This window comes from Petromyzon marinus, unplaced genomic scaffold, assembly GCF_048934315.1.
Source record: "Petromyzon marinus isolate PM22_M1 ecotype Great Lakes invasive population unplaced genomic scaffold, UKy_Petmar_22M1.pri1.0 PM_G_Scaffold_141, whole genome shotgun sequence".
NCBI lineage: Eukaryota > Metazoa > Chordata > Hyperoartia > Petromyzontiformes > Petromyzontidae > Petromyzon > Petromyzon marinus.
The window spans coordinates 180,291-252,379 of NW_027422697.1; the positions used below are offsets into that span (position 1 = coordinate 180,291).

Sequence of the window (72,089 nt, forward strand, 5' to 3'; positions counted from 1 at the left end):
CCTTTGTGACATGACGTCACTAGCGAGGTACACCTCCCGCTGGCACTTCATGCCGATGAGGTCATGCTGAGTGGTGACGTCACAGAGCGGGGATGGAGGTTAAGTTGATCAATTTCCGTTGCCCCCTCCCTCGGGAGCGTGAACTCAGCAACAACGTGGACATTATTGTGTATACAGTGTGTGTGTGTACACACTGTGTGTGTACGTACACACACTGTGTATACGTACACACTGTGTGTACGTGTACACACACAGTGTGTGTGTGTAGTGGAGGGCAAAGGCGTTGCATTGGCCAGTCATCTCAGTCAGTCGACCCATGGCATCTTATCATCAATTTATTTTTTTAAATGTATTTTTATTTGTTATTTGTATTACATTTTTTATTTTCTTAATCTTTTATTTTGTTCATTTTGTTTTCTATCTACGTGACTTTACCGAAAGAACCAGGAATATGGTAGCGCATTCTCTATTTGTTGCAGAGGTTCAAAGTTCAAATCCGACAGGCATATCTGGCTACCCCAGTAACATTCACCACAATATGCGCTGTTCTGCTTCACGGCGGATGTCAAACAGAGTATTGTGTCACTCACAACGCACAGGTCATTGCATGTTGGTGTCACGGTCAAAATTGTGGTTAATTCCAAAACATTATCCGGAAACTCCACAACGTAGATGACGCGTCAATGATCGCCCCCTACCGACAGAATCATGCCACGTGCAGGCCGGTGGAGGGCCACCTTGTGCCACACAGGGGCAGCTGCCACTAGGGGGCGCCCTTAGATTGTTTGAGATGAGATTCGATACGAAACACCGAGTTGCTGAGGCAATTAGGCAAGCGACTTATGAGTGCAAATATGTTGTTTATAACGTAGTGAATGCTTGGGAGCTTAATTGTACCTCGCTCCTGCTCACAGATTTACCCAGCCCACAGATCTTACATATGAAAAGCTAATGGTCAGTGAGGTCAGCAGCACTGTAGGTTCTGGTGTCAAGGACATGGGCCTGCATTCTCTGGGCCACTGCTATATAGTCCAGCGGATGTTCTTGCTTGGACCCGGCGTGAATCCATGATGCTGTCTGGATGCACAGATGCCAGAACAGCGTGTTGGCAATGACAAGCCCATAGGCTGCACAGAAGTCTAACAGCCTCCTACTGTTGTTATTGAGTTGATCTGGCCCATGCCTTCCAATCGCTCCAGACCAGGTGCCAGCATCATCACCAACTCGGGCATTAAAGTCACCCAACAAGATGACTCTATCCCGAGGGGCTACTTTTAGCTAACACCTGTTACAGGTCATAGAAGGAATCTGAATCCACGGGCTTGCCTGCATCCCTCCACTGATGTTCATCTTCGGTGGGGGCGTAAGCAACCACCACCACCACCACCATTCCCTGCCTCCTGTTGATGGGGAGGCAAGCCCAAAGTAGCCTGGGGCTTACAGCTTCCCACACCTCGCCGCCACCTTCCCACACCGCCTTCATTCTTTTTTTCAGAATAAGAGCCACTCCTTGTTGTTTGGCATTCTCCTGCCCCGAGTGGAGGACTCTGCACCCCTCATGATGGTTGGAGTCAGAGCCAGTCCACTGGATCTCCTGAATGCCACAGAGATCCATGGTGGTACCGGTCCAGCTCTGTACAGAGTAGAAGCCTCTCCTCCACGTGGCCACTCTCAGTGGCTTTTTGCCATTTCTAGAGGAACCCCAAGGGTAAAGATTCAGGCATTGCTCCTCACAATGTTATCGTCTGGCATCACAACCACCAACAACACACCTGTATTTGAATTACAAGTAACTTTAATGAACACAACGCAACCCAAACAACCGTTCGTTTGAAAAACATAATATCCTTAATATTTCCGTTCTTCTTCGTGTGAGTCCCACACACACACCCGCTGCATTTAAATTCCAAATCATGTTCATAAACACACCGCCAGTCATTTGATTGGGTTCTCGTGCGTGCGATTGGAATCGGGTGAATTAATGTTCAACGCTGTTTTTTTTATATCTCTCTCTCGTAACGTTGAGCGTAGGCGATCAAACCGGCCTGCAACCACAGCCACCTGGGGTGGTTTACTCTCCCCCGGTTGTTGCAGCCTTTCCAGAATTCCTGCCTAAATTAAAACGTCGAGTTTAAATTTCGATTTAAAGCTTTCGTGACTGCAAGGATTCATCTTCTTTGGTTCTTTCGGTAAAGTCACCACCACGTAGAATGAGAATAAAATAATAAAATAACACAATAAAATTCTCAGGACGTTTCGGCCACAACGCAAGCGGCCATCTTCAGGTGAAAGGTACAGACCTGTCGGGACGACAGAGCTTCAATGGAGCTTCAATGGAGCTTTGTCGTCAAAAACAAAAAGAGACGGCCGCTTGCGTTGTGGCCGAAACGTCGTGAGAATTTTATTGTGTTATTTTGTTGTCGAGTGTGCGTGCTAAGATTGGTCCACAGCCACACACCACGATCCTACAGGGACGTCTCTCTCTCTTTAATGTGGAACACCGGAATGGAGTGAAATCACAGCTGACGCATCTGAAGGCATTCCTGTATTCCCTCGGGGAACGTTTCACCCCACACACGTACGTGTGTGTGTGTGTATATACGTCTCTTCATAAAATTAGTGCAAACCTGCAAGGGCGTATATTTATATAATTACGTGTAAGTTGAAATGGATTTTTGTTGTTGTCACGGACAGTGTATGCCATTTGAGCCTCTGATGCAGCCGGATGTCATCAGTAAATGTCAAAGCAGCCAGACGAACTTCCCTCAACACGAGCAGCAGAGAGATTGTCAACACCGCTGGCGTTTCCCTTCGTGCCCCAACTCCCATCGCTCGCGTCTTTTATTTTTACGCACAATTAAAAGAGTCATTGCCCGAAACGCAGCCGACTGCATACACGTTTAAACATTTTGATTTAAAGCTTTCGTGACTGCAGTAATTCATATTCTAAGCTCTTTCGGTAAAGTCACGTTGAAGGGAAACAATAAAATATATATAAAACAATATTTTTATTGTTTTATATATATTTTATTATTTTATTGTTTCCCTTCAACGTGACTTTATATATATTTTATTATTTTATTGTTTCCCTTCAACGTGACTTTACCAAAAGAGCTAAGAATAAGGAAAACAAAGTTAAGGAAAAATAAAATGTATTTTTTTTTTTACAAGGCTAACGACGAATAAAATTCAGCATGCGCAACTGAAATCACTTTTCACTTCGTCTCTGGAGGCGCTTCAGCTGGACGAGGCCCCTGGGCTGCAGCCCCTGAAGCCCCCCCCCCCACGCCCGAATCCGGCCCCGATGTTGGATGTTGGTGGATGAGTGAGCGAGTGAGGACGAGTGAGTGAGAGAGAGTGAGAGAGGGGAGTGTGAGTGAGGAAGAGTGAGTGATGTACGCGCTATCGGTTCATCCGGCGGTTGTTTATTTTAGCGTTTCGGACGAATCACGCGGCGGCAAACGTGCGACCGGGGCGACAAGCTCGTACGCGCGGAACGTTGCAAATTACGCGGCTGTGGAAACTTTAGCTGACGTGGAAATAAGTCGATAATCCTTCGACGCGCCCGCGCGCACAAAACCAGAGCGCCGCGCAAATTCGAGAATGGTGTTGAAACCGCGTCAACGATTGGGGGAAAACAATAAATCTCGAGGCTCACTCAAACAACAAATATTAAGGAACGCGACCCTAAATAACAAACCGTGAGGCGGCGTGGCGCGCTCGCGAGTCCCGACGTACCGCGGCGACGGTGCCGAAGCAGACGAGCAAAAAAATTCTAGATTTGAAGATTTAGTGACCGCGAGGATCCACACACTCTTTGGTTCTATTCGGTAAAGTCACGCGGGTAAAAAAAATGAAACAATAAAAAATCACCACGTTTCGGCCACAACACAAGCGGCCTTCATCAGGTGACTTCTTGTCCCGTTGTCTGTTAAAAGCTCTAACAGATAGGTGAAAACCCTCCCCGTAGAGGCTATCAATTCTAGATTGGACGCTTTCGTTGACCGCGAGGATCCACGCTTTGGTTCTATTCGGTAAAGTCACGCGGGTAAAAAAAAAAAACAATAAAAAATCACGTTTCGGCCACAGCACAAGCGGGCGTCAAAGGTCTCGCCACGGAGCCCATGCCACTGGGTGGCGGGCCAAGGAGCTCGGGGAACGAGCGGCGAGGGTCGTCGAGCATTCCGGCAAACTCGTAGCCACCTACCCGGCGGGTAATGGGGGCGGTTCCGTGTACACAACGCGCGCGCACGTGGCATCGTGACGTGTACACAACGCGTGTGCACGTGGCATCGTGACGTGTGCACGTGGCATCGTGACGTGTGCACGTGGCATCGTGACGCGTACACGTGGCATCATGATGTGTACACAACGCGTGTGCACGTGGCATCGTGACGTGTGCACGTGGCGTCGTGACGTGTGCACGTGGCGTCGTGACGTGTGCACGTGGCATCGTGACGTGTACACAACGCGTGTGCACGTGTCATCGTGACGCGTGCACAAAGTAAAGGATTGGCGACGTTGTTGCCGGCGGTTTGGTGACGATGTTTCTCGCGTTGCTTTACGGAGATCGAGAAAGTTTTGATTTAAAGCTTTCGTGACTGCGGCGATTCATATTCTTGGTTCTTTCGGTGAAGTCACCACGTTGAAGGGAAACAATAAAATATATTGTATTATTTTGTTTTATTATTTTATTATATATTTTGTAATACATTTTTATAATAACAAATATATAATAAAATATGCATTTTTTTGTTTTATATATATTATTTTATTGTTTCCTTTCAACGTGACTTTACCGAAAGAACCAAGAATATGAATATACATTTTGATTTAAAGCTTTCGTGACTGCAGCTAAATTCAGCTGACATAGCAAAGGGTGTTGAAAACAATACTATTTGTGTTATGCATAAATTAATGTTCAATCGCAACTTAGAGGTGTGAATCCAGGCTCAGATGTCCTTAAATGCTGGGATGAACAGTTCCGATTTCAGCTGCATGTGCGTACTGTGTTAACTTCCTGTTTCCATTCTTATAAAGAGTTCCAGAGGAAAACAAAAGTAAACTATTGTTATGATATAACCTCCGTGTTCAACAGAGTTAATAGACTTTACTGCAAACACAAACTGTACACTGTCACTGGGTAAACAGGCGGTGACGTGTCTAGAATCACGCCTGGCCACCTTCATCTGCTTGGCATGAATGCTTCCTCACTGCACCAAGTAATTAATCGAGGATCAATGAACATAGCCGAGGCTAACTGGAGTTTGCGTGTCTCTCTCCGTGGTGTGATGTTAACTACCTCACCTGATATACAGGAAGTCGTGGGTTCGATTCCGACCCTGACGCCTGCTGTATATTTGGAGTTTGCGCGTCTCTCCGTATAGCGTCTTTGACCGATAGACATTGACACACGTATTCTTGTTTCTTTCAGTAAAGTTACGTAGATAGAAAATAACAATAACTGATAATACAATTACATTAAATAAAGACTACTTGTGTTGCGATCAAAACGACGTGAGTTTTTTTGCTTTATTTACATTTATTTTTATTGTTATTTTCATTTAATTTTCTATCTACGTGACTTTACCGAAAGAACCAAGAATATTAATTCCTGCAGTCACCAAAGTTTTAAGTCAAAACATTCACACACGTTGACAAAGCCTCACCTTGTGTTGTTGTGGGCAGGTCGCTTCTGATAACAAGAGCGGTATAGCAGCTCAAGCGGGCTTGGCCTGGTGAAAAAGAAAATAAAAACTGCGTGAATATTGACAATAAAACAAAGTTACAAAGTGGCGAGCCGGGTGAAGACAAATTAAACTTAAGTGAGATAATTAAAGTGAATGCAATCAGGCGAGGGCAGGAGGCAAGGCCCCGCGTGGCTAGGCCCCGCGTTTTAAAGTTCCAACCTGGACATCGATTCCCATGCTCGCTGCTACTCAACTGACATCCCTACGGGAGAGAGAGGCTCTACCTTGGTAAACAACAACAACCACAACCACCACCACAACCATGAGAATTTCTCACCTCGGATTTCAGTGCAAGCACGGATCGGCAGCCTCCTGTTACCTCGCGACCTCACGCGTGTAAGCAGGTAACATGACGTAACTTCCGGGGTAAGAGACACGCCCCTCCCATAAGCGGCTCTGTAACTGAATAAATTATGTTAATGAGCCCGGCCCATATGTCGAGGGATGGGGCGTGGCTGCTGAACTCGTCGCAATGAACTCTCAACGGCTTCAACGAATACATTATGTTAATGAACCGCCAGTCACTGGGCGTAGCTTTGCCCAAATAAGGATTGGCACTGGATTGATATCGGCAGTGACCCAAGCGGAGGTGACGTCACGCTCAAGAGCGCTGTGGACGGGGGAGGGCTGAATACCTTGGTGACATGACGTCACTAGCTGCCACTTCATGCCGATGAGGTCATGGGGATGGAGTTTAAGTTGATTTAGATTCATTTTCCATTGCCCCCTCCCTTGAGTGCGTGAACTCAGCAACAACGTGGACATTATTGTGTATACGTACACACTATGTACACTTTGAGGCCACGTGAAGCGTCAAAGGCTCTCTGGAAGGAGGAAGTCGCGTGACAGACTCAGCAGTTGCGATGGGTTAACTGATGGATGGCTATCGATTAGAAATCACATATCCCCGAGTCTCACCTGTGAGTGGCACCGCCTCACGCTGTCGTGGATCCCCACGTGGCTCGGAGCCTCAAAAGCTCCGTAACTCCTGGGTGGTGATACAAAGACAAAGATCCCCCGTGTAGCCTTAACAGACTGTTGGGGCAAGTGCGGTTAGCAAGTAGCAGCACCACCTATGAAGGCCGGCGCGGCACGCGAAGGGAGTGGGTGGCCAGCACCGCGCCCGACCGCCTTTGTCTCCCCAGTAATGATGTTTGCACACCACACCGGGTACTCACTTGAGGCTGAGTCGACCTAGGGGAGGCCCTGAACCGGTTTAAATAATCGTCACTGGGTGTTGGCTGTGAGCGGGAATCAAACTCGGGTCGTTATGTTCGTAGAGCAGCGTACTAACCGCTAGACTACCGCCACACACGTTACACACACACACACAGTACACACACACAGTACACACACACAGTACACACACACACAGTACACACACACAGTACACACACACAGTACACACACGCACAGTACACACACACAGTACACACACACACACACAGTACACACACACAGTACACACACACGGTGCACACACACGCACGACACACACGCACAGTACACACACGCACAGTACACACACACGGCACGCACACACACACGCACAGTACACACACACGCACAGTACACACACACACGCACGGTACACACACACACACGCACAGTACACACACACGGTACACACACACGGTACACACACACACAGTACACACACACGGCACGCACAGACACACGCACGATACACACAAACACACGTTACACACACGCACGATACACACACACACACGGTACACACACGCACGGTACACACGCACACACACGGTACACACACACACACGCACGGCACGCACACACACGCACGGTACACACACACATGCACGGTACACACACGCACAGCACACATACACACACGTTACACACACACAGTACACACACGGTACACACACACAGTACACACACACGCACAGTACACACACACGGTACACACACACACAGTACACACACGTACGCACGGCACGCCCACACTCCTTCAGTCACGTGACTAAGGTTGACGCGCCGCCCCGTCTCCCGAGGTGACCTCTTGGCTCTCTCGTCTCTCCTCTACACGTAGATTCATTTCTTACTCTTACCTAGAAGCGTCATTGTCAGTCTGTCTGTGTCTGTGGATGCAACTTGCGAGGAATTGTACTCACAAACTGTGGGGTTTACGTTTCAAATAAAGTGCCCAGATACCACGCGATAAGCCCCGTGGTGAGCCAGTGCTATTCCTATTTCCAATCCGTCAACATGAAAGTAGTTAAATTAACAATTTATTACCAATCTCCATATATATCAAAGGCAAAGTTGTCAATGTGTGCGTCTGTTCAAAATGTTTAGCGTACTTCCCGACACGCACCAAGCTTGAAATTTGCCATGTCAGTAATTTCCAGACTGTACACCGTGCAAACATTATAAAAATAGACTTTTGTATATTTTTTGGGGGGGGGGGGCGCAATAATGTATAAGCATGAAAACACCACGATACATAGGACTTACTTTGATTAGAATCTTGGAATTGATTGGGTACATGTTGAAATTGGTAAATGAGCATTTTGAGCACACTGCTGTTTTAATAAATGTTCATGATTCTGAGAATACAAGTGTAATTCTGAGCATCATAATGACCATATTGGAATTGTCATCATGAATGGGGGTACAATGATTTTTTATAACAAAAAATACTCATTTATGACAACAGATTGATGATTAAATTGCGATTTTGTTTTGCTCATCAATCAGGATACTGTTAATGATGCGCATGCCCATAAATTGTTGAGATTACTAGAACTGCAAGTTGTGTATACTCTCCAACCCATTCCTCTACCTACCCATTCCCTTGACGGGCTCCGTGCCCACTTAAACCCATGACGATGGCGGTGACGATTCCACCTCTCGCTGTAACAATCAAAGCACCTCCAACTTCTGAATGCAAAGGTGCTGGTTGGTGCAAAGCCAAAACACATCGTCAACGCCGCTCCCAAGCCCGCCCTACGTTAGTTACATCGTTAGGATCAACAAAATAAAAAGTTCCACAGAGGAAACTGAAATGACATTGCGCAATCCCCAAAGTCGCACGCGGTCGGCTACACGACTCGGAGAACAACGTCAGACTTCAAGACTTGCATCGCCATCATCATCATTCTTCCTCTCCACAAGTCATCGCACGTCAATATTCAACAAGCTGCACACACGTGCAAGTAACCTCTCGACCCGCCACCTGCACAGTTAACGCGATCAGACCCGGGGGTCAAATTAAAATTGTGTCTTTGGTGACGTATTGCAATCGGTGTCATTTTAATGATGTACGTACAGCAGTTGCTAAATTATATCATTGACAACGGGGTCCGCTTTTGCGATATCTGCGTGCGGTCTTTTAATTGTATAGATACATAGTCAGTTCATTAGTATGGGGTTCCTCTATAATTGTAATTGTAAAATGTATTACTTAATAATACGCTTCCAGGCCGCACTTAGCTTGTAGCAGTCAGAGCAGTTAAAATGACTGTACATGTGTAGGTATGAAATAAAATATATTTAATTTAAATAAAATACATTTTAGTTATTAAAACATTTCATTTAACGTAGGTATAAAATAAAATTAATTTAAATAAATGTAATTAATTTAAAAATTAAATTAAACGTAGGTATTAAATAAAATAAATGTAATTTAAACAAAATAAATTTATTTTAAAATTCAATTTAATTTAACGTAGGTATAAAATAAATTTTAATTAAATTAAACGTAGGTATACAATAAAATAAATGTAATTTAAAATAAATAAATTTAAATTATAAAAAAATACTCATTCATTTAGAAAAAAAATACGCAAGTATAAAATAAATTGTAATAAAAATGAATTCTTTTTTTTAATAAAATGTAGGTATAAAATAAAATTAAATCATAAATTAAATTGATTTTATTTTCTACCGAAAGAAGCAAAGAGTGTGGACCCACGTCAAATCAAGGCTGTCCTAGTAGTCTAGGCAAGGCCTCAGGGTGTACCGGGCCTTTCACAACAACAGCCGCAGCAGCAGCAACAACGGTTCTCTTGAGAAAATGCTTTAAAAAAAAAAGTCAACGTAGCTTACCTTGACACTCGCGAACTTTAATGATTAAAATAATTAAAACAAAACTAAACACTCACACACACATGGGCGCGCGCTGTTCAGCGTGTAGGGCATTAAAAATGGTAGCGTCCTCCCGCGATCTGATTGGTCGCCGCGTGCCAAAGTGGGGAGGGGGGAGGGCCAGGGATCCGATTGGTCGAGAGGCAAACCTGGGAGCGTCTCCGGCGATGGTGCGCAGCGATTGGTCAACGGTTGTCCTATGCTAATTTTGGTATGCTACTTAATTTTAATCTGTATGCTAATGCTCAAGAGAGGGGCTAGGAGAGAGAGAGAGCCAGAGGGAGAGAGAGAAACTCGCCATCATTCACTACGAACCGTGACGACTTCCCCGGGGGCTCGCTGTGTAGACGATGCTGCTTTTCGCCCCCCCCCCCGTTAAGTCGCCCTCCCAACGTGGACGTGTTTGAGTGAAACATCGAGGACGTTCGCCTTTGACCTGCGCGACGACCCCTTCAAAGCCATCCCCAAGGAGCCAGCGAGCGGAGTTCGTCTCCCAAGTGCACGCGTCTCCGTCGAGAACGAACGGGGTAAGATTCTGTTACTGGTAGGAACGAAGTTGTAAACTGAGTGTACCAGCCTGCAATAGATTAATGTGTCCGTCCGTCCCCTTTCAATACTTTAACGAAGTGAAATCTCGTGCTGTTGGGTGTAAAATCAGCAATAGACAGCGCAGAGACTTGTCCTACCAGCCCACCCTGCAGGGACCTGTTTAATGTATTTGGTGATAATGACACTGTGGGCCATGCGGCTCTTCACTCGGGTGGTGTAACCGCAACAAAACACTTCCTGTTCGTGTGTCCGCGAGATCGGTGCTGGGATTCACCCCCCCCACCCCAGGTCGACTCAAACCGGTGGTGAGGTTTTGTCAACAATTTAATTTGCTACATTAATTTAATTCCTAAATGCTTTTACAACCGGCTTGTTTGTCCGTCGTCCTGGGACGGAGGCGGTAAATATTTACGCAAAGATTGAACAAGGTATGAACAATGTATGAGCAATGTCTGATTACATTGCGTGTACATTTAATGGCGGTGAATCTTGCACTAAAGTATGTCAAACACTTGGCTGCGTTTCACTGTGGCACTGTATTTATTAATGGCAGTCGAGCATGTCATCTCTAGCAACTTTGATATAAGGTTATTCCGAAACGTGTTCATTATGTAATCAATGTGTGTGTATGTGGCCCAACACATGCCTCCCTGTGTTACTACTCAGTACAGCACGGTCTTCACAGCCAACTTTATCTCGTACAGATGTTTTAGCCACTCGGCATTGTCGGATATGAACATGAAAAGTAATATTTAAAATAACTTTTTTACAACACGCTTTAATGAAACGTACCGTGCTAGTGATGGAAGAACTCCAGGAAGTGGCCCAGAAGCTTGCCACGACGTAAGGGGCCGTGGTGATTTGCAGCCAACGTCAGTGGAGCGTGGACAATCAAACCCAAGCGGAACCATAACACGTAAAAAAATAATGTTAAAAAATATATATTTTATTGTTAATGATATAATATCGTATTGCCATCAGTATGACATAAGTATACCGAGTTTGCAGTCGATACCACATTGGGAAGTGGGTAAAAATTGAGTTATGATATTTGAGGATACAACAGACAGAGTGAGTTCATAAAAAGCGTGTAATAATAAGTAATTAAAAAAAACTTTATCAAAAACACGATTTTATTAAATGTACCTGTGGGGGCTGATTTCCCCCCCCCTCATCCCCCCCCCTCATCCCCCCCTCTCATCCCCCCCCTCATTCCCCCCCCTCATCCCCCCCCTCATTTCCCCCCCTCATCCCCCCCTCATTCCCCCCCCCTCATCCCCCCCTCATCCCCCCCTCATCCCCCCCCCTCATCCCCCCTCCCTCATCCCCCCCCTCATCCCCCCCCCCTCATCCCCCCCTCATCCCCCCCCTCATCCCCGCGAGCGGGTGGGGCGCTACGTCCCCCCCCCTCCACCCCCTGCGCGTTTGCGTCTCGCGGGCCCCCCCCGACCGGGTGACCCCCCCCACCCCCCACCAGCGCCCTCTCTGACTGACAGCTGGCGGCTGGCAGACACCGCCTAGGGGTTAATTTGGCGCGCGCCTTCCACCACCCCCTCACTCAGTGGCTAAGCCCCGCCTCCGGCCACGCCCTCTGGTGGAACCTTCGAGCAGGTTCCCGGAGCATCTTGGCTAGCCCCTCCTGTTGCCTTTGCCTCAGATACGCCCCCTTCCCCTGATTGGCTGTTACCTCTGTGGCTGTACCCATGATGTCACTTTGTCATGTTACGTGCCCACGGGTGGGGTGGGGGAGGGGCAGTCACGTGCCCACGGGTGGGGTGGGGGAGGGGCAGTCACGTGCCCACGGGTGGGGTGGGGGAGGGGCAGTCACGTGCCCACGGGTGGGGGAGTTTGGTGGTGGTGGTGAGGAGCAGAGAAGCAGCGAGTTGAGGTGCGGAGTGAGAGCGATGATGTTGATGCTACTGATGATGATGTTGATGCTACTGATGATGATGTTGATGCTACTGATGATGATGTTGATGCTACTGATGATGATGTTGATGCTACTGATGATGATGTTGATGCTACTGATGATGATGTTGATGCTACTGATGATGATGTTGATGCTACTGATGATGATGCTACTGATGATGATGTTGATGCTACTGATGATGATGTTGATGCTACTGATGATGATGTTGATGCTACTGATGATGATGTTGATGCTACTGATGATGATGTTGATGCTACTGATGATGGTGTTGATGCTACTGATGATGTTGATGCTACTGATGATGTTGATGCTACTGATGATGATGTTGATGCTACTGATGATGTTGATGCTACTGATGATGCTGCTGTTACTGATGTTGATGCTGCTACTGATGATGATGTTGATGCTACTGATAATGATGTTGATGCTACTGATGATGATGTTGATGCTACTGGTGATGATGTTGATGCTACTGATGATGATGTTGATGCTACTGATGATGATGTTGATGCTACTGATGATGATGTTGATGCTACTGATGATGATGCTACTGATGATGATGCTGATGCTACTGATGATGATGCTACTGATGATGATGTTGATGCTACTGATGATGATGTTGATGTTACTGATGATGATGTTGATGCTACTGATGATGATGTTGATGCTACTGATGATGATGTTGATGCTACTGATGATGATGTTGATGCTACTGATGATGATGTTGATGCTACTGACGATGATGATGATGCTACTGATGATGGTGTTGATGCTACTAATGATGTTGATGCTACTGATGATGATGCTGCTGTTACTGATGTTGATGCTGCTACTGCTGCTACTGATGGTGATGCTGCTGCTGATGCTGCTGCCTGCTATGATGACAACAGTACATACTGTGGTACCTGCTATGATGACAGCAGTACATACTGTGGTACCTGCTATGATGACAGCAGTACATACTGTGGTACCTGCTATGATGACAGCAGTACATACTGTGGTGGTTTTACCAGCTATGATGACAGCATTACATACTGTGGTGGTACCTGCTATGATAACAGCAGTACATACTGTGGCGGTGGTACCTGCTATGAAGACAGCAGTACATGCTGACGTTATGTATCTTAATTGTGAAAGGTAAATTTGTGAATGTGTGTGTCTGTTCGAAATGTTAAGCATACTTGGCGACATGCAAGCAAGTGTGATAAACTAATTTAAAGTTTTTTAATTAAGTTACTTTTCACAATAATAATGCCTGCGTCTAAGTCCATGTGCGTGTGTGTGGGTCAATGTGTGTGTGTGAGTCTGTGTGTCAGAGTCGATGTGTTTGTGTCAGCCGGTGTGTGTGTATGTTAGTCGCTGTGTGTGCATCGTTCCATGTCAGTCAGTGTAAGTACATTTCTTTCTGTGTGTGTTTTTTGCTCAATGTGTGTGTGTGAGTCCATGCGTGTGTGTCTGTACGTACGTGTGTGTGTGTGTACATCCATGTGTGTGTGTCAGTCGATGTGTGTATGCCAATGTGTCTATGTGTGACAGTCCATGTGTGTATGTGCGTCGATATGTCTGTGTGTGTAAGTTCGTATGTCTGTGTGTGTGAGAGTCTTATGTATGTGTGAGTCTATGTGTGAGTCGGTGTGTGTGTGAGTTGATGTGTCTGTATGTGTCTGTCCATGTTCGTGTGTTAGTCGCTGTGTGTGCGTGGTTTCCATGTTAGTGAGTGTAAGTCCATTTCTTTGTGTGCCTGTAGGTCCATATGTGCGTGTTAGTCCATGTGTGTGTGCTTTATTGACCTGCTCAACGCCTATGATACCATCAGTAGGCCTGGGCTCAGGGTTGCTTTTCGTGCTTTCGGAATCCCTGACTCTCTGCTCACGATCATTAAGGACCTTCATGATGGTGAGCGGGCCCGGGTAAAACTACGTGGCCGGGAGTCAGAGCCATTCCCTGTACACCTTGGGGTGCGACAGGGATGTCCTCTGGCTCCCACATTATTTAACATTTATTTTGACCACGTAGTTCGTGAAGCCTTCAATAGCTGTACTGGAGGAATTTCCATCTGGGTACAGATACAATGGGAGGCTGATTGATGCCCGGGTGCGGTCAAGGGATGGCTCCCTATTGCTCAACCACGTTATGTATGCTGATGATCTGGTAATTAATGCTCACCCAGAAGAGGAGTTGGACGCGCTGCTGCTGAACCTGGAGCTTGCCACTAAGACGTGGGGCCTTACCATCAGCCCCACCAAAACTAAGCACCTGCCTGGGTATTTTGTACCATCGGAAAATCCACCCCCACAACTCACAATTGCTGATGGCCCAATTGTGGAGAGAGTGCAGAGTTTCCCATACCTGACCAATGTGCTCATGACCGGCTCCGGTATAACACCAGAGGTCTCACTCCGAATCAGTCGAGCGGCATTATCTTTTCATCGGCTGCGTAACACTGTGTGTAAGCTACCTGGTCTCTCGCTCTGCACAAAGCTCCACGTTTTCTCGCCCACGATCATTCCCTCCCTTCTCTACGCTTGCGAAACTTGTATCCCCCTAATGCAACATCTTTACCGGCTAGAAACATTTAGGCTGGCCTGCTAACAATCCATCTTGGGTTTAACCATATCTGTGTGTGTGCGTCTAAGTCCATGTGTCTCTATGTGTGTGGGTCGACGTCTGTGTGTAAGTCCATGTGTGTGTTTGCCAATCTCCGGGTCCGGGGAAATCGTGAAACATCCCTAAGGGGGTCCTCGGGTAAAAACCCATCGCACACGGGCCCCCCCTCCCCTCGAGACCCTACGGGCGTGTATGCGAGTGTTTAGTGGGGCGTGCATGCGGTCGTTCGTGGGGGGGTGCGAGCAGAGGGTAGCGCCGGCCGAGTTGCTCCGCTGCGGTGGCACCACATACCCTACTAGTAATGGCAGAACTCCACAACTCCAGGAAGTGGCTCCGAAGCTCGCCATAACGTCAGAGGCCATGGTCATTTACAGCCAACGTCAGTTGAGCGTGGACAATTAGACCCAAGCGAAACATAACATAAAAAATAATGTTTTAAAATATATATTTTTTTCTTTTTAATGATAGAATATAGTATTGTCATCAGTATGACATACGTATACCAATTTTGCAGTCGATACCACATTGGGAAGTGGGTTAACATTTAGTTACAAGATTTGAGCATTTGACAACAACAACAGAGTGAGTTAATAGAAAGCGTGTTAAAAGATTATTTAAAAATATGTTTTTTTACTTTTTATTATATAAAATAGTATTGTCATCAGTAAGACAAGTATACGAAGTTTTCAGTCGATACCACATTGGGAAGTGAGTCAAATTGAGTTACAAGATTTGAGGATACGACAACAACAACAGACAGATTGAGTTAAATAAAAGCGTGTAATAATAAAAAGGACACTCCGTCTTGCGACAATAAGACGCCTTATTAAAGTCATTGGGGACTGAGGAGCGGAGGGGGGAGAGGAGAAGTTGGGGGGGGGGCGTGGGTTTTCCATAGGTCTTCATTTGAATTCTGACCACACGCTTCAACAAAACACAGATGCCTTATCAACGCCTTTGAGAATTCAGCGAAGCATGCCAATATTGCGTGTGGTCCTGGGGCGTTTCGTTTACTTTCTATTCACATCTTAAATGCCAGGAATGAATGAGACACGAGGAACGAAATGGAAAGGAACCCTGAGATGAAATGCGAAAGGGAGTCCGAGACATCATAAAAATCTGTGGTGCTCTATTATTGATAAGGCCAGGATTACATCTATCATGAAAATTGATTGCTTTGGTCTGATTTCCAGTTGGGATAATTTCACACTTTTTTTTGGTCCTTTGCTACTCCTGCCAAAAAAAAATACCCGACGGAGGCCAACCTCCATGGGCTTTGGTAAAAGTACGAAGCCGCTGCCTGCTGCTCAGTGAGCCAAGCCAGCAATCTCGCGGCCGGATTAGCGCGCCCGAGTATTTTTATTCGGCATTCTGTAGCGCGCGCGTGGTTGTAGCACACTGCACGTGATGCCCCCCATGGGGACTTGGCACAGCGCTATTCCCACTAACACGCGTTCACACAACCATTTAACTTACGGCAAGGGAAACCTCGCGCTGTAATGTGCCTCAGCCCATCCATACGCCTCGTGCGCTTTTCGGGCACATGCTTTTGTGATTATTTGTTACTTCTGATCTTATAGATGTTGTTGGGTCAACTTAAGATGCACTCCAGAACAGCATCATGCCGCCTCTTGGTGGCATAACCTGATTACTTCTATTTCCAGCGTGCACTGTGTTTAATTAGCGTCCAGGTGGTGGGTAAGATACTGTTAGTTTCACGGTTCATTTTATGTCCTCGCAGTTTAATAATTGCGCCAGACCCATCCTCCCCTCCTTGTTTCTGGTTATTATTTCTTGGACCGAACGAGAGCGCTTTATTGCAGACACCTACAGAGCGCTGCGCCCCGTATGAAGATGCGATTTCGAATAAAAAACAAAGAGGGGTGGACCGTCCGTTATCTTCATCACGCGCACAGAAATGCACGGGTCGGTGTTGGGATCAAATATTTCTCCCATTGATCTCGCATTTACAGAATATCTTGCAAAACCCAACAACACCTGTCAGCGAGCCTGTGGATAATGACTAATTTAATAGTGTTCCAACGGGCTGCAGTCTGTCCATTGGCAGCGTTATGACCACTGTCACATCGTATTGCCACTTTCTAAACGTTTTCAGTTCAGTACAACGTTGCATATCCGACTGGCGTATATCTTCCTCCCGAACACAATTCACCGCCCGCACTCAGCAGCGGTACGTTGTGCACGGTGTAAGTGTGACTTTAAATAGATGTTCGCATATCTGATTCTTTCACCTCATCCGCATATATACCTTAAGTTCCAAATGAGCAGATACGCGACGTTGTACCGTGTTTTAAATATCACGGTTTAAGTGTTGGGTAATGCTAGGTGTACTAGCTATGGTGTTTAATGCAGTACAAATAGCTGCCATGGCTACAGCCTGATGTAAATATCAGTAATTGTCAATTACCTGCAGACTGATATATATGTAATGAGCGACTTCCACGACACGTCGTATAGAGGGTACTTCTTATTTATTTCTCACACTGGGCACAACACCGGTTCTTCCTCTCACTGAATGTAACACGAGGCAGTAACACCTCTACTGGCCACACGCACAGCCGATCACTCGGCGTGGTCCCCTCGCCCTTCACTCGTCACCGCCGCTGGCTGGCGGTGTGACGACGACGGCGATGGAACCCACGCAGGAGATCTTCCACGTGGTCGGACGACGGAGAGCGATGTCGGTGAACAGCGACGCAGCCAGGACCCAGGACCCCACACGAGCCCCGAGCTCCGGGTCCGCTCCCCCTTATATACCCCCAGGAGTGGCTAAGCCCCGCCTCCGGCCACGCCCTCTCGTGGAACCTTCGAGCAGGTTCCCGGAGCATCTCGGCTAACCCCTCCTGTTACCTTTGCCTCAGATACGCCTCCTTCCCCGATTGGCTGTTACCTCTGTGGCTGTACCCGTGAAACCCTTGCAATGCCAGAAGGTGTCACTTTGTCATGTCAGTAGACGTAACCCTGACATTACATCTATATTAGAGCAATTAACTAGATTGTTGCTGCAAGGGGTGCACTAATAAGTACGTAGCTCAATATGGCTTTTATCAGCCCCTCTTTAGCCACTGTTTGTTTTTTATGCCCCCTATTCAGCTGACGTAGTGATGCCAGACACATTATCTGATACACGAGCCCGTTTACGAAACAGATTTTCCTACGATGAATGTTGTGTCGGCCACCGTGTCTCTGGCCGATGTAACCCCCCCCCCCCTCCCGAGTGTGAGAGTGTATACCGAAGAGCGCTCGTGCTACGTGCAATGCACGACCACTCCATTCCACCATTTCCATTCCTCCGCTCTAGCAATGAATGCAAATTTTGGCTGATGGTTTTTTTTATCTAGATTTGAAGTTTTCGTGACTGCAGGGATCCATACTCTTTGTTTTTTTTGGTAAAGTCATCACGTAGTGTGTAGAAAATACAATCAATTAAACCACATGACGTTTCGATCGCAACACAAGCGACCGTCATCAGGTGGAACAGAGGAACAGATACAGCAGGAGAACTGCTGACATAAGAGAAAGAGCTGCTGCTGCAACAAGAGTTTATATCGGATTTTGGTGGGCTCAACCCAAAGGTAAGTGGGCAGAGCTAGAGAAGGAATTTGTATGTAAATGTGAGAGATTAGCGTGTCATTGTGAGAAGGTCCCCAGCCACCGGAGGTGGAGGGGATCCTGTGCCTGGGCTGCCTCACAGACATTTAGCCCGGTGATGTACTCGGAGAGTCGGAAATAACAGCTGAAACAGGCAGGTAGGATGGAAACATAACTGTCAGTTAAGACTTTACTTGGTTAATAACATCCTTACAATGATTGCTCAGTTTGTATCCATCTTCCCGGTTGAAGTTATGTCTATGGATGGCTTCATGAACATGTTTTTTTGTTGTTGGTCACGCTGCTTAAGTGTAACAATGGCTTTGGCCATGACAAGCTGGAGGGGAGTCTGACATACTCATGAGTAGGGCATGATGGCAAGAAAACAACGGCCTTTGCAACGCGCATACGTTTGCCTAAATATCCCTCACACTTGTCACTGCTTGGAACAACCACGACGCTATTCGGGGGGGGTGGCAACATTTTACGATGCTCCGCATTAGCCCGTAGTGTAAAACGTTGGCGTATTACGGCGATCCGTACGTGGCATGACCACACGTGACCGCGCGCCCACCACCAATGTTCCACCGTTTGACTTCACATCGTCGAGAGCCCGCGGAAGTGAACGGAGAGCGGCTCCATGGATAATGCACAGGAGATTTGGCCGTGCTCACCTCCGATGAGCCCTGCGGTGCAAGTTGGGATAAACAATGCATCCCTGATTGGAGGGGGCTCTCGCGGCGGCGGCTGCAGCGAGGTGTCGCACAAACGCGGTCGCAGATTGCACCTGCGGTTTGCGAGCTTCGAATCGTGTGAATGGCACGCAATGTTTCAGACACTGTTAATAGCTATTGATTATGCATTATTAATTTTTACATTTTCACGTCAAAATTTCATTTACACAACTGAAAATGTCTTAATTAAAAACCACAATTCACAGTTTTTTTTCTCCCAGAACCTGTATCCCCATGTCATTTTTATTAATCATGCCTTATTCCTGCTCGACCCTCCCCCTTTATCTCCCTGCAATTCTGATTCCTCAGCCAGCGCTGTCCACGCACGCAGCTCGGCGGTCGATCTTCACCGCGCGTCATGCCCCGGCTCGCCCTGCCCCAGCAAAATGGATCCTCTCCGCGTTGCCCTCCTTTGCCTGTGCTGCCTGCGCTGCGCCGTCACCGCCACCGCCGCCCAGGCCTCCGTCCTCTCGTCGGCCCTGCGCTACTCGGTCCGCGAAGAGGAGCCGCCGGGGACGCTCGTGGGGAACCTGGCCCGCGACCTGGGCCTCACCGCCGCGCAACTGCACACCCGTGGATTCCGAGTGCTGCAGGGCACCAACGCCTCCGACTACCTCGTCGTGAGCGCCGACAGCGGCGAGGTGCGGGTGCGCGGGCGCCTCGACCGCGAGGCCGGCTCGCCCCCGTCGCGCCGTGCGCGACGGGGGCGAGCCGGCCATCACCGCCACGGCCACGGTGCGCGTGCTCGTCACAGACGCGCACCCCGAGGGCCGGCTCCTGGGCAGCTCCGGCGACGATGTCGGTGGCAGCAGCGGCACCGGCGGGGGCGGCGCCTTCAAGACATCGTTCATCGTGATCGTGGCGCTGGGCGTAGTGTCGTGCGTCCTGAATGTGGCCATGGCGATGATCGTGCTGCACTGCAAGCGGGAGAACAAGGAGTTGCGCATCTACAACTGCCGCGCGGCCGACGAGTCCAGCGCGCGGCCAAGCCCGCGCAAGAACGACGTGATGCTGGTGCGTGACGAGCTCGAGGCGGCCGCCTGCAGCAAGGCGGGCTCCGATAGCGATCCGGCATCCGTCATCGCGCTCGACACCTACGAGTACCGGTCGTTCCTGCCCTCGGAGGCGGCGGACGCGCGTGCCGGTCTGACCTGCTGCTCGGCGGCTTCGCGCAGCCTGCCGCACAGGTAAACGATGTGAGACGCCCCCCTTTTTTAAGTTACCGCGCGGGCCCGGGGAGGCCTGCGAAGTAATCTCCGCTGAGTTTTCACTCCGTGACTGCCCTGGCAATAACTTAAGAAATATTGAAAATCAATCGTCCATCACGATTCATCATCTCCCCCCCTCCACCAAGTGTGCGTTACGCACAATGCAGCATGCACGGCGAGGGGGAAATACAAAAAAATTCTATACACATCTCCATAGACTGTCCACGTAATTAAATTTCAATCAAGTATAAAATATGTTGGGCCATAGTTGGCATTGTGTATGATTCATTGACTTTGCTGAAATTTCATCTCCATGCATTTTACTCCGGTTATCAATTATAATGTAATGGTGGTCGCATTTGTCGCTCGGACAGGCGAGGGTTGAGCAGCACGACACGGCGGGGGGGGGGGGGGATTCCCACGAGTCCGTGGGATCTGCTGGTGGCAGATGTTTAAGAGACTCAGCAGCGGATATAATGAGGCACATTAGAAGAATACGGATTGCCACAATTACGCAATACGAATCGTGCTGAGATCCAGGCACTCCTTTTGGCGAACTTAATATACGTTTAAAAAAAACACGAAACACGTGGTCCCAGCGAGGACCCATCTTCAAAGGTGGAGTATTTGTCGCGTTGGCCAATGGCCTGGCCGTTACCAAACCAGTCGGCGGAGACCATCACAGACGTGTTCCTTCATGGCTACGTATTAGACAAAGGCGCCCCTGAATGTCTCTTGACAGACCAAGGCAAAAAAATGTTCGTCGAAGCTGTTGAAGGAGGTTTGCGAGCATTTGGGTACCAAAAAGGTGGGTACGTCGCCTTATCACCCCCAGACGGATGGTATGGTAGAGAGGTTACGCAGAACCCTGACTTCGATGTTATGCCAACGTGTCAATGAAACACAATCCGACTGGTACACTTTACAGGTGTGCTCGCAGCATACAGTTCCGCCCCGCATGCTTCTACTGGGTTTTCCACGTTCTTTTTGATGTATGGAAGGGAGCGTGACCCACCGATTGATGTGCAGTTAAAACCGCTGGAGAAGTGTACTAGGATATCGGACCCTAGCACATGGGTGAGAAGCCGGGCATGTGTGACGAGTGCGGCAAGACGTTTTTCTCGCGCTCGGCCTATAATTATATATATATTTTTCTATTCTGCTTGTGTGTTAATCTATGTATACCCCGGATATTTTAAAGATGGCAATTCTCCTGCTGTATATCATACTGCTGTCCCTCCCGGCCATATCTAGTGCCACACTCAACTCTACAAACGGCTACCCTCGTTACTTTGCGTCCATACTTGTTGCTCGATTTGCCACTACACCTGCAAATGAAACAGCTCATAGACACTTCTACACTCCATCATTGTATCCTTTTAAACCCTATCTTTGTCCCATTACTTCACCAGCACTCCTTTCAAACTTCATTCTGCTCTTAAAAATAACACCATCTGCGAGCTGCTGCTATTCGTCCAAGGTTCACCGCTCTTCATCCTTTCACGGAAAATACTTGTGCAAACTATTAATTCTACTTTTCTTATTTCTGGGTGGTATTGAGCTTCATCCTGGCCCAAATATAAAGAACTCGTATAATTCTGTAGATTTTTCTGGCAGGAAAGGTGTTGGTGTTCTACATGTCAACATCAGAGGGCTTGTGATTGAATTAAGTCAACTAAAACTAGAAGTGGCAGATCTTTACCTGGACATTTTTTGCCTAACAGAAACATTTCTCACTCCTACCATCAATGACTAGCAGATTACGATTGAACTACAACCTTTTTCGGCTTTACTGAGTATCTAAAGGAGGTGGAATTGGCATCTATGTTCGTAATACTATTGCATGTTCACCAGCTCACTCCTTGTTTAAAAAATGTTGCTTTGAAGGTTTGGCTCTCAGAATAACTCTCCCAAATAATCAACAGATATTGGTAGTGTGCTGCTATAGACCGCCTAGTGGGAAGGATGTTGAAGCTGCATCGGCACTGAGAGAGCTTTTTGGGGGCCTGCCTAAAGGTGAAATAGTTTTAGTGGGTGATCTAAATTGGATTTGGCTAAACTCGCCAGCCATGGCCACAAATTTTACAGATGAATTTAACCTGTTTCAATTAATAAATGTCCCCACAAGACCCAACCTAAAAAATCCGGGACAGTCAACTCTGCTTGACATCCTATTGACAAATGCCCCTCACAATTTCGCACTGACTGGTGTTCTGGGTAATAACCTTAGTGATCGCTCCTTCATTTTTGGGGTGAGATCATCAGCCAGACCCAAAGCCCCTGCTAAAATTGTTGAGAAGCACTCTTTGAGGCACTTCAGCACTCAGGCATTTACTAATGTGCTTTACTCGGATATTGACAAGGTCTGTGATATCCCCAACCTGACTACGGCTTGGGAGACTTTCAGGTACAGTGGTCCCTCGTTTATCGCGGGGGATACGTTCTAAAAATAACCCGCAATAGACGAAATCCGCGAAGTAATCAGCTTTATTTTTTACAATTATTATACATCTTTTAAGGCCGTAAAACCCCTAACCACACACTTTTAAACACTTTTCTCAGACAGGCATTAACATTTTCTCACATTTCTCTCTTATTTAAACACTCTCAAAGTTCAAACTTTCGCAGATTTAAAAAAATAAGTACAATATTAGTAAATGAAACCAAAGATCAAAACCTGTTTTCAAGCCCAAACATTTTTGTAAATCTGGCTAGCCGAACGCATTTTGTACTCCCTTAGCTAATCAGGACGCAGAACAGATGTGCGGTTCTCCCTTAGCCAATCAGGACGCCGAACACAATGCGCGTTCATACTGTACGCAGGAAAAAAAAGCATGCGAAATTTCACTAAAAAAATCTGCGAAACAGCGAGGCCGCGAAAGGTGAACCGCGTTATAGTGAGGGACAACTGTACACGTTTCTGCAAATTCTTAACAAACATGCTCCATTGGTTAGATTTAAAACTCAAGGCAACCGCCCACCATGATATTATCCTTTGATTACAAAGCTCATGAAAACTAGGGACAAGGCTTGGGCATGTGCTCAGAAAAGTAATTTGGTAAATGACTTGCTAGAATACAGGATTTTAAGGAATAGATGCATCAAAAAAGTACGGCATGGAAAAAATGCCTACTTTTCCTCCATTCTCCTGGAATCACATGGAAATGCCAGGATTTTTTGGAAAACATTCAAATGTATCGAAAAGGCATCCAAAACAGATAATCTGCCCGTTGAGCTTAACCAAAATGAGGAATATTTTTCAGTTCCCAAAAAAATAGTTGACAATTTTAACTTTGGTTTAACACGTAGGCTTTCGCGACCAATATCCATAATAAAGGTTTTTGGGTTAGATCGCGTTATTTATAAATGTGTCGTAACCCTCCACCACCCGACACGGCCAATCAGCAAAAAAGTGTCACGTTGACAAAAGACAAATAAAGACAAAAAAATAATTAGCCCACCGGTGTGTTGAAGAGTGAATCCACAACATTTACAGTTTGAGTACGACGTTTCGCTGGTAAATACATCCAGCATCATCGGGTAATTCGCCAGAATGGTAAAGCCCTCGCTTGCTCCCGGTTTTAAATAGAGCAGCAGGGTGACGTCATCATTTAACTCATATCAGGTGCAGTGATCAGAGGCGGAGGGTATTGTAATTATATAATCGATTAGTAATCAGTCAATGGTTATGATTAGTAATGAGTTGTAGATTAGTAATTAGTTGTAATGTGTGTTAGTGATTATATGCTATTTTAGTAATCCGTTAATTAGTATGTGTTTCCCCATAAGGAATTGTAATGTGCATTCATATTCTTAGCTCCCTCGGCAAAGCCACGCTGAAGGTAAACAGGAAAACAACAAATATATATTTTATTATTTTATTGCTTCCCCCCAACGCGACTCCACCAAAAGAGCCAAGAACATGAATTACTGCAGTCACGAAAGCTTTAAATTAAAATGTAATGTGTATTATTTAATAATACGCTTCCAGGCCGCACTAAGCCTGTAGCTGTCAGAGCGATTAAGGTTATTTTTATTCCTCTCAATTTCAATGGATTCTCTAATTAGTCTTTGCCAGTAATAATTAGTTTTACACAACACTGCAACATTATCAAAATCAATTGAGTGTCCTTGTTGACAAGCATGTTCTGCCACTGCCGACAGTTGTGTTTGAGATAATTTAATATTTCTCTGATGTTCTTTTAGTCTTACACTGATGTTACGCCCCGTCTGTCCAATATAGCATCTGCCACATAAACAATTAATCCAATATACACCTTCTGTTGATAATTCAGGTAATGCGTCTTTAGTGCAAGATACTAGTTTTTGAATTTTGTGTACTGTACCAAATCTTACTGTAATGTTTTGCTTTTGCAAAACACGGGCTAATTTGTCAGTTACTCTTGAGATATATGGAATTTTTATTGTTTTAACAATCTGATCGCTTTCAGCAGTATTGCTTTGCGATCGTGATTTGGCATTCAGTGCTGTTAATTTGAGCATTATTGTAGCCATTCTGTCGTGTTTGATCTCTCTCACTAGACTCTCACCATCTGACACTGTTTTAGCCCGATGTATGAGCGTCTTGATAAGAGAGGATTTCTGAGCTGGATGATGATGTGAATCTGCATTCAGATAGGCATCAGTGTGCGTTTGCTTTCTGTAAACGCTGTGTGTTATTTTACCATTTAGGCCATGTCCAAGCAAAATATCTAGGAATGGGAGTGTGTTATTCACCTCCATTTCCATGGTGAACTGGTTGGCCAGGTTTTGTGCATTGAGATGATTTAGAAAATCATTAAGTGTATCTTTACCATGTGGCCAGACAACCAAAGTGTCATCCACATATCTAAACCAAAAGGATGGTTTTAATGTGCTCGAGGCAAGTGCTCTTATTTCAAAGTGTTCATGTACAAATTTGCTATAGCAGGGAATAAAGGAGAGCCCATTGCTGCCCCTTCCTTTTGTTTAAAGAAATCCCCTCTCCATAAGAAGTAAGTGTTATTCAAACAATGGTCAGCAAGTTTCGGAATATCTTTTGGTAAACCGGTATTCTTTACTAGTGTATCAAGTAATTTAAGCGATTCGCTCACTGGAACCTTAGTGAATAGAGAAATCACATCAAAACTTACCAGAATATCATCAGGAGTAAGTTTAATATATCTAATCACATTCACAAGATGTTCTGAATTTTTTTTATGAATGAAGATGTCCTACCGATGTAGGGCTGTATTTGTTTGGTTATATATTTTGCTAATTGATATGTGGCAGAGCCAATTGTACTATGGGTCGTAATGGGATGCCGATTTTATGAATCTTTGGTAGCCCATAGAGTCTAGGTGGTTTTGAGGCCCTTGGATTAATTTGGTATTGCTCATTTTTAGGGATTAATGAATTTGCAATTATTGCAGTGGTCTTCATAAAATCGGCATCCCATTACGACCCATAGTCAGTACAATTGGCTCTGCCACATATCAATTAGCTTAAATTGCTTGATACACTAGTAAAGAATACCAGTTTACCAAAAGATATTCCGAAACTTGCTGACCATTGTTTAAATAACACTTACTTCTTATGGAGAGGGGATTTATTTAAACAAAAGGAAGGAGCAGCAATGGGCTCTCCTTTATCGCCTGCTATAGCAAATTTGTACATGGAAAACTTTGAAATAAGAGCACTTGCCTCGAGCACATTAAAACCATCCTTTTGGTTTAGATATGTGGATGACACTTTGGTTGTCTGGCCACTTGGTAAAGATACACTTAATGATTTTCTAAATCATCTCAATGCACAAAACCCGGCCAACCAGTTCACCATGGAAATGGAGGTGAATAACACACTCCCATTCCTAGATATTTTGCTTGGACATGGCCTAAACGGTAAAATAACACACAGCGTTTACAGAAAGCAAACGCACACTGATGCCTATCTGAATGCAGATTCACATCATCATCCAGCTCAGAAATCCTCTCTTATCAAGACGCTCATACATCGGGCTAAAACAGTGTCAGATGGTGAGAGTCTAGTGAGAGAGATCAAACACGACAGAATGGCTACAATAATGCTCAAATTAACAGCACTGAATGCCAAATCACGATCACAAAGCAATACTGCTGAAAGCGATCAGATTGTTAAAACAATAAAAATTCCATATATCTCAAGAGTAACTGACAAATTAGCCCGTGTTTTGCAAAAGCAAAACATTACAGTAAGATTTGGTACAGTACACAAAATTCAAAAACTAGTATCTTGCACTAAAGACGCATTACAGAAGGTGTATATCGGATTGTTTATGTGGCAGATGCTATATTGGACAGACGGGACGTAACATCAGTGTAAGACTAAAAGAACATCAGAGAAATATTAAATTATCTCAAACACAACTGTCGGCAGTGGCAGAACATGCTTGTCAACAAGGACACTCAATTGATTTTGATAATGTTGCAGTATTGTGTAAAACTAATTATTACTGGCAAAGACTAATTAGAGAATCCATTGAAATTGAGAGGAATAAAAATAACTTTAATCGCTCTGACAGCTACAGGCTTAGTGCGGCCTGGAAGCGCATTATTAAATAATACACATTACATTTTAATTTAAAGCTTTCGTGACTGCAGTAATTCATGTTCTTGGCTCTTTCGGTGGAGTCGCGTTGGGGGGAAGCAATAAAATAATAAAATATATATTTGTTGTTTTCTTGTTTCCCTTCAGCGTGGCTTTGCCGAGGGAGCTAAGAATATGAATGCACATTACAATTCCTTATGGGGAAACACATACTAATTAACGGATTACTAAAATAGCATATAATCACTAACACATTACAACTAATTACTAATCTACAACTCATTACTAATCATAACCATTGACTGATTACTAATCGATTATATAATTACAATACCCCCCTCCGCCTCTAATCACTGCACCTGATATGAGTTAAATGATGACGTCACCCTGCTGCTCTATTTAAAACCGGGAGCAAGCGAGGGCTTTACCATTCTGGCGAATTGCCCGATGATGCTGGATGTATTTACCAGCGAAACATCGTACTCAAACTGTAAATGTTGTGGATTCACTCTTCAACACACCGGTGGGCTAAAGTAGTGAATTATTTGTCTTTTGTCAACGTGACACTTTTTTTGCTGATTGGCCGTGTCGAGTGGTGGAGGGTTACGACACATTTATAAATAACGCGATCTAACTCAAAAACCTTTATTATGAATTTTAACCTTCATTTTTCTGAAGCTGGTAATCTTTTTGATAATGTATTGGGAGTCACCCCTGCTCATGCAAATTCCTACACCCCTGTCCAAACATTAAACAAATTTAGTTTCCAGCCAATCCACGAAAGTAATGTTCTGAAACAACTGTCCTACCTTAAAGGGTCCTCCTCTACCGGAGGAGATAGTTTTCCCGTCCTTGCTCTACTAACTGTTGGTCACCTAATATACAAACCTATAGCCCATGTTTTCAATCTGTCCATCAAAGAAGCATCAGTTCCTCTAGAATGGAAACATTCCTATGTCCGTCCACTTCACAAAGGGGGCCCTAAAGATGATCCCAATAACTACCGACTGATCTCAATTTTGTCCCCATTGATGAAATTTGTTGAAAAATTATTGAACTACCAAATTAGCAGTTTCCTGTCCACCAACAATCTACTACATCTAAAACAATCTGGGTTCCGAAAAAAATACAGCACCCCATCTGCTGCATTAGACTCTCTGAATCAAATTTACAGTAGCCTTGATCATAAGCAGTTCTGTGCCTGTCTTTTTCTTGACCCTGCCCAAAGCTTTTGATACAGTAAACCACAACACCCTGCTTAGTAAACTAAGTTGCCTCGGTTTTTCCGAAAACACAGTACAATGGTTAAAAAATTACCTCTTTTCTCGCACCCAAACTGTATTCACAGATCGTTGGAGGTCAAACAGTGTTAAGATAACAAAATGGGTTCCACAGGGTTCCATCCTCGGCCCCCTCTTGTTCTCTCTTTATGTCAATGACTTGGGCACTGACCTGGATCATTCCAGGATAAATCTTTTGCTGATGACACGATACTGATTACTGCTGGCCGCTCTCCAGATGACGTGATTGCTAAGCTCCAGGGTGATTTCAACAAACTACAACATCAGCGAGTTGCTCTTAAACTAGTCCTGAATTCCTCCAAAACCAAGGTGCTATGCTTCTCACCGGGACTAAAGCAGGAAGTAATTTTTCCCCAATTACATTCCTTAAATAATTATCAAATAGAGCAAGTCAAGATCTATAAGTATCTTGGGGTCATCCTGGATTCAAAACTGAATTTTGAAGATCACATTGATTATATTGGTAAAAAGACAAATAAAAATTGGTTTTCTGTATCAGCACAAGCACTGCTTCCCCCCAATGTTCCGTTTGGAAATGATAAAAGCTACCATACTGCCTCTACTTGACTACTGTGACATCGTGTATAAATCAGCCCCAAGTACTGTACTGAAGAAGCTTGATTCCATCTATCACTCGGCCTTAAGATTTGCATTGAACTGCCCATATAGGACTCACCACTGTGATCTCTACATTGGGTCAAACTTAACATCTCTTAATGTTCGACGACTTGTGCACCAGATCTTATTTATTCACGATGTACTTACAAAAAATCTGCAGACTACCTACTGGATCTCCTCTCTGTTTCAAAGAACAAATTTGACCTCAGGTCTTCGCTCATTTACCAGCTTCACGTTCCCTATTGCAGTACAAAAACCGGAGGAAGGGCCTTTGCTATTGATGCCCCCAGGGTCTGGAATGCTATTGCCAATAAACTGCAACTTGAATCACTACCTATGAGATCTTCACTCAAAACTGCTCTAGAGGAGTTGTACACCCCTAGCTGCCACTGCTATTCAGTGACCTAAAATATGGCTCTCGGGTTTGATGTTACATATTAATGTAGTTTATTGTTAAAAATTCGGTCACAGTCCCTATGATCACTGTTACATTGCATTTATGGCTTTTATTTTGGTGATTTCGAAAACGTTTTTTTGGTTTGGCCAAGTTTTTGTTTATTGTAGTACGGAGTTAGACTGATGGCCTTAATCTTAGTTGTCTTGTGGTTGTTATTGTTGTTGTTGTTTGACTTGCATCCCACTGGGATTTTTGCACACAGCGTTGGTGTACGGTGCTATTTCAGGAATATTTTGATGGTTTTTTTTCCTGGATTTTCTGTTTGCACAGTGACATAATCACTTTAAGATGTTTTATTGTTCATGTTTTTGTTTTTTGTTTGTTGCGGTTGCACCCGATTCAAGAGCCGAATGGTTCACAGGGCTATACCAAATGGAACAAAAAAATGGAACCCCTTACGCCTTACCCTACAGCGATTAGATGAAGCTAGAGAGGCATCTGGGGGAACTCGGCCTTGCGACAGGCGGCCAACGAACGGCTCGTCAAGCCTCGCCAGTCCATTACCCTATGGACGCCAGGAGACAAGGCGTGGCTCCACTACCCCCACGTCCCGTTGGGTACCTCCCCGAATTACATGGCAGGGCCGGTCGAAGTGGTGGAGGTGCGGAGTCCGCAGTGCGTGCGGATTCAGTGTGGTCGCCGCGACTGGTTTGTGTACCTGTCGTGGCTAAAACGTTTTTTTCCGCCTGACGTTAGTCTTTTATCGCCACTTCCTGAGGGCCGGGTGTCTGGTCAGGCCGATGAGCTGGGGCGCACGTCGGCTGACGTCCTCCCTCAGGACAGTTTTATTGTTCCGCCCGCAGGGTCCAAGCGCCTAAAGGGGCCGACGTCACCGGTCAGACCGGCCCGGGGGGAACGGGGAAATCCGGAGCCACCATCGCCCGACCTCCTACCACATGAGGGTTCTTCGGCTCAGGAGGTGCTGGGCTCGTCGAGCCTTCTTCTGGCTGCTTCCGTAGCCGTCGGTGGACCCGCACCCTCCTCGCTTGACGGGCCGGCATCAAGGACTCAGGCAAAGACGGTTCGATTTAAATGACCATCCTCCGGCGTCGATGTGCACCTACACCCATGGTCCGCGACCGCGACTCGAGCCAGATGGGTCAATGGCTGACTCGGGCTCGTCTTGTGCTCGAGTGCGGTGTTTTATGTGCGGGGTGGCTCGTCCATTGTCAATAATTGCATCCAAGTTGTTTTTCTCTCTTCCTCCATCCCTTCTTCTCTCCTTGGTTCAAATTATTGGTTCTTCCTCGGTCGGGATTATTTGTTGTTTTTTTTTATTTAAAGCTTTCGTGACTGCAGGGATTCATATTCTTGGTTCTTTCGGTAAAGTCACGTAGAAGGGAAACAATAAAAATATATTTTCGTCATATTTTTGTTTCCCTTCTACGTGACTTTACCGAAATAATAAAAATATATTTTATATTATATTTTTGTTTCCCTTCTACGTGACTTTACTGAAAGAACCAAGAATATGTTGTATTGTTCCCTTGTTGCATTCTAGGTTGGCGGCCCACACATTACATTGGTTTTATGTCGGTCAGCCAAGACGGCTGAGTTTCATAAGGGGGCGGGGGGGGGGGTGATATAGAGACCTAAATGGCGTCTCTACGGCGTATATGCCGACTGCAACTACAAATGGTAATGGTGTGTGCACGTACCTCTCGAGGGAGCCGACGAAGACGTGGCGGAGAAGCAGGCCCCTACGGAGCAGGGTCCCGTCGCAGAGAGGGAGAGGGCATGTGCCAACTCAGGGGATTAAAGGGGGCCCGGAAACGGAGGCCCCGGAGGACATGTGATGCTGGCTCTGGTTCCGTCTCGAGAGACCGAAGTGGGGGCGTGGCCGGAGGTGCAGCGAGGCCACGTCTCTAGGACTGTATGTGCTTCATAGCACATAGGATGTTCTTATGCACTGTGCTAGTTGCGCACCACTGCCAACGAATGCTGTATCGCCAAATTATGACGCGAGTTACTTATTTGCCAGTCATAAAAAAACATTGGATGACAACGAGACATGACAATTATTAAAAAAGCCATCAACGACCACATGGGGGCCCACCTTGCGGGTGAGCCGTATTGCAGCTCAGTGGGGTTCGTTCCCGGTACGCAAGTTGAGCCGGATGGCTTTGCAGCCATTGCCATCATCATCATTGGATTAACCTATCAACCATGGACAGGAAGGTTTTATCCTAGCCAGGCGTGGTGGCCCATGCAAGCCTTTCAATTACATATACGACAATACGGCATGTAAACAAGTAATTTGGCGATACTGCTTCTACGTTGGCAGCGGTGCACAAGGACAACAGAAACTAAAACTCAATGCATTCATCAATATCACTGCAGCCTTAACAGAAAAAATATATGCCAGGCGACGTTTCGGGCAACGGCCCATATTCATATCACATCAAATGTGTTGATGGTTTAATTAAAAGTGGTTCGTCCGCAAGCAGGCGCACGCATCACCTGCCTGATGAACTTGGAAAGTTCCGCACGCGCAGCAGCAGCGTAACACTTGAAAGTCGACCATGCTGGTATCAATAACGAGCATGAACTTGTCAAGACACCAAACCGCGACAAGAGGCGATGTGGTGTAATTATAACGCTGATAACGACGCCGACGACGTTAACGCCCTGCCCGACGAAACTTTCCCGCCTTTGCTAAAGGGCCCAATGATGACGTCACGAAACGCGAGCGAGCAAAGACGTAATTTCGCCCGAAGGGAAATGACATCACGCGTGAGCTGTTGAGTGGAAGTAAGTCCAGGTGTAGAATTTTGACTTCATCATGACCGCGGTAAAATGCACCGATTGTACACTGATGTGATGATTCTTTTGCGTAGTGTATTATACAGGGTGTTTCAAAACGATGGACCCAATTTCAAAGCAGTATATTTCACGATGGCAACATTGTAATTGTAACATGTTGCCATCATGAAATATACTCCTTTGAAATTACAAACGGTTTAATGAGTTATCAAGTTTTACTAACCATTTTATAAATGCTCTATGTGCCCTCCACCTGCTGTAGGGACAACATCGAGACGATAGTTGAATTCGTCCCAAATGCCTCTCAAAGTGTCTTCTTCCACTGAAGTCACCGCTGCCGTGATTCTGTTAAGGGTCATCCATATTAGTCGCTAATGGTGGCACAAAAAGACGGTCTTATCCCCACAAGAAAAAGTCGCAGGGTGTGATGTCTGGGGATCTTTGGGGCCAAGAGTGTAGCGCCAAGTCTTGGGGTCCCGTGCGACCTATCCAACACTGGAGGCAGTGTGTCTTGCAAATGACTGAGGCTAGGGGCTGTTTGTGCACTCAGAGAAGCGTCTAGCGGTAATCATTTGAACCTTTATGCCCCGCCCTTTCAAGCGGTAAGATTTTCTTTCATGGGGCCAGTTTCGTGGTTGCAGAGATATAGCGATTTCAAATCGGGAGAATTTTTTTTTTCGCACCCTGTATACTCTTTTTTTCGTCGACCAAGGAACCCATGTCTAAGAGAAAGTCCTAGACTCTAAACATCTGATAGTTGACCCTCTTTGGTTCCAACAAGGCTGATTCTGGCTGATGCGAGACTCAATGTCGAAACCGACCCAGAGTTTGCCTGGGTTTGAGCCAAATGCCCTCTGTATGACCGATGGGATGTTTAAATAAATACTTTCTTTTTTTATCTGGAGATGTTCTTCGAATAAAATTTTGATTTAAAGCTTTCGTGACTGCAGTAATTCATATTCTTAGTTCTTTCGGTAAAGTCACGTTAAAGGGAAACAACAAAATAATAAATTATATATAAAACAATAAAACAAATTCTCACGACGTTTCGACCATAACACAAACGGTCGTCTTCAGGTCTGTTGGTTTGCATAAATTTATTTTTTAACGGTGCATTTATTTATTTATAATAAAAAACGTTAGCGCCACGCGCAGCGATTTGGCAGTTTATTTAGGACTAGTCCATCTATATTCTGAAAAGAGGAGGGGGGAGACGAATTTTTTTGTTTTATATATAATTTATTATTTTGTTGTTTCCCTTTAACGTGACTTTACCGAAAGAACTAAGAATATGTTCTTCGAATGTTTCAGTTGAAATTTGACCCATGGCACTTTGATTTTCTGAGGCATTAAGTTGCACTTAAATGAAAGATTACTGTCATTTAACTGAACATATTTTTACGGTATTTTACTTGTTATTAAATTTTTATACTTTTTGATTGTTGAAAGGTTTTCTGTTTCCCAATAGCACCGATTTGCTAACTATTCATATACCAATTAAAAACTGGTCATCAGAAAACATAAAAAAATATAATTCTAATCAAGGCCCCATCATGTAGAATGCGGTATTCAACTTGTATTATCCCCTCTGTGACCCATGCTCTTTGAATAAAGGCCATTGCTTGAAATGTCGCATGTTACATTTTTTATTTTAAGACCACTTTTTGACGAATTCTTTTTTTATAATTGCTAACCATCGTATTTAGACATTTCTAGAGTGAGTGATAAGACACTTCTAGAGTGAGTGATAAGACACTTCTAGAGTGAGTGATAAGACACTTCTAGAGTGAGTGATAAGACACTTCTAGAGTGAGTGATAAGACACTTCTAGAGTGAGTGATAAGACACTTCTAGAGTGAGTGATAAGACACTTCTAGAGTGAGTGATAAGACACTTCTAGAGTGAGTGATAAGACACTTCTAGAGTGAGTGATAAGACACTTCTAGAGTGAGTGATAAGACACTTCTAGAGTGAGTGATAAGACACTTCTAGAGTGAGTGATAAGACACTTCTAGAGTGAGTGATAAGACACTTCTAGAGTGAGTGATAAGACACTTCTAGAGTGAGTGATAAGACACTTCTAGAGTGAGTGATAAGACACTTCTAAAGTGAGTGCTAAGACACTTCTAGAGTGAGTGATAAGACACTTCTAGAGTGAGTGATAAGACACTTCTAGAGTGAGTGATAAGACACTTCTAGAGTTAGTGATAAGACACTTCTAGAGTGAGTGATAAGACACTTCTAGAGTGAGTGATAAGACACTTCTAGAGTGAGTGATAAGACACTTCTAGAGTGAGTGATAAGACACTTCTAGAGTGAGTGATAAGACACTTCTAGAGTGAGTGATAAGACACTTCTAGAGTGAGTGATAACACACTTCTAAAGTGAGTGCTAAGACACTTCTAGAGTGAGTGATAAGACACTTCTAGAGTGAGTGATAAGACACTTCTAGAGTGAGTGATAAGACACTTCTAGAGTGAGTGATAAGACACTTCTAGAGTGAGTGATAAGACACTTCTAGAGTGAGTGATAAGACACTTCTAGAGTGAGTGATAAGACACTTCTAGAGTGAGTGATAAGACACTTCTAGAGTGAGTGATAAGACACTTCTAGAGTGAGTGATAAGACACTTCTAGAGTGAGTGATAAGACACTTCTAGAGTGAGTGATAAGACACTTCTAGAGTGAGTGATAAGACACTTCTAAAGTGAGTGCTAAGACACTTCTAGAGTGAGTGATAAGACACTTCTAGAGTGAGTGATAAGACACTTCTAGAGTGAGTGATAAGACACTTCTAGAGTTAGTGATAAGACACTTCTAGAGTGAGTGATAAGACACTTCTAGAGTGAGTGATAAGACACTTCTAGAGTGAGTGATAAGACACTTCTAGAGTGAGTGATAAGACACTTCTAGAGTGAGTGATAAGACACTTCTAGAGTGAGTGATAAGACACTTCTAGAGTGAGTGATAACACACTTCTAAAGTGAGTGCTAAGACACTTCTAGAGTGAGTGATAAGACACTTCTAGAGTGAGTGATAAGACACTTCTAGAGTGAGTGATAAGACACTTCTAGAGTGAGTGATAAGACACTTCTAGAGTGAGTGATAAGACACTTCTAGAGTGAGTGATAAGACACTTCTAGAGTGAGTGATAAGACACTTCTAGAGTGAGTGATAAGACACTTCTAGAGTGAGTGATAAGACACTTCTAGAGTGAGTGATAAGACACTTCTAGAGTGAGTGATAAGACACTTCTAGAGTGAGTGATAAGACACTTCTAGAGTGAGTGATAAGACACTTCTAGAGTGAGTGATAAGACACTTCTAAAGTGAGTGCTAAGACACTTCTAGAGTGAGTGATAAGACACTTCTAGAGTGAGTGATAAGACACTTCTAGAGTGAGTGATAAGACACTTCTAGAGTTAGTGATAAGACACTTCTAGAGTGAGTGATAAGACACTTCTAGAGTGAGTGATAAGACACTTCTAGAGTGAGTGATAAGACACTTCTAGAGTGAGTGATAAGACACTTCTAGAGTGAGTGATAAGACACTTCTAGAGTGAGTGATAAGACACTTCTAGAGTGAGTGATAACACACTTCTAAAGTGAGTGCTAAGACACTTCTAGAGTGAGTGATAAGACACTTCTAGAGTGAGTGATAAGACACTTCTAGAGTGAGTGATAAGACACTTCTAGAGTGAGTGATAAGACACTTCTAGAGTGAGTGATAAGACACTTCTAGAGTGAGTGATAAGACACTTCTAGAGTGAGTGATAAGACACTTCTAGAGTGAGTGATAAGACACTTCTAGAGTGAGTGATAAGACACTTCTAGAGTGAGTGATAAGACACTTCTAGAGTGAGTGATAAGACACTTCTAGAGTGAGTGATAAGACACTTCTAGAGTGAGTGATAAGACACTTCTAAAGTGAGTGCTAAGACACTTCTAGAGTGAGTGATAAGACACTTCTAGAGTGAGTGATAAGACACTTCTAGAGTGAGTGATAAGACACTTCTAGAGTTAGTGATAAGACACTTCTAGAGTGAGTGATAAGACACTTCTAGAGTGAGTGATAAGACACTTCTAGAGTGAGTGATAAGACACTTCTAGAGTGAGTGATAAGACACTTCTAGAGTGAGTGATAAGACACTTCTAGAGTGAGTGATAAGACACTTCTAGAGTGAGTGATAACACAGTTCTAAAGTGAGTGCTAAGACACTTCTAGAGTGAGTGATAAGACACTTCTAGAGTGAGTGATAAGACACTTCTAGAGTGAGTGATAAGACACTTCTAGAGTGAGTGATAAGACACTTCTAGAGTGAGTGATAAGACACTTCTAGAGTGAGTGATAAGACACTTCTAGAGTGAGTGATAAGACACTTCTAGAGTGAGTGATAAGACACTTCGAGAGTGAGTGATAAGACACTTCTAGAGTGAGTGATAAGACACTTCTAGAGTGAGTGATAAGACACTTCTAGAGTGAGTGATAAGACACTTCTAGAGTGAGTGATAAGACACTTCTAGAGTGAGTGATAAGACACTTCTAGAGTGAGTGATAAGACACTTCTAGAGTGAGTGATAAGACACTTCTAGAGTTAGTGATAAGACACTTCTAGAGTGAGTGATAAGAAACTTCTAGAGTGAGTGATAAGACACTTCTAGAGTGAGTGATAAGACACTTCTAGAGTGAGTGATAAGACACTTCTAGAGTGAGTGATAAGACACTTCTAAAGTGAGTGCTAACACACTTCTAGAGTGAGTGATAAGACACTTCTAGAGTGAGTGATAAGACACTTCTAGAGTGAGTGATAAGACACTTCTAGAGTTAGTGATAAGACACTTCTAGAGTGAGTGATAAGACACTTCTAGAGTGAGTGATAAGACACTTCTAGAGTGAGTGATAAGACACTTCTAAAGTGAGTGCTAAGACACTTCTAGAGTGAGTGATAAGACACTTCTAGAGTGATAAGACACTTCTAGAGTGAGTGATAAGACACTTCTAGAGTGATAAGACACTTCTAGAGTGAGTGATAAGACACTTCTAGAGTGAGTGATAAGACACTTCTAGAGTGATAAGACACTTCTAGAGTGAGTGATAAGACACTTCTAAAGTGAGTGCTAAGACACTTCTAAAGTGAGTGATAAGACACTTCTAGAGTGAGTGATAAGACACTTCTAGAGTGAGTGATAAGACACTTCTAGAGTGAGTGATAAGACACTTCTAGAGTGAGAGATAAGACACTTCTAGAGTGAGTGATAAGACACTTCTAGAGTGATAAGACACTTCTAGAGTGAGAGATAAGACACTTCTAGAGTGAGTGATAAGACACTTCTAGAGTGAGTGATAAGACACTTCTAGAGTGAGTGATAAGACACTTCTAGAGTGAGTGATAAGACACTTCTAGAGTCAGTGATAAGACACTTCTAGAGTGAGTGATAAGACACTTCTAGAGTGAGTGATAAGACACTTCTAGAGTGAGTGATAAGACACTTCTAGAGTGAGTGATAAGACACTTCTAGAGTGAGTGATAAGACACTTCGAGAGTGAGTGATAAGACACTTCTAGAGTGAGTGATAAGACACTTCTAGAGTGAGTGATAAGACACTTCTAGAGTGAGTGATAAGACACTTCTAGAGTGAGTGATAAGACACTTCTAGAGTGAGTGATAAGACACTTCTAGAGTGAGTGATAAGACACTTCTAGAGTGATAAGACACTTCTAGAGTGATACGACACTTCTAGAGTGAGTAATAAGATACTTAGAGTGAGCGATCAGACACTTCTAGAGCGAGTGATAAAACACTTCTAGAGTGAGTGATAAGACACTTCTAGAGCGAGTGATAAGACACTTCTAGAGCGAGTGATAAGACACAAAGGTGCATCTATTGTAGCGACATCGTCTCTGGTTTACACATCTACCGGGTATCCACTTGACTCTGTATTGTCTCGGAGTAAGTCCACCAACATTTCCACCAACTGCTGGAAGTTGCCTCGCTCTGCCTCACAGTTAGAATTCTCCTCCTGCTTCATGTTGCCTCCATCGATGTGAAGGTTCCATTTTGGAGTTGAATCTTCATCTTCACATTTTACCTTCACTTCTTCGCTCTTCACCATCACTCCTTCACATTTCACCTCAATACCTTTAATAGTGTCCAAGCTGGGATTTTCTTCCGGTTCTTGTTTCATGAGGGATGGGCTCATGGCGGCACTTTGACTTTCACAAGCCGATTTCAGACTCCACTCCTTGTGGATCTTCTGATACTTGTGTGTTTTCTGGTGTACTTTAAGATGTGGTGACTGTGCAAACGCCTTCCTGCACAGAGTGCACCTGAAGGGTTTATCTCCCGTGTGTGTTCTCTGGTGTATTACAAGAGCAGATGACTGTAAAAATGCTTTCCCACAAACACTGCACTTGAAGGGTTTCTCTCCCGTGTGTGTTCTCTGGTGTGTTACAAGGGCAGATGAATGTGCAAACGCCTTCCCACACACATTGCACTTGAAGGGTTTCTCTCCTGTGTGAGTTCTCTTGTGCCGTGTCAAATTTCCAGTACGATCCGTGCTGTATGCACACCGGTCGCAATGTTGCCTTGTAGTACTGAGCTGCGCCGAGCGCCTTTGCTTCATCAGACCAATTCTGCAGAGGAAGCATCAGAGGAAGCATCAGCTGCAGACAGAAAAAATAATATCCACACCATCTACACGTCAGTATCGATGCACAGAGGAAAGCATATATACACAGTAACCGGTGACTTACACGTCTATACTTATTAATATATTCATGATATAGTGGAAAAGTGTCCCAAATTCATCACACGGGCTGTTATGGCACAGTTTAACACGTAGGCTTTCGCGACCAATATTCATAATAAAGGTTTTCGGGTTAGATCGCGTTATTTATAAATGTGTCATAACCCTCCACCACCCGACATGGCCAATCAGCAAAAAGTGTCACGTTGACAAAAGACAAATAATTCACTACTTTAGCCCACCGGTGTGTTGAAGAGTGAATCCACAACATTTACAGTTTGAGTACGACGTTTTGCTGGTAAATACATCCAGCATCGGGCAATTCGCCAGAATGGTAAAGCCCTCGCTTGCTCCCGGTTTTATATAGAGCAGCAGGGTGACGTCATCATTTAACTCATATCAGGTGCAGTGATTAGAGGCGGAGGGGGGGGGTATTGTAATTATATAATCGATTAGTAATCAGTCAATGGTTATGATTAGTAATGAGTTGTAGATTAGTAATTAGTTGTAATGTGTGTTAGTGATTATATGCTATGTTAGTAATCCGTAAATTAGTATGTGTTTCCCCTATAAGGAATTGTAATGTGCATTCAAATTCTTAGCTCCCTCGGCAAAGCCACGCCGAAGGGAAACAACAAAACAACAAACATATATTCTGTTATTTTATTGCTTCCCCCCAACGCGACTCCACTGAAAGAGCCAAGAACATGAATGCCCCCCCACCCCCACTAGCTCCACCACTGTCACACACTGGCATGGTTCACAGGTGGTGGTGTGTCCACACCCACGCCTGGCCACCTTCACCTGCTCAGTATTAATGCTTACTCACTCCACCAAGTAGTTAATTGAGGATCAATCAACACAGTCGAGGCTGCATGTCTCTCTCTCTCCTCGTGTGGATTTCCTTCCCGATCCCCCGGTTTCCCCTCTACATGTAGAGAATGAACACCGCCACACGTCTAGAGTGAACACCGCCACACGTCTAGAGTGAACACCGCCACACGTCTAGAGTGAACACCGCCACACGTCGAGTGAACACCGCCATGCGTCTAGAGTGAACACCGCCACGTGTCTAGAGTGAACACTGCCACGCGTCTAGAGTGAACACCGCCACGCGTCTAGAGTGAACACCGCCACGCGTCTAGAGTGAACACCGCCACGCGTCTAGAGTGAACACCACCACGCTGTTGACAAGCCTCACCTTCTTCTTGGTTCTTTCGGTAAAGTCACATATAATGGAAACAAAGTAATAAAAATAAAACATAATAAAATAAAATAAAATTCTCATGAGGTTTCGGCCACAACACAAGTAGCCTTCTTCACGTGAAGGAACAGAACTGTCGGGACAACAGCGCTTCAATGAACGCTGCTAAGATTCGGTGCGTCTTTTAAGCTAGGTGAGAGAAGTGAAGCGCCTTGAAATAGCTGAGGGATTAGCTTGTGACTGGTCACAGAAACAGCTATGTTAAAGTCAAAGTTTACATATCAACAGAGGCATGAAGTATATGGATGCTAAAGGGCTGCAACTACCCAACTATCATACAGGAAACCAATATGAAAAAAAACTAAGTCTAAATTACATCAATATAATAAATGTACTCAATATATTCTTCAATAAGCTGAGCTATTAACACAAATCAACTGGGTATACACTACACTATATAATGAATACTATATAGTAAACCAATAAAAAACTAAAATATAAACTACCTCAATGTTATCAATAAACTCTATATACTCTCCAATCAGCTGAGCCACCAACAATAAGTCGTTATATATCACAATGCCATATGGCGAAAAATTGGGTGGCGGTTTCTTCCCCTCAACGTCAGCACCACGGACAGCGACGAGCCCCGTTTAGACGGACGAGTCCATCCATGCTCGGAACGGAGGAGGGGGGAGAGAAACAGCCACGATGCGCTGTTATACTCCATGTTATAAACCATACCATTAACCGTGGTGTGCCAGCGAAAGAGCTGCGGTCTGAAGGTCACCGTAAAATACAATTAATTAAGAGCCGAAATGGTTTAAAACATCTTTCCAATGGTTACTAAGCCAGAATCCATCTTCTCGGTTGAAATTGACTCTTTGCTTGTATATGTGGATGGCCTCATGAACGAGTCTCTCATGGTAGCCGGTTGGCTTGCAAAGAACCTCCGTCTTGGAGAAGTCAATGTCATCTGAGCCCACTGAATTATAACAGTGATTTGCCAGGGCAGAGGAGTTCGTCCTACCGTGTTTCAAGTCTGCTTTATGTTCGCGGATGCGGTCCGAGATATGTCGTTTGGTTTCTCCAATGTAGCTGCTACCACAGAGGCACTTCAGTTTGTAAACACCCGGGTACTGTATGTCTGGAACAGCATCTTTTACAGATGGAACCAGATCACGGATTTTATGTACTGTGTTGAATCAGACCTGGATCTTGTGTTTATTCAGGATTTTGGAGATCTTTTTAGTGACCCCTGCAATGTAGGGTAAGGTGAAGGTTTTGAGTGGCTCCTCAAGAGGATCCTTCTTCATGACTGGAGTGACGGCTTTGCTGATTGTGTAGTCGGAGTAACCATTAGCCCTGAGAGCCTGGTGTACGTGCTTGAGTTCACTGGCAATGTGTTTCTGGTAGGAAATGCATTGGGCTCTATGGTTTAGAGTCTTGATGAGGGAGTTCTTCTGGGATGGGTGGTGGTGGGAATCCGGTTTCAAGTAAGCATCTGTATGGGTAGCTTTCCTGTAGACAGAGTGGCTCATTGAACCATCAGGTCTCCTTTTAATTAAGACATCCAAAAAGGGTAGCTTGCCATCTTTTTCGACCTCCATGGTAAATCTGATGGCTGGGTGTATGGAATTGATGTGGTCGAGGAATTGGTCTAGAGCAGGCTGGTCATGTGGCCAGATGACAAAAGTCCGTCATTTGTTGTGTGTAGGGAGAGGGAGATGGGTCACTGTGTGTGTGCAATATAAACGGAGTTAATCCTTTTGTTGCGTAGACTTTAACATAGCTATTTCTGTGACCAGTCACAAGCTAATCCCTCAGCTTTTTCAATGCTAAATTCTCCTGTTTGATTTGTACTAGGTGCCTCTGTGGATGTGTAGGCTTTGACTTTAACATAGCTATTTCTTTGACCAGTCACAAGCTAATCCCTCAGCTGTTTCAATGATAAATTCTCCTGTTTGATATGTAAACCCCTTGGTCAAGGTGCCTCACTTATCTCAACCAGCTTAAAAAGACGCTACGAATCTTAGCAGCGTTCAATGAAGCTCTGTCGTCCCGACAGTTTTGTTCCTTCACCTGAAGAAGGCTACTTGTATTGTGGCCGAAACGTCGTGAGAATTTTATTGTCTTATTTTATTTTATTCTTTTATTCTCATTCTACGTGACTTTACCGAAAGAACCAAAGAAGATAAATCCTTGCAGTCACGAAAGCTTTAAATCGAAATTTAACCGCCTCTACGGGGAGGGATTCCACACAACCTTAAGATCATTCAACAAACTCCGGGACAACAAAGCTCAACTAATCGAGTCTCTCACCTTTCTGAAGAGATGCCGCGACTCTAAGGTAATACCAACCGCATTTACACTAACCTCTGCTGCTGCAACTTCTGTCAATGCAAAACGAATTCCAGCTAGAACTAGCTTCGCTCTTATCTCAGAAAAAATCAGACTTACACGCACCGAACTTGATCAGTTAGACAAGACACTCAACAAATCACACTTAACATTGACAGCAACAATGTCTACATCGGATTGGGAACATGTAGACAATATGACTGCCTCTTCAGCTGCCACTGTCGACAAAATATAGGGAAAATTTGATTTCCAAATTCAATCACCTCTCCAACAAAAAATCGGATCCACACACCGAAAAGATAGACGTTAACAAAGTCATATTAATCGCAGTAACAGTTCCATTTCTGATGGCCTGAAATCCGTTTTAGCTAAAGGTCTAAACTTTGCTGTCACACCGAGACACATCCCAGTTAATGATATCATTGCCCATGTCGACGTTGCACTCAAGGGCTTGAGTCACATCTCTGCAGACGTAGCAAGATCTGAAATCGCTGCAACCCTCAAAAACGCTAAGATGCCACCAAGCAACATCAGCAAAGATGAACGCTTTGAATAATCTCAATTAAAAAAGAGAGATGATATTGTCATCCTCTCAGCCGACAAGGGCAATGTCACTGTCATCATGGACAAAACAGAATATAACAACAAAATTCAAGAACTACTCAACGATGGCAGCTATACAAAAATAAAAAGAGATCCCACCAACAGCCTGGTTACCAAAACGAACAAAATCATCTCTGATTCAACAGCATTAATTGATCAGACCAAACAGTTCTCGTTGAAACCCTCTGCTGCCAGACCACCAAGATTATATGGCCTTCCAAAGATACACAAAGTAGATACACCCTTCGTCCCATCGTCTCTACTATCAACTCCCCCACCTATAAACTGGCACGTTTTCTTGCTGATATACTGCGACCTTTCAATGGAAAAACCACCTCTGCGGTACTAAATTCTACTCACCTGGTATCGACAATCAAAGGCATTTCCCTGTCCCCAGACGACCTGCTTGTCAGTTTTGATGTGGTGTCCTTGTTCACCAAAGTTCCGGTACCTGACACCATCGCAATCATTGAAGACTTGGTTCATCAAGGACTGCATACTGATGTACCCCCCTGGTGAGACATTGCTTAACCAACACATACTTCACCTGGAATGGAACTTTCTACAAACAGACTGAGGGCACCCCAATGGGCTCCCCCCTGTCTCCGGTTGTAGCCAACGTATTCATGGAAAAATGTGAAGCTGGCGCCATCCAGACTGCCACTTTACGCCCGACCTTATGGAAGAGGTACGTGGATGACACTTTTGTCATCTGGCCACATGGCCAGCCTGCTCTAGACCAATTCCGCGACCACATCAATTCCATACACCCAGCCATCAGATTTACCATGGAGGTCGAAAAAGATGGCAAGCTACCATTTTGGATGTCTTAATTAAAAGGAGACCTGATGGTTCAATGAGCCACTCTGTCTACAGGAAAGCTACCCATACAGATGCTTACTTGAAACCGGATTCCCACCACCATCCATCCCAGAAGAACTCCCTCATCAAGACTCTATACCATAGAGCCCAATGCATTTCCAACCAGGAGCACATTGCCAGTAAACTCAAGCACGTACACCAGGCTCTCAGGGCTAATGGTTACTCCAACTACACAATCCGCAAAGCCATCACTCCAGTCATGAAGAAGGATCCTCTTGAGGAGCCACTCAAAACCATCACCTTACCCTACATTGCAGGAGATTACTAAAAAGATCTCCAAAATCCTGAATAAACACAAGATCCAGGTTCGATTCAACACAGTACATAAAATCCGTGATCTGGTTCCATCTGTAAAAGATGCTGTTCCAGACATACAGTACCCGGGTGTTTACAAACTAAAGTGCCTCTGTGGTAGCAGCTACATTGGAGAAACCAAACGACATATCTCGGACCGCATCCGCGAACATAAAGCAGACTTGAAACACGGTAGGACGAACTCCTCTGCCGTGGCAGATCACTGTAATAATTCAGTGGGCTCACATGACATTGACTTCTCCAAGACGGAGGTTCTTTGCAAGCCAACCAGCTACCATGAGAGATTCGTTCATGAGGCCATCCACATACACAAGCACAGAGATAATTTCAACAGAGAAGATGGATTCTGGCTTAGTAACCATTGGAAAGATGTTTTAAACCATTTCGGTTCTTAATTGTATTTTACGGTGACCTTCAGACCACAGCTCTTTCGCTGGCACACCACGGTTAATGGTTTGGTTTATAACATGGAGTATAACAGCGCATCGTGGCTGTTTCTCTCCCCCCTCCTCCGTTCAGAGCATGGATGGACTCGTCCGTCTGAACGGGGCTCGTAGCTATCCGTGGTGCTAAAGTTGAGGGTAAGATTCCACCCATTTTTTCGCCATATGGCATTGTGATATATAACAACTTATTGTTGGTGGCTGAGCTGATTGGAGAGTATATAGAGTTTATTGATAACATTGAGATAGTTTATATTTTAGTTTTTTATTGGTTTACTATATGGTATTCATTATATAGTGTAGTGTATACCCAGTTGCTTTGTGTTAATAGCTCAGCTTATTAAAGAATATATTGAGTACATTTATTATGATAGTTGGGTAGTTGCAGCCCTTTAGCGTCCATATACTAAATGCCTCTGTTGATATGCAAACTTTGACTTTAACATAGCTATTTCTGTGACCAGTCACAAGCTAATCCCTCAGCTATTTCAATGCTAAATTACCCTGTTTGATATGCAAACTCCTTTGTCAAGGCGCTTCACTTCTCCCACCTAGCTTAAAAGACGCTATGAATCTTAGCAGCGTTCATTGAAGCGCTGTCGTCCCAACAGTTCTGTTCCTTCACCTGACGAAGGCTACTTGTGTTGTGGCCGAAACGTCATGAGAATTTATTTTATTACGTTTCATTTTTATTTGCATTACTTTGTTTCCATTCTACGTGGTGACTTTACCGAAAGAACCATGAAGATGAATCCCTGCAGTCACGAAAGCTTTAAATCGAAAGCCTCACCTTGTGTTGTTGTTGTGGGCAGGTCGTTTCTGAAAACTAGAGCGGTATAGCAGCTCAAGCGGGCTTGGCCTGGTAACAAAAGAAAATTAAAACTGCGCGAATATTTACAATAAAACAAAGTTACAAAGTGGCTAGCCGGGTGAAGACAAATTAAACTTAAGCGAGATAATTAAAGTGAATGCAATCAGGTGAGGGGAGGCAAGGCCCCACGTGGCTAGGCCCCGCGTTGTAAAGTTCCAACCTGGACATCGATTCCCATGCTCGCTGCTACTCAATTGACATCCCTGAGAGAGAGAGGGAGGCTCTACGTTGGTAAACAACAACAACCACAACCACCACCACAACAACCACAATCGCAATGAGAATTTCTCACCTCGGATTTCAGTGCAGGAAGCGATAGCTTCCTGTTACCTCGTGACGTCACGCGGCAGCAGGTGACATGACGTCACATCCGGGGTACGAGACACGCTCCTCCCACAATGAGCTGCTCCGTAAATAAAAAAATTAGAGTATGATTAAATTATGTTAATGTGACATGCGATATATAGTAGGTGCTGAACCCATCGCAATAAACCCGCGACGGCTTTAACGGACACATTATGTTAATGAGCCGCCAGTCACTGGGCGTAGCTTTGCCCAAATAAGGATTGCCACTGGAACGATATCGGCAGTGACCCATGCGGAGGGGACGTCACGCTCAAGAGCGCGGTGGACAGGGGAGGGGTGAATACCTTGGTGACATGACGTCACTAGCGAGGTACACCTCACCCTGGCGTTTCACGCCGATGAGGTAATTAAGAGTGGTGACGTCACAGAGTTGGAGTTTAAGTTGATTTAGATTCATTTTCCATTGCTCCCTCCCTTGAGTATGTGAGCTCAGCAACAACGTGGACATTATTGTGTATACACTGTGTGTGTGTACACTGTGTGCGTGTATACTGTGTGTGTACACTGTGTGTATACACTGTGTATACACTGTATGTATGTGTACACTGTGTGTGTACACTATGTGTATACACTGTGTGTGTCACTGTGTGTCACTGTGTGTGTGTACACTGTGTGTGTACACTGCGTGTATGCACACTGTGTGTGTCACTGTGTGTGTGTACACTGTGTGTGTGTACACTATGTGTATACACTGTGTGTGTGTACACTGTGTGTGTACCCTGTGTGTACACTGTGTATACACTGTGTGTGTGTGTGTACACTGTGTGTGTGTACACTGTGTACAGACACTGTGTGTGTACACTGTGTATACACTGTGTGTGTACACTGTGTGTGTACACTGTGTGTGTGTACACTATGTGTATACACTGTGTGTGTCACTGTGTGTCACTGTGTGTGTGTCACTGTGTCACTGTGTGTGTGTACACTGTGTATACCCTGTGTGTGTGTACACTGTGTGTGTACACTGTGTATACACTGTGTGTGTACACTGTGTGTGTACACTGTGTGTGTGTACACTATGTGTATACACTGTGTGTGTCACTGTGTGTCACTGTGTGTGTGCCACTGTGTGTGTGTGTCACTGTGTGTACACTGCGTGTGTACACTGTGTCACTGTGTGTCGCTGTGTGTGTCACTGTGTGTGTGTCACTGTGCCTGGCATAAGCGTCGTGGTGACGTCACCGCCACTTAGTGGCGAATGGCGATTGTTGTTATGTCACTGTGTCACTGTGTGTGTGTCACTGTGTCACTGTGTGTGTGTACACTGTGTGTGTCACTGTGTCACTGTGTGTGTGTACACTGTGTGTGTACACTGTGTACCGTGTGTGTACACTATGTGTGTACACTGTACGTGTGTACACTGTGTGTACAGTGTGTGTACACTGTGTGTGTAGTGTGTGTATACACTCTATTTGTACCCTGTGTATACTGTGTGTACACTGTGTATACACTGTGTGTACACTATGTGTATACAGTGTGTGTACACTGTGTGTGTACACTCTGTGTACACTGTCTGTGTACACGGTGTGTACATTGTGTGTGTACACTGTATGTGTTCAGTGTGTGTACACTGTGTATACACTGTGTGTGTACATAGTGTGTACACTGTGTGTGTGTACACTGTTTGTGTCCGCATTGAACCGAACCCTCGGCAAGGCCATCTACTTAATGACGAGAGAAAATTCACACGAAATGTCCTTTTCAATGAAGTCTTCCAGATGTAAATTGATACAAGCTTTTAATGAAGAAATAAAATAATCTAAGTCAAAACACAACACAATTCAAAGATGTTTCATTTTAAAACAACAAAACGGAGCATGGGGTACTTGCGTGAATGCGTCCTTCGTGTGCCGTAAATGTTGTGACTTTCCTGGCCTGAAGGCCGTCAATGTGTTGGACCCTTATTGGTGCACAGCGTCTCAACAACAGCAGTGGGGTTTGCTTCAACCGATAGGTACGAACATCCAGACGTGAATCAGCAAGGTGCATTTCTAGTCCCAGTTAGACAAAATCTACGTCAACACGTAAGACAAAACTACAATTCGTGTTGTAGAGAATGTACCACCTCCTATACGTGTAACTTTCAAGTGGTATGCCTTGTAACTGATGAATGATCCGAGCGTGCTCCCTATTTCAAAGACAATTGAGTTGTTCCAGATGCTTCCTGAAACACAAAAGTACCCTTTGACCTGTATCACAAGAACAACGGATCTCACCTGAGTTCTCTGTACAGGTTGCTTTCAAAACACACACACACTTTGTCCTAACATCACTTATTCAATGTTTGCCCCTCAGACAAAATGATACATGTACAAGCACAGTCAGACAAGTATTCATTCTAAATCATTGACGGGCATATTAACATCGAATTACTGCAGCGAAATTGACTGCATCACGTTACATCGTATTAACAAGAAGTTATTTTACAAACACGCACCGTCTGCTTAACAGTGTATGTACAACGTACTATTGTTGCATCATTCAAAACGAGTAGGCCGTTGAATGCTGGCGTCTGGGTCAAAATGTAGCAAATTCTAAACATTACGCTACAAATAATAGATGAGGGCGTTTCGATGGCAACACAAGCAATCGTCATCATGTGGGACAAGCACAGCAGCAATAAGAAACTGCTGGAGAAGGCGCCTACTACTTCAGTAGTTTCTCTTGCTGTGGTTGTCCCACCTGATGACGATTGCTTGTGTTGTGATTTAAACGCCGTGATCTGTTATGTTTCTACCCACGTGGTGACTTTACCGAAATAACCCAAGAGTGTGGATTCCTGCAGTCACGAAAGCTTCAAATCAAGATTGCCTACAAACTACACAACTGAGATGACGCATCAATCGTTGCCCCCTACTGACAGGCTCTTGTCCACATGCAGGCTGGTGCAGGGCCACCACCTTGTGCCACACAGGGGCAGCTGCTACTTGGGGATGCTCTTCGAGTGTTTCAGACGAGGTACAACACAAAACTCCGAGTTGCTGAGGCGATTTAGCAAGCACCGTGTAAATGCAAATATGATAACATAGTGAATGCTTGGGGGCTTATTGTCTCTCGCTCCTGGTTAAAGATCTACCCAACCCACAGGTCTACAAAGACTGGGCGCTCTTACTCTGCAGGTTGAACCTAGCAACTGAGTGTCCAACTTCACGTTCTTGTCATTAAAGGCCTGTGACAAAGGTGCATCTATTGGAGCGACATCATCTCAAGCTTACACATCTACCGGGTCTCCACTTGACTTTGTATTGTCTGGGAGGAAGTCCACCCACACCTCCACTTCCACAAACTGCTGGGAGTTGCCTCGCTCTGCCTCACAGTCAGAATTCTCCTCCTGCTTTACGTTGCCTCCATCGATGTGAAGGTCCGATTTTGGATTTGAATCTTCATCTTCACATTTTACCTTCACTTCTTCGCTCTTCACCATCACTTCTTCCCTCTTCACCATCACTTCTTCACATTTCACCATCACCTCTTCACATTTCACCTCGATACCTTTAAAAGTGTCCAAGCTGGGATTTTCTTCTGGTTCATGTTTCATGAGGGATGGGCTCATTGCGGAACTTTGACTTTCACAAGCTGATTTCAGACTGCACTCCTTGTGGATCTTCTGATGCTTCTGTGTTCTCTGGTGTACTTGAAGATTTGATGAATGTGCAAATGCCTTCCCGCACACACTGCACTTAAAGGGTTTCTCTCCCGTGTGTGTACTCTGGTGTGTTTTAAGAGCAGATGAATCTGAAAATGTCTTCCCACACACAGTGCACCTGCAGGGTTTCTCTCCCGTGCGTGTTCTCTGGTGTGTTTTAAGAGCAGATGACTGTGAAAATGCCTTCCCACACACGATGCACTTGAAGGGTTTCTCTCCCGTGTGTGTTTTCTGGTGTCCTTGAAGATTATATGAATCTGAAAATGCCTTCCCACACACACTGCACTTGAAAGGTTTCTCTCCCGTGTGTGTTCTCTGGTGTCTTTGAAGATTAGATACATTTGGAAATCCCTTCCCACACACACTGCACTTGAAGGGTTTCTCTCCCGTGTGTGTACTCTGGTGTCTTTGAAGATTAGATAAATTTGGAAATCCCTTCCCACACACACTGCACTTGAAGGGTTTCTCTCCCGTGTGTGTTCTCTGGTGTTTTTTAAGAGCAGATGAACGTGCAAACGCCTTCCCACACACACTGCACTTGAAGGGTTTCTCTCCTGTGTGTGTTCTCTGGTGTTTTTTAAGAGTAGATAAATCTGAAAATGCCTTCCCACACACACTGCACTTGAAGGGTTTCTCTCCCGTGTGTGTTCTCTGGTGTGTTAGAAGATTACATGACTGTGTAAACGCCATCCTGCACATCGTGCACCTGAAGGGTTTCTCTCCCGTGTGTGTTCTCTGGTGTTTTACAAGATCAGATGACTGTGCAAATGCCTTCACGCACACACTGCACTTGAAGGGTTTCTCTCCTGTGTGTGTTCTCTGGTGTTTTTTAAGAGTAGATAAAACTGAAAATGCCTTCCCACACACACTGCACTTGAAGGGTTTCTCTCCCGTGTGTGTTCTCTGGTGTGTTACAAGACTACATGACTGTGTAAACGCCATCCCGCACATCGTGCACCTGAAGGGTTTCTCTCCCGTGTGTGTTCTCTGGTGTTTTTTAAGAGCAGATGAACGTGCAAACGCCTTCCCACACACACTGCACTTGAAGGGTTTCTCTCCTGTGTGTGTTCTCTGGTGTTTTTTAAGAGTAGATAAATCTGAAAATGCCTTCCCACACACACTGCACTTGAAGGGTTTCTCTCCCGTGTGTGTTCTCTGGTGTGTTAGAAGATTACATGACTGTGTAAACGCCATCCTGCACATCGTGCACCTGAAGGGTTTCTCTCCCGTGTGTGTTCTCTGGTGTTTTACAAGATCAGATGACTGTGCAAATGCCTTCACGCACACACTGCACTTGAAGGGTTTCTCTCCTGTGTGTGTTCTCTGGTGTTTTTTAAGAGTAGATAAAACTGAAAATGCCTTCCCACACACACTGCACTTGAAGGGTTTCTCTCCCGTGTGTGTTCTCTGGTGTGTTACAAGACTACATGACTGTGTAAACGCCATCCCGCACATCGTGCACCTGAAGGGTTTCTCTCCCGTGTGTGTTCTCTGGTGTGTTACAAGACTACATGATTGTGTAAACGCCATTCCGCACATCGTGCACCTGAAGGGTTTCTCTCCCGTGTGTGTTCTCTGGTGTTTTACAAGATCAGATGACTGTGCAAATGCCTTCACGCACACACTGCACTTGAAGGGTTTCTCTCCTGTGTGTGTTCTCTGGTGTTTTTTAAGAGTAGATAAATCTGAAAATGCCTTCCCACACACACTGCACTTGAAGGGTTTCTCTCCCGTGTGTGTTCTCTGGTGTATTACGAGATGATATGACTGTGTAAACGCCATCCCGCACATCGTGCACCTGAAGGGTTTCTTTCCCGTGTGTGTTCTCTGGTGTTTTTTAAGAGCAGATGACCATGAAAATGCCTTCCCACACACAGTACATTTGAAGGGTTTCTCTCCTGTGTGACTTCTCTGGTGCCGTGTCAAATTTCCAGTCCGGTCCGTGCTGTATGCACGCTGGTCGCATTGTTGACTTGTCGTACCGAGCTGCTGTGCTGACTGCCTTTGCTCCATCAGACCAATTCTGCAGAGGAAGCGTCAGCTGCAGACAGAAAAAAATAATATCCACACCATCTACACGTCAGGCACAGAGGAATGCACACGTGACTTACACGTCTATATTTATTAATATATTCATGATGTAATGAAAAGTTTCTCAAATTCATCAGATTTGATGAACGTGCAAATGCCTTCACGCACAGAGTGCACCTGAAGGGTTTCTCTCCACGGGCTGTGATGGCACACAGTGAGAGGGCAAATGTCATTAATATGCCTGGAAGCCTTCATATCTTCAAGATGAATGTTAACCCAAAACTCTAAGCACACAATTTCGGCTGTCTGACTACAAAAGGAATATTTATGAGAGCTAAATTCAGCTGACATAGCAATACTATTTGTGTTATGCATAAATTAATGTTCAATCGCAACTTAGAGGTGTGAATCCAGGCTCAGATGTCCTTGAATGCTGGGATGAAGAGTTCTGACTTCAGCTGCATGTGTGTGCTGTGTTCACCTCCTGTTTCCATTCTTACAAAGCATTCCAGAGGAAAACAAAAATAAACTATTGTTTTGATATAACCTCCGTGTGCAATAGAGTTAATAGACTTTACTGCAAACACAAACTTGACACTGTCACACACTGCCATGAGTAAACAGGTGGTGGTGTGACCAGAACCATGCCTGGCCACCTTCATCTGCTCAACATTAATTCTTCCTCACTCCACCAAGTAATGAATCGAGGATCATCAACATAGCCGAGGCTATCCGTGTCTCTGTCTCTCTCTCCCCGTGGTGAAGGTGTTCCCCTCCACACATTCAGAGTCAACAGCGGCACGCGCTTAGCGTCTTTGACCGATAGACATTGACACACGTATTGTTGGTTCTTTCGGTAAAGTCACTTAGATAGAAAATAAAAATAACATTAAATTCAATAAGATAAAGACTACTTGCGTTGCGGTCGAAACGTCGTGGGTTTTTTGCTTTATTTTTAATTTTTTATTTAATTTAAAAATTTATTTTTATTTTATTTTCTATCTACGTGACTTTACCGAAAGAACCAAGAATATTAATTCCTGCAGTCACCAAAGTTTTAAGTCAAAACATTCACACACGTTCACAAAGCCTCACCTTGTGTTGTTGTGGGCAGGTCGCTTCTGATAACAAGAGCGGTATAGCAGCTCAAGCGGGCTTGGCCTGGTGAAAAAAATAAAACTGCGTGAATATTTACAATAAAACAAAGTTACAAAGTGGCGAGCCGGGTGAAGACAAATTAAACTTAAGCGAGATAATTAAAGTGAATGCAATCAGGCGAGGGCAGGAGGCAAGGCCCCGCGTGGCTAGGCCCCGCGTTGTAAAGTTCCAACCTGGACATCGATTCCCATGCTCGCTGCTACTCAACTGACATCCCTACGAGAGAGGCTCTACCTTGGTAAACAACAACAACAACCACCACCACGACCACCATGAGAATTTCTCACCTCAGATTTCAGTGCAAGCGCGGATCGGCAGCCTCCTGTTACCTAGCGACGTCACGCGGCAGCAGGTAACATGACGTCACTTCCGGGGTAAGAGACACGCCCCTCCCACAATGAGCGGCTCTGTAACTGAATAAATTATGTTAATGAGCCCAGCCCATATGTCGAGGGAAGGGGCGTGGCTGCTGAACCCGTCGCAATAAACTCTCGACGGCTTCAACAAATACATTGTTAATGAACCGCCAGTCACTGGGCGTAGCTTTACCCAAATAAGGATTGCCACTGGATTGATATCGGCAGTGACCCAAGCGGAGGTGACGTCACGTTCAAGAGCGCCGTGGACGGGATTGGGGGAGTGTGAATACCTTGGTGACATGACGTCACTATCGAGGTACACCTCCCGCTGGCACTTCATGCCGATGAGGTCATGGGGGATGGAGTTTAAGTTGATTTAGATTCATTTTCCATTGCCCCCTCCCTTGAGTGCGTGAACTCAGCAACAACAACGTGGACATTATTGTGTATACGTACACACTGTGTACACTTTGAGGCCACGTGAAGCGTCAAAGGCTCGCTGGAAGGAGGAAGTCGCGTGACGGATGGCTATCGATTAGAAATCACATATCCCCGAGTCTCACCTGTGAGTGGCACCGCCTCACGCTGTTGTGGATCCCCACGTGGCTCGGAGCCTCAAAAGCTCCGTGACTCCTGGGTGGTGATACAAAGACAAAGATCCCCCGTGTAGCCTTAACAGACTGTTGGGGCAAGTGCTGTTAGCAAGTAGCAGCGCCACCTATGAAGGCCGGAACGGTACACGAGGGGGTGGGTGGCCAGCACCGTGCCCGACCGCCTTTGTCTCCCCAGTAGCGATGTTTACACACCGCAGCAGGTACTCACTTGAGGCTCAGTCGACCTAGGGGAGGCCCAGAACCGGTTCAAATAATCGTCACTGGGTGTTGGCTGTGAGCGGGAATCAAACTCGGGTCGTTATGTTCGTAGAGCAGCGTACTAACTGCTAGACTACCGCCACACACGTTACACACACACACAGTACACACACACAGTACACACACAGTACACACACACACAGTACACACACACACACAGCACACACACAGTACACACACACAGTACACACACACGATGCACACGCACGACACACACGCACAGTACACACACACACGCACAGTACACACGCACGGCACGCACACACACAGTACACACACATGCACAGTACACACACGCACGACACACACACACACGCATGGTACACACACACACGCACAGTACACACACATGCACAGTACACACACACGCACAGTACACACACACGCACACACACACTCACAGTACACACACACGCACGGTACACACACACACGCACGGTACACACACACACACACGCACAGTACACACACACGCACAGTACACACACACGGTACACACACACACGGTACACACACACACAGTACACACACACACAGTACACATACACGGTACACACACACGACACGCACGGTACACACACACGCAGTACACACACACACACAGTACACACGCATAGTACACACACACGCACGGTACACACACGCACACCACACACACACAGTACACACGCACAGTACACACACACAGTACACGACACACACGCACGGCACGCCCACACTCCTTCCGTCACGTGACTAAGGTTGACGTGCCGCCCCGTCTCCCGAGGTGACCTCTTGGCTCTCTCGTCTCTCCACGACACGTGGATTCATTTCTTACTCTTACCTAGAAACCTCATTGTCTGTCTGTCTGTGTGGACGCAACTTGCGAGGAATTGTACTCACAAACTGTGGGGTTTACGTTTCAAATAAAGTGCCCAGATACCACGCGATAAGCCCCGTGGTGAGCCAGTGCTATTCCTATTTCCAATCCTTCAACTTGAAAGTAGTTAAATTAACAATTTATTACTAATCTCCATATATATACCAAAGGCAAAGTTGTGAATGTGTGCGTCTGTTCAAAATGTTTAGCGTACTTCCCGACACGCACCAAGCTTGAAATTTGTCATGTGGGTAATTTCCAGACTGTACACCAGTGGTTCTTAACCTGGGTTCGATCGAACCCCAGGGGTTCGGTGAGTCGATCTCAGGGGTTCGGCAGAGCCCCCGCCACGGAGGTCCGGACACACTTGAATTATTGTGTAAATTTGTGATGACACACACGGCCCGCTTGGCCATCACTGGCTGCAGATGATCATGCTACACTGCTTGGCCAATCAGCGCTGCGGGGAATTTAGTGCGTACTCAGTAGTCAACGTGTGACTGTTGTTGTCGTACGTCGTGTGATTTCTTTAATATTTTATCCATACTAACTATGTCGGGCAAAAGAAGAAAGTGGTCGGACGAATATGTACAACATGGATTCTCATGTATCACGGAACGTGATGGGAGTGAGCATCCTATCTGCATGATTTGCAACGCCAAGTTGAGCAACTCTAGTCTTGCACCGGTAAAACTAAGGGAACACTTCTTGAAGCTGCATGGAGACGGGGAATACAAGAACACAACACTTGCTGAATTCAGGGTGAAGAGAGCCAGATTCGATGAAAGGGCCACTCTGCCTGCTCTTGGATTTGTACCTGTTAACAAACCGATCCTGACAGCATCGTACGAAGTTGCTTACCTGATCGCAAAGCAGGGTAAGCCACACACCATTGGTGAAACACTTGTGAAACCAGCTGCATTAAAGATGGCGAATCTGATACTCGGAACAGCGGCCGAAGGTAAATTATCCCAAATTCCCCTTTCAAATGACACCGTCAGTGACAGAATAGAAGACATGAGTAAAGACATCTTGGCTCAAGTAGTCGCGGATCTGATTTCAAGCCCGGCAAAATTCAGCCTTCAACTCGACGAAACCACAGACGTTTCTGATCTAAGCCAGCTTGCTGTTTTTGTACGCTATGTGAAAGACGACATGATAAAAGAAGAGTTTTTATTTTGTAAGCCTCTTACAACAACAACGAAGGCAGCCGATGTGAAGAAGCTTGTGGATGACTTCTTCAGAGACAACAATCTTTCATGGGATATGGTTTCTGCAGTTTGTACGGACGGAGCTCCAGTCATGCTGGGAAGAAAGTCTGGTTTTGGTGCGCTAGTAAAGGCCGATGCACCACACATCATTGTGACGCATTGTATTCTGCACAGGCATGCGTTGGCAACAAAAACCTTACCTCCAAAAATGGCAGAAGTATTAAAAACTGTGGTGGAATGTGTGAACTATGTGCGAAAAAGTGCTCTGAGGAACCGCATCTTCAGTGAGCTGTGTAAAGAAATGGGCTCTGAATTTGAGGTACTTCTGCTCCATTCTAATATTCGGTGGTTATCCCGGGGACAGGTGCTGAATCGTGTTTTTGCCATGCGTGTGGAATTAGCCCTGTTTTTGCAAGAGCACCAACACTGCCATGCAGATTGCTTAGCGTACATGGCTGATATATTCACAGCTCTCAATCATCTCAATCAGCAGATGCAGGGTGGTGGAGTCAATATCATGGAAGCGGAAGAACACCTGAAGGCTTTTCAAAAAAAGCTACCGTTATGGAAACGACGAACAGAGAACAATAACTTCGCAAACTTCCCGCTTCTGGACGACTGTGCAAGTAAGATCGAAGATGTGTCTGGAATCGGAGATATTTCTGTATCCACGGAACGGAAGCAAACAATTGCCACGCACTTAGATGAGCTTGCAAAGTCTCTCGACGGATATTTCCCTACAAGAGAGTCATATCCAGCATGGGTGAGACAGCCGTTCACGTTTGCTGTTGAAACAGCAGATGTCAATGATGAATTCCTCGACGAAATCATTGAAATTCAGCAGAGCCAGGTTCAACAGCAACTCTTCAGAACAACAACGCTCTCAACGTTTTGATGTCGACAAATGAACAAGTATCCAGTTATTGCTAAGAAAGCCCTGGATTTTTTTTATACCATTTGTTACAACATATCTTTGTGAGCAATCCTTTTCGAGGATGCTGGACATAAAAACGAAGAAAAGGAACAGACTTTGCTGTGAAAATGACATGAGAGTGGCACTTGCCAAGGTGAAGCCACGCATATCTGAACTGATCTCTCAAAGGCAACAGCAGAAGTCACTTTGATTTCCAGGTATGTAATTTGTTGTGAGTTTATGCATTGTGTTGGTTTTATTCTTTGAACAAGGTAATGTTCATGCACGGCTCATTTTGTGTACCAGTAAAAAACATATCTATGTCTTGAATTTGAAAAAAATCACATTTTATTTTTCACTAAAGAGGGGTTCGGTGAATGCGCATATGAAACTGGTGGGGTTCGGTACCTCCAACAAGGTTAAGAACCACTGCTGTACACCATGCAAACATTATAAAAATAGACTTTTGTATATTTTTTGGGGGGGGGGGCGCAATAATGTATAAGCATGAAAACACCACGATACATAGGACTTACTTTGATTAGAATCTTGGAATTGATTGTGTACATGTTGAAATTGTTAAATGAGCATTTTGAGCACACTGCTGTTTTAATAAATGTTCATGATTCTGAGAATATAAGTGTAATTCTGAGCATCATAATGACCACATTGGAATTGTCATCATGAATGGGGGTGCAATGATTTTTTATAGCAATAGGAATGCGGTTTTGAGCAGGACTATTGATATTTCGGAATCATTTATGACAATAGATTGATGATTTTGTTTTGCTCATCAATCAGGATACTGTTAATGATGCGCATGCCCATAAATTGTTGAAATTACTAGAAATGCAAGTTGTGTATACTCTCCAACCCCATTCCTCTACCTACCCATTTCCTTGACGGGCTCCGTGCCCACTTAAAACCCATGGTGGTGATGATTCCACCTCTCGCTGTAACAATCAAAGCACCTCCAACTTCTGAATGCAAAGGTGCTGGTTGGTGCAACGCCAAAACACATCGTCAACGCCGCTCCCAAGCCCGCCCTACGTTAGTTACATCGTTATAATCAACAAAATAAAAAGTTCCACAGAGGAAACTAAAATGACATTACGCAATCCCCAAAGTCGCACGCGGTCGGCTACACGACTCGGAGAACAGCGTCAGACTTCAAGACTTGCATCGCCATCATCATCATTCTTCCTCTCCACAAGTCATCGCACGTCAATATTCAACAAGCTGCACACACGTGCAAGTAACCTCTCGACCCGCCACCTGCACAGTTAACGCGATCAGACCCGGGGGTCAAATTAAAATTGTGTCTTTGGTGACGTATTACAATCGGTGTCATTTTAATGATGTACGTGCAGCAACTGCTGTACGTACATCGAATTATATCATTGACAACGGGGTCCGCTTTTGCGATATCTGCGTGCGGTCTTTTAATTATATAGATACGTAGTCAGTTCATTAGTATGGGGTTCCTCTATAGGGAATTGTAATTGTAAAATGTATTACTTAATAATACGATTCCAGGCCGCACTTAGCTTGTAGCAGTCAGAGCAGTTAAAATGACTGTACATGTGTAGGTATGAAATAAAATAAATTTTATTTATTAAAACATTTCATTTAATTTAACGTAGGTATAAAATAAATTTAAATAAAATAAATTTAATTTAAATAAAATAATGTAATTTATTTAAAATTTAATTTAACGTAGGTATGAAATAAAATTAATTTAAATAATGTAATTTATTTTAAAAATTAAATTAAACGTAGGCATTAAATAAATGTAATTTAAATAAATTTAATTTATAAAAAAAATCAATTTCATTTAACGTAGCAATGAAATAAAATAAATTCATTTTAATTTATTACAAATTTAAATTAAATTTAACGTAGGTATAAAATATATTCTAATTAAATTAAATTTTTTAAATCAAATTTAACGTAGGTATAAAATAAAATGTAATTAAATTAAATACATTTTATTTTCTACCTCAGTGACTTCACCGAAAGACGCAAAGAGTGTGGACCCACGTGACATCAAGGCTGTCCTAGTCTAGGCAAGGCCTCAGGGTGTACCGGGCCTTTCACAACAACAGCCGCAGCAACAACGGTTCTCTTGAGAAAATGATTTTAAAATAAAAAAGTCAACGTAGCTTACCTTGACACTCGCGAACTTTAATGATTAAAAGAATTAAAACAAAACTAAACACTCACACGCACATGGACGCGCGGCGTTCAGCGTGTAGGGCATTAAAAATGGTAGCGTCCTCCCCGCGATCTGATTGGTCGCCGCGTGCCAAAGTGGGGAGGGGGGGAGGGCCAGCGATCCGATTGGTCGAGAGGCAAACCTGGGCGCGTCTCCGGCGGTGGTGCGCAGCGATTGGTCAACGGTTGCCCTATGCTAATTAATTTTAATCTGTATGCTAATGCAGTATATTTATCCATACTCATTAAGTTTAATGTTTATGCTAAATTAGTTACAAATGTATGCTCGTTTAGTTAACATTCTATGATAGTATCGTTATATTTTTTTATGCTATAACAGCAGTGCATATTGCTGTGGTGGTACCTGCTATGATTACAGCAGTGCATACTGACTGTGGTGGTACCTGCTACCTCTCCTTCTTTCCACAGAGCTACAAGACAACCAGAGTCTAGTCGTCCTACACATCGTCAGCAAGATGGATGAGGTGAGCTACGTCTGGCTGTGTGTGGCGCCGAGCGTGAAGATTTTCTTCTCTTCTGCAGCGTGCGTCCACGTCAACTTTCACCATCAAGTGCGCCCAGACTCCTCCACGGCTCCGCTGCCTCTCCTGCCCTCGTCCTCCTGCTTCCGCTCCGTCCGATCACCCCCCTCTCCTCCCGCCCCTTGCCGTCTCTCTTCACACGCGCACTCCGACCTCCCTCGCCTTCCACGTCAGGAGGTACGCCCGAGATCACTCGTCCTGCCCGCACCAGCGGCTCACCCATCGTCTGACCGCGTCTCCGTTCACGCAGGTAAGGGCACCATCACGGCGTAGCGGTTAGTGGCGCTGCGCCATTCTCGCTCACGGCCAATACCAGCGACAATTAGGGGCCGTCCGTGAATGACGTCACGCACCTAGAGGGGGGGGGCGGGGTCAGACGTTTGTGACGATGTGTGACAAGGGGGGGGGGGGGGTTTGAGAAACGTGACGTCACATCAAATTGCGCAACTTTAAATAAATATAAACACGTTCTACTTGATTAAATAGACTTTGTAATGTTTTCTACCTACAACATCAGAGTGCAGCGCTACATTAAATACGCACTACAATGACAATAGTTTAAAGGGATTTGAAGCATGTTTTTTTTTGGGGGGGGGAGGGGGTCAGAACTTTGTGATGTCATAATTGAGGGGGAGGGGTCTGACTTTGTGTGACGTCGTGTGACGTCGTGTGACGATGGGGGGTCAAAAATCCTCTAAAATCACGTGACGTCATTTAAGGTCGGCCCCTTACCTGAAGCAGTCCTGAGCGTCACTTAGGTGGACTCAGCCATAATTAAGGAGGTGGTGAGGTGGGTGGGGGTGCTAACATCAGAATTTGAGAGACGAGCGGCCAGCCGTGGTTCTGTCCACACCAGCCCCTGGTGTTGTTCCATTGCGACCCTCACCGGTGCTCGCTAACAGCGCACGCCCAGTGGGAGTCGATGAGTCCGTGGGTTTCTGTGTGAGTCCGTGGGTCCATGTGTGGGTCTGTGGATGCGTCAGTCTACATTGGGGAGCCTTTGTCTTTGCAGTTTGGGGACTAGTGCAGCACTAGTGTGTAGTAGTGTATAGTAGTGTAGTGTATAGTGTAGTGTATAGTGTAGTATATAGTGTAGTGTATAGTGTAGTGTGTAGTGTATATTGTAGTGTAGTGTATAGTAGTGTATATTGTAGTGTATAGTGTAGTGTATAGTAGTGTATAGTGTAGTGTGTAGTGTATAGTGTTGTGTGTAGTGTAGTGTATAGTGTAGTATATAGTAGTGTATATTGTAGTGTATAGTGTAGTGTATAGTGTAGTGTATAGTAGTGTAGTGTATAGTGTAGTGTATAGTAGTGTATAGTGTAGTGTATAATAGTGTTTAGTGTAGTGTATAGTGTAGTGCATAGTAGTGTAGTGTATAGTGTAGTGTATAGTTTAGTATACTAGTTATCACGTGACTAGTGTAGCTAGCCAGGTGGTGACCACACTCGTGCGTGCATCTCCACTCGTCCGTGTTTGCAAGTAAGCGCTCGTGTGTGTATGTGCACCCGCGTGTTTGTTCGTGTCTGTATGTACGCACACTGTTGCATGTGGTTCGCTCGTGTGGGTGTGTAGTGGAACGCACTGCTCATGAAAACATTGCCTCGTTACGCGGTAAATGATGCGGCACAACAGGAGGGAACTGCAGGGATGAGGCTGGAGAGTCCCGTCCCTACAGCTCGTAGCTGTGACGGAGCGAGAGTGATCAGCGGACAGCCACCATGGTTGCCAGGTAACGGGAGATTTCACCCGGAACTCTTCTCCACACGTGTTCCCCGTGAACATTGTCGCAATAAACGTACGATCAGGAATCTTTAAAATATCAGACCTTTGTTGTTCCGCAAGAATATTAACGCTCAAACTCGTATCGAACTCTTCATGAATTCACTTGGTCAAACAGTTCAGGTACTCGGCAAAGCATTTCACCACCTGGTATGCAACAGTTAAACAATCTACTCCAAATCAACACCAAAATGTCAAATTATCATCCACCATTGACTTCCACATCGATGGAAGCCATTTGCCATGACGTCCAAGCCATTAAACACCGGAACAACGAACGTGCCATTCAAGTACATCTTGAAACCCATTATCTGAAGTAGTTTGTATTAAACAATAACTAAATAATATAAACACATTTACAATATTGAGCGAAGTTATAGTCACGGACTTTTTTCCAACTTTAGCTCAACAGGACCACAAAAGCTCAGATATGTGGTGCATAATAAATGAATCAATCTGATTGAAATCATCAACTGGCTAAACACTTTTCGATTTCAACATCAACTTATAAAAGAATAACATTTTAAATATAAGCGCACAACTTTCATCTGTGATGAGCGCTGAACTTTCCGTTGTTTTCATGCAGGGGGCGCTGTAAACCTACGCACCCCCTGCATGGACAACGGAGGCGCAGGGACAGACGTTCGATTACGTTGGAATCGATCTGCAGACGGCGGTCTTCTCGCACGGCCAGCTCCGTGTCGCCTTATCTCGATCCCGCAATCCCAAACAGGTGAAGTCCGCATCGAACCGAACCCCCGGCAAGGCCATCTACTTAATGACGAGAGAAAATTCACACGAAATGTCCTTTTCAATGAAGTCTTCCAGATGTAAATTGATACAAGCTTTTAATGAAGAAATAAAATCATCTAATTCAAAACACAACACAATTCAAAGATGTTTCATTTTAAAACTTCAAAACGGAGCATGGGGTACTTGCGTGAATTCGTTCTTCGTGTGCAAATATTGTGACTTTCCTGGCCTGAAGGCCGTCAATGTGTTGGACCATTAATTGGTGCCCAGCGTCTCAACAGCAGTGGGGTTTGCTTCAACCGATAGGTACGAACATCCAGACGTTAATCAGCAAGGTGCATTTCTAGTCCCAGTTAGACAAAATCTACGTCAACACGTAAGACAAAACTACAATTCGTGTTGTAGAGAATGTACCTCCTCCTATACGTGTAACTTTTAAGTGGTATGCCTTTTAACTGATGAATGATCCGAGCGTGCTACCTATTTCAAAGACAATGAGTTGCTCCAGATGTTTCGTGGAACACAAAAACACCGTTTGACCTGTATCACAAGAACAACGGGTCTCACCTGAGTTCTCTGTACAGGTTACTTCCAAAACACACACACACACTTTGTCCTAACATCACTTATTCAATGTTTGACCCTTATAGATCAAATGTTACAAGAATGCACAAAACCAGACAAGTATACATTCTAAATTATTAACAGGCATATTAAGAAAATTGGATTACTGCAGTGAAATATACTGCATCACGTTACATCGTATTAACAAGAAGATTTATTAAAAAGTTGCATATTCTGCTTCACAGTGTATGTAAAACATACTATATTGTCATTCAAAACGAGTAGGCCATTGCATGCTGGCGTCTGAGTGAAAATGTAGCAAATTCTAAACATTACCTACAAACTACACAACTGAGATGACACATCAATCATCGCCCCCCACTGACAGGCTCTTGTACACATGCAGGCCGGTGCAGGGCCACCACCTTGTGCCACACAGGGGCAGCTGCTACTTGGGGATGCTCTTCGAGTGTTTCAGACGAGGTACGACACGAAACTCCGAGTTGCTGAGGCGATTAAGCAAGCACGATGTAAAATAAATTATTATGATAACAGTGAATGCTTGGGAGCTTATTGGCTCTTGCTCCTGGTTAGAGATCTACCCAACCCACAGGCCCACAAAGTGTTCAACTTCACATTCTTGACATTAAAGGCCTGTGACAAAGGTGCATCTATTGTAGCGACATCGTCTCTGGCTTACACATCTACCGGGTCTCCACTTGACTTTGTATTGTCTAGGAGCAAGTCCACCCACACCTCCACTTCCACAAACTGCTGGGAGTTGCCTCGCTCTGCCTCAGTCAGAATTCTCCCCCTGCTTCACGATGTGAAGGTCCCATTTTGGAGTTGAATCTTCATCTGCACATTTTACCTTCACTTCTTCGCTCATCACTTCGTCACATTTCACCATCACCTCTTCATATTTCACCTCGATACCTTTAAAAGTGTCCAAGCTGGGATTTTCTTCCGGTTCTTGTTTCATGATGGGCACATTGCGGCACTTTGACTTTCACAAGCTGATTTCAGACTCCGACTCCGCTCCTTGTGATGCTTTTGTGTTCTCTGGTGTCTTCGAAGATTTGATTAATCTGCAAACGCCATCCCGCACACACTGCACCTGAAGGGTTTCTCTCCCGTGTGTTCTCTGGTGTTTTACAAGATCAGATGACTGTGCAAATGCCTTCACGCACACACTGCACTTGAAGGGTTTCTCTCCCGTGTGTGTTCTCTGGTGTACTTCAAGATGTGGTGACTGTGCAAACGCCTTCCCGCACAGAGTGCACTTGAAGGGTTTCTCTCCCGTGTGTGTTCTCTGGTGTGTTACAAGATGCCATGAATCTGAAAACGCCTTGCCGCACAGAGTACACTTGAAGGGTTTCTCTCCCGTGTGTGTTCTCTGGTGTTTTTTAGGAACAGATGACCATGAAAATGCCTTCCCACACACAGTGCACTTGAAGGGTTTCTCTCCTGTGTGTGTTCTCTGGTGGGTCTCAAGAACTGATGGCCATGCAAATGCCTTGTCACACACACTGCATTTGAAGGGTTTCTCTCCCGTGTGTGTTCTCTGGTGTGTTACAAGATTACATGACTGTGTAAACGCCATCCCGCACATCGTGCACCTGAAGGGTTTCTCTCCTGTGTGTGTTCTCTGGTGGTTCTGAAAAACTGATGGCCATGCAGAAGGTGACATGACGTCACCTCCGGGGTACAAGACACTTCCCTCCCACGAGCAGCTCTGTAACTGAATAAATTATGTTAATGAGTCCGAGCCATATGTCGAGGGATGGGGGCGTGGGTGCTGAACCCGTCGCAATCAACTCGCGACGGCTTTCACGAACACATTATGTTAATGACCCGCCAGTCACTGGGCGTAGCTTTGCCCAAATAAGAATTGTACCGGAACAGATATCGGCAGTGACCCAAGCAAAGGTGACGTCACGCGCAAGGGTGCGGTGGACGGGGGTGGGGTGAAACCTTGGTGACATGACGTCACTAGCGAGGCACACCTCCCCCTGGCGTTTCACACCGATGAGGTCATGCTGAGTGGTGACGTCACAGAGCGGGGATGGAGTTTAAGTTTAGATTCATTTTCCATTGCTCCATCTCTTGAACAGAGACCCCTTGCGTGCGTGAGCTCAGCAACTACAACGTGGACATTACTGTGTGTACACACTGTTTCTGTGTGTACACAGTTTCTGTATGTACACACTATTTCCGTGTGTACACTGTGTGTATACACACTGTGTGTATACACACTGTGTGTATACACACTGTGTGTGTGTACACTGTGTATACACTGTGTGTGTGTACACACTGTGTGTGCCTGTATCTGCGTGTGCCTGTGTCTCTGTGTGTGTGCCTGTGTGTGACACCTGATGATGATTGCTTGTGTTGCAGTCGAAACGTCATAAGAATTGTTTTATATTTTTGTTATTTTGTTTCCCTTCTACGTGACTTTACCGAAAGAACCAAGAATAAATATCAGCTCTATGTTTTCAAGTAAATACATTTTGGGTAGTGAATAAATTATAGTCTAAATAAGCTACACATGACGAATTGTAGGCAATTATAGTTACAATCAAAGACATTTTTAAACAATCACGTGGTCCCTGTAGTCGCCGTTAGAGACAATCTGCTTGAAAACAGTTTATCAACATATATGAATACATTGATTCGAATAAGCAGAGTTAATTTCCTATTTATGGCATGCCAGCTATGTGTCAGTTTTCGATATCAACATCACCTTATAAAAGAATAACATTTTAAATATAAGCGCACAACTTTATCCGTGATGGAACGCTGCACTTTGTCGTTTTCACGCAGGGGGCGCTGTAAACCTACACGCGCCCCCTGCATGCGAACGACAGACAGGTACACCTGGCTACCCCAGTAACATTCACCACAATATGCGCAGTCTGCTAAACGGCAGATGTAAAACATAACGTTGCGTCATTCACAACGCATGTTGGTGTCACGGTCAAAATTGGGGTAATTCCAAACATTATCCAGCACCCCCTGTACCAACGACGGAGGCGCAGGGACAGACGTTCGATTACGTTGGAATCGATCTGCAGACGGCCAGCAGCTCCGTGTCGCTTTATCTCGATCCCGCAATCCCAACCAGGTGAAAGTCCGCATCGAACCGAACCCCCGGCAAGGCCGTCTACTTAACGACGAGAGAACATTCACTCGAAATGTCCTTCTCAATGAAGCCTTCCGGATGTAAAATGAAATAAACTTTTAATGAAGAAATAACAATAATCTAATTCAAAACACAACACGATTCAAAGATGTTTCATTTTAAAACTTCAAAACGGAGCATGGGGTACTTGCGTGAATGCGTCCTTCGTGTGCCGTAAACGTTGTGACTTTCCTGGCCGAAGGCCCTAAAATGCTTGGACCCTTATTGGTGCACAGCGTCTCAACAACAGCAGTGGGGTTTGCTTCAACCGATAGGTACGAACATCCAGACGTCAATCAGCAAGGAGCATTTCTAGTCCCAGTTAGACAAAATCTACGTCAAGACGTAAGACAATTCGTGTTGTAGAGAATGTACCTCCTCCTATACGTGTAACTTTTAAGTGGTATGCCTTGTAACTGATGAATGATCCGAGCGTGCTCCCTATTTCAAAGACAATGAGTTGCTCCAGAGGCCGACGCTTCGTGAAACACAAAAGTACCCTTTGACCTGCATCACAAGAACAACGGGTCTCACCTGAGGTTACTTCCAAACACACACACACTTTGTCCTAACATCACTTATTCAATGTTTGACCCTCAGACAAAATGTTACATGCACACGCACAATCACACAAGTATTCATTCTAAATTATTGACAGGCATTTTAACAAAATTGAATTACTGCAGTGAAATAGACTGCATCAGGTCACATCGTATTAACAAGAAGCTGTTTTTAAAAAAATATGCACCATCTGCTTAACAGTGTATGTACAACGTACTATTGCATTTGCATGCTGGCATCTCGGTCAAAACTTGATAACATTCTAAACATTACCTACAAATTCACGTAGAAGGGAAATAAGATAATAAAAATAAAATAATCAAATAAAATTCTCACGACGTTCGCAAGCAGCCGAAACGTCGTGAGAATTTTATTTTATTGTTTCATTTTTATTATCTTATCGTTTCCCTTCTACGTGACTTTACCGAAAGAACCATGAAGATGAATCCCTGCAGTCACGGAAGCTTTAAATCGAAACATTACCAACAAACTCCACAACTAAGACGCCACATCAACCAACGCCCCCTACTGACAGGCTCTTGTCCACATGCAGGCCGGTGCAGGGCCACCACCTTGTGCCACACAGGGGCAGCTGCTACTTGGGGATGCTCTTCGAGTGTCTGAAACGAGATACAAAACTCTGAGTTGCTGAGGCAATCTTGATTTGAAGTTTGTGACTGCAGGGATCCATTCTCCTTGGTTCTTTCGGTAAAGCCACGTAGAGGCGATTAAGCAAGCACCATATAAATGCAATTGATAAAATAGTGAATGCTTGGGAGCTTATTGGCTCTCGCTCCTGGTTAGAGATTAACCCAACCCACAGGTCCACAAAGACTGGCCGCTCTTACTCTGCAGGTTGAACCTAAGAACTGAGTGTTCAACTTCGCGTTCTTTTCATTAAAGGCCTGTGACAAAGGTGCATCTATTGTAGCGACATCGTCTCTGGCTTACACATCTACCGGGTCTCCACTTGACTTTGTATTGTTTAGGAGCAAGTCCAGCCACACCTCCACTTCCACGAATTGCTGGGAGTTGCCTCGCTCTGCCTCACAGTCAGAATTCTCCTCCTGCTTCACGTTGCCTCCATCGATGTGAAGGTCCCATTTTGGAGTTGAATCTTCATCTTCACATTTCACCTTCACTTCTTCCCTCTTCACCATCACTTCTTCACTCTTCACCATCACTTCTTCACATTTCACCATCACCTCTTCATATTTCACCTCGATAACTTTAAAAGTCTCCAAGCTGGGATTTTTTTCCGGTTTGTGTTTCATGAGGGATGGGCTCATGGTGGCACTTTGACTTTCACAAGCCGATATCAGACTGCACTCCTTGTGGATCTTCTGATGCGTGTGCGTTCTCTGGTGTACTTGAAGATTTGATGAATGTGCAAACGCCTTCCTGCACAGAGTGCACTTGAAGGGTTTCTCTCCTGTGTGTGTTCTCTGGTGTATTACAAGATTAGATGAACTTGCAAATGCCTTCTCACACACAGTGCACTTGAAGGGTTTCTCTCCCGTGTGTGTTCTCTGGTGTACTTGAAGATGTGGAGACTGTGCAAACGCCATCCCGCACAGAGTGCACCTGAACGGTTTCTCTCCCGTGTGTGTTCTCTGGTGTTTTTTAACAACAGATGACTGTGATAACGCCTTCCCACACACAGTGCACTTGAAGGGTTTCTCTCCTGTGCGAGTTCTCTGGTGCCGTGTCAAATTTCCAGTCCGATCCGTGCTGTATGCACGCTGGTCGCATTGTTGACTTGTCATACCGAGCTGCGCTGAGTGCATTTGCTCCATCAGACCAATTCTGCGGAGGAAGCGACAGAGGAAGCGTCAGCTGCTGACAGAAAAAAATAATATCCACACCATCTACACGTCAGTATCGAGGCACAGATGAATGCATATATAGTCACATGTGACTTACACGTCTATACTTATTCATATATTCATGATGCAGTGAAAAAGTTTCCCAAATTCATCACAGGGCTGTTATGGCACACAATGAGAGGGCAAATGGTCATAAACGTGCCTGGAAGCCCTCGTATCTTCAAAATGAATGTTCACCCAAAACTCCGAGCACACAATTTCGGCTGTCTGGCTACAAAAGGAATATTTATGGGGGCTAAATTCAGCTGACATAGCAAAGGGTGTTGGAAACAATACCATTTGTGTTATGCATAAATTAATGTTCAATCGCAACTTAGAGGTGTGAATCCAGGCTCAGATGTCCTTAAATGCTGGGATGAACAGTTCCGACTTCAGCTGAATGTGTGTGCTGTGTTCACCTCCAGTTTCCATTCTTATAAAGAGTTCCAGAGGAAAACAAAAGTAAACTATTGTTGTGCTATGACGTCCGTGTTCAACAGAGTTAATAGACGTTACTGCAAACACAAACTGTACACTGTCACTGGGTAAACAGGCGGTGGCGTGTCTAGAATCATGCCTGGCCACCTTCATCTGTTTGGCATGAATGCTTCCTCACTCCACCAAGTAATTAATTGAGGATCAACGAACACAGCCGAGGCTAACTGGAGTTTGCGTGTCTCTCTCCGTGGTGAGATGTTAACTACCTCACCTGGTATACAGGAAGTCGTGGGTTCGATCCCGACCCTGACGCCTGCTGTATATTTGGAGTTTGCGCGTCACTCCGTTTAGCGTCTTTGACCGATAGACATTGATACACGTATTCTTGTTTCTTTCGGTAAAGTTACGTAGATAGAAAATAACAATAACAGATAATACAATTACATTAAATAAAGACCACTTGTGTTGCGATCAAAACGTGGGTTTTTTTGTTGCTTTATTTAATATTTTTTATGTTTATTATGTTATTGTTATTTTATTTTCTATCTACGTGACTTTACCGAAAGAACCAAGAATATTAATTCCTGCAGTCACCAAAGTTTTAAGTCAAAACATTCACACACGTTGACAAAGCCTCACCTTGTGTTGTTGTGGGCAGGTCGCTTCTGATAACAAGAGCGGTATAGCAGCTCAAGCGGGCTTGGCCTGCTAACAAAAGAAAATAAAAACTACGTGAATATTGACAATAAAACAAAGTTACAAAGTGGCGAGCCGGGTGAAGACAAATTAAACTTAAGCGAGATAATTAAAGTAAACGCAATCAGGCGAGGGCAGGAGGCAAGGCCCCGCGTGGCTAGGCCCCGCGTTGTAAAGTTCCAACCTGGACATCGATTCCCATGCTCGCTGCTACTCAACTGACATCCCTACGAGAGAGCGAGGCTCTACCTTGGTAAACAACAACCACCACCACAACAACCACAACAACAACCACAATCGCAATGAGAATTTCTCACCTCGGATTTCAGTGCAGGAAGCGATAGCTTCCTGTTACCTCGTGACGTCACGCGGCAGCAGGTGACGTGACGTCACATCCGGGGTACGAGACACGCTCCTCCCACAATTAGCGGCTCCGTAACTAAATAAATTAGAGAATAAATAAATTATGTTAATGTAACTCGTCCCATATGTCGTGGGCAATGAACTCGTCGCAAAAAACTCGCGACGGCTTTAACGAATAAATTATGTTAATGAGTTGCCGTCACTGGGCGTAGCTTTGCCCAAACAAGGATTGTCACTGGAACGCAATCGGCAGAGACCCAAGCGGAGGTGACGTCACGTTCAAGAGCGCGGTGGAATACCTTGGTGATGTCACTAACGAGGTACACCTCCCCCTGGCGATCCACGCCGATGAAGTCATGCTGAGTGGTGACGTCACACAGCGGGGTTGGAGTTTAAGTTGATTTAGATTCATTTTCATTGCTCCCTCCCATTGGTGCGTGGGCTCAGCTACAACAACAACGTGGACATTATTGTGTATACACTGTGTGTGTGTGTACACTGTGTGTGTACACTGTGTGTGTGTATACACTGTGTGTGTGTATACACTGTGTGTGTACACTGTGTGTGTACACTGTGTGTGTGTACACTGTGTGTGTACACTGTGTGTGTGTGTCCACAATGTGTATGTGTACACTGTGTGTGTGTACACTGTGTGTACACAATGTGTGTGTGTGTACACTGTGTGTGTGTGTACACTGTGTGTATACACTGTGTGTGTGTACACTGTGTGTATACACTGTGTGTGTGTACACTGTGTGTGTACACTGTGTGTGTGTGTACACTGTGTGTGTATATACACTGTGTGTGTACACTGTGTGTATACACTGTGTGTGTGTACACTGTGTGTGTGTACACAATGCGTGTGTGTGTACACTGTGTGTGTCCACTCTGTGTGTATACACTGTGTGTGTACACTGTATGCACACAATGTGTGTGTACACTGTGTGTGTACAGTGTGTGTACACTGTGTGTGTGTACAGTGTGTGTACACTGTGTGTATACACTGTGTGTGTACACTGTGTGTGTACACTGTGTGTGTATACACTGTGTGTGTGTACACTGTGTGTGTGTACACAATGCGTGTGTGTGTACACTGTGTGTGTCCACTCTGTGTGTATACACTGTGTGTGTACACTGTATGCACACAATGTGTGTGTACACTGTGTGTGTGTACACTGTGTGTACACTGTGTGTGTACACTGTGTGTACACTGTGTGTGTACAGTGTGTGTACACTGTGTGTGTACAGTGTGTGTACACTGTGTGTACACGTACACACTGTGTGTACACTGTGTGTACACTGTGTGTGTGTACTCTGTGTGTGTGTACGTGTACACACAGTGTGTACTCTGTGTGTGCGTACACTGTGTGTGTATGTGTACACTGTATGTAGTGGGGGGCACAGGTGGTGCATTGGCCAGTCATCTCAGTCGACCCATGGCATCTTTTCATCAATTTAATTTCAATTTATTATTTTTATTTGTTATTATTTTATTATTAAAATGTTTACTTATTATTTGTATCTTTTATTGTTCTGTCTACGTGACTTTACCGAAAGAACCAGGAATATGGTAGCGCATTCTCTATTTATTGCCGAGGTTCAAGGTTCAAATCCGACAGGCATATCTGGCAACCCCAGTAACATTCACCACAATATGCGCAGTCTGCTTAACAGCGGATGTAAAACAAACCACTGTGTCACTCACCACGCACATTGCATGTTGGTGTCACGGTCAAAATTGTGGCAATTCCAGTAACACTATCCATAAACTAAACCAAGGAGATGACGCGTCAATGATCGCCCCCTACCGACAGGCTCATGCCACGTGCAGGCCGGTGCAGGGCCACCTTGTGCCACACAGGGGCAGCTGACACTAGGGGGCGCCCTTCCATTGTTTGAGATGAGGTTCGATACGAACACCGAGTTGCTGAGGCAATTAGGCAAGCGACTTATGAGTGCAAATGTTATATATATTATTGGTTCTTTCGGTAAAGTCACGTTGAAGGGAAACAATAAAATAATAAAATATATATAAAACAATAAAATTCTCACGACGTTTCGACTGTAACACAAGCAGCCATCATC

General features: G+C 44.7%; 2 protein-coding genes across 3 annotated transcripts; one reads left to right on the forward strand and one right to left on the reverse strand.

The window, feature by feature from the left end:
- The first annotated feature begins 19,681 nt into the window (after nt 1–19,681).
- Nucleotides 19,682–33,833, forward strand: LOC142910372 (uncharacterized). Its single transcript, XM_076059981.1, has 3 exons — nt 19,682–19,854; nt 19,967–20,482; nt 30,247–33,833. Exons 1-3 carry the CDS (start codon nt 19,682–19,684, stop codon nt 30,341–30,343), a joined length of 786 nt encoding a protein of 261 aa, XP_075916096.1. The 3' UTR covers nt 30,344–33,833.
- Nucleotides 33,834–37,847: 4,014 nt separating this feature from the next.
- Nucleotides 37,848–45,988, reverse strand: LOC142910377 (uncharacterized). Of its 2 annotated transcripts, XM_076059986.1 has the most exons (4): nt 45,923–45,988; nt 45,550–45,618; nt 43,480–43,570; nt 37,848–38,838 (listed from the first exon to the last, which is right to left on the reverse strand). In XM_076059986.1, exons 3-4 carry the CDS (start codon nt 43,500–43,502, stop codon nt 38,112–38,114), a joined length of 750 nt encoding a protein of 249 aa, XP_075916101.1. In that variant the 5' UTR covers nt 43,503–43,570; nt 45,550–45,618; nt 45,923–45,988; the 3' UTR covers nt 37,848–38,111. The 2 variants fall into 2 exon arrangements, 1 of the variants encoding a protein (XP_075916101.1); XR_012932878.1 differs by lacking the exon at nt 43,480–43,570.
- Between the last annotated feature and the right edge of the window lie 26,101 nt (nt 45,989–72,089).

Bases quoted from the DNA above. Each gene is read 5' to 3' on its own strand.
- LOC142910377 (XM_076059986.1), bottom strand. From the start codon at position 43,502: ATGCCTTTGATTGTCGATACCAG. The intron at 38,839-43,479 runs GTGAGTAGAATT...CTTCCTCTGCAG, and splicing joins CCTTTGATTGTCGATACCAG to AATTGGTCTGATGAAGCAAA.
- LOC142910372 (XM_076059981.1), top strand. From the start codon at position 19,682: ATGGATCCTCTCCGCGTTGCCCTCCTTTGCCTGTGCTGCCTGCGCTGC. The intron at 19,855-19,966 runs GCAACTGCACAC...CTCGACCGCGAG, and splicing joins GACCTGGGCCTCACCGCCGC to GCCGGCTCGCCCCCGTCGCG. The intron at 20,483-30,246 runs GTAAACGATGTG...TTCCGCCCGCAG, and splicing joins TCGCGCAGCCTGCCGCACAG to GGTCCAAGCGCCTAAAGGGG.